The sequence below is a fragment of the Zingiber officinale genome, unplaced genomic scaffold, assembly GCF_018446385.1.
Source record: "Zingiber officinale cultivar Zhangliang unplaced genomic scaffold, Zo_v1.1 ctg26, whole genome shotgun sequence".
NCBI classification, from domain to species: Eukaryota; Viridiplantae; Streptophyta; class Magnoliopsida; order Zingiberales; family Zingiberaceae; genus Zingiber; species Zingiber officinale.
The window spans coordinates 65,009-124,956 of NW_024589927.1; the positions used below are offsets into that span (position 1 = coordinate 65,009).

General features: G+C 37.8%; 3 protein-coding genes across 9 annotated transcripts; 2 read left to right on the top strand and 1 right to left on the bottom strand.

Moving 5' to 3' along the window:
- Positions 1–7,619: 7,619 nt before the first annotated feature.
- On the bottom strand, positions 7,620–12,283 carry LOC122037332 (calcium-dependent protein kinase 4-like). 6 transcript variants are annotated; one of them, XM_042596763.1, is made up of 7 exons: positions 11,927–12,283; positions 11,295–11,844; positions 11,081–11,179; positions 10,778–10,885; positions 10,162–10,224; positions 8,925–9,095; positions 7,620–8,009 (listed from the first exon to the last, which is right to left on the bottom strand). In XM_042596763.1, the coding sequence occupies exons 2-7, from the start codon at positions 11,310–11,312 to the stop codon at positions 7,881–7,883; spliced, it is 588 nt and encodes a 195-aa protein (XP_042452697.1). In that variant the 5' UTR covers positions 11,313–11,844; positions 11,927–12,283; the 3' UTR covers positions 7,620–7,880. The 6 variants fall into 6 exon arrangements, with proteins under 6 accessions (XP_042452697.1, XP_042452695.1, XP_042452699.1 ...); XM_042596761.1 differs by having other exon boundaries at positions 10,984–11,179; positions 11,927–12,279; XM_042596765.1 differs by adding an exon at positions 8,623–8,711 and having other exon boundaries at positions 7,620–7,998; positions 10,984–11,844; positions 11,927–12,278.
- A 7,198-nt stretch (positions 12,284–19,481) lies between these two features.
- Positions 19,482–21,860, top strand: LOC122037335 (cytochrome P450 704C1-like). 2 transcript variants are annotated; one of them, XM_042596770.1, is made up of 6 exons: positions 19,482–19,888; positions 20,109–20,324; positions 20,410–20,700; positions 20,776–21,111; positions 21,196–21,399; positions 21,497–21,860. In XM_042596770.1, exons 1-6 carry the CDS (start codon positions 19,592–19,594, stop codon positions 21,674–21,676), a joined length of 1,524 nt encoding a protein of 507 aa, XP_042452704.1. In that variant the 5' UTR covers positions 19,482–19,591; the 3' UTR covers positions 21,677–21,860. The 2 variants fall into 2 exon arrangements, with proteins under 2 accessions (XP_042452704.1, XP_042452703.1); XM_042596769.1 differs by having other exon boundaries at positions 19,488–19,888; positions 20,767–21,111.
- Positions 21,861–35,220: 13,360 nt separating this feature from the next.
- LOC122037342 (cytochrome P450 704C1-like) lies at positions 35,221–37,535 on the top strand. Its single transcript, XM_042596781.1, has 6 exons — positions 35,221–35,556; positions 35,783–35,998; positions 36,082–36,372; positions 36,448–36,783; positions 36,868–37,071; positions 37,170–37,535. Exons 1-6 carry the CDS (start codon positions 35,260–35,262, stop codon positions 37,347–37,349), a joined length of 1,524 nt encoding a protein of 507 aa, XP_042452715.1. The 5' UTR covers positions 35,221–35,259; the 3' UTR covers positions 37,350–37,535.
- Positions 37,536–59,948: the final 22,413 nt, after the last annotated feature.

The window sequence follows — 59,948 nt, forward strand, 5'->3', positions numbered from 1 at the left end:
TAATGAACCTTAGAGGTTACCTTAGGATTTGCCTTAGCTCCCCCTATCGTTGTGCCCGGTCTCTTGCCCTTGTGAGGTTGCCTCCCCCTCGGACAATGGCTCCTATAGTGTCCCCTTTGCTTGCATTGGAAGCACACGATGTGCTCCTTGCCCTTGCGTTTTGGGACTCCGGCTTCCTTGAACTTTGGCGCCGGTGGAGTCTTTCTTACCCTCTTTGGACACTTACTCTTGTAATGTCCATGTTCCCTACACTCAAAGCATATTATATGTAACTTATTTGAAATTGAAATGCTTGAGTTACCTAGGTTTGGGGATGGGTGTGAGCTCTCTTCCTCATCCCTTCCGGAGGTAGATGTCTCTTCTTCTTGCTCCGAACTTGAACAAGAGGAACTCTCCTCCTCTTCTTCCTTGGATGTTGAGTAGCCCTCAACTCCCAATTCGCTCCTCCATGATGTGAGCTACTTGGCTCACTTAGCTCCTCTTCATGGCTTGAATTTGAGCTCTCCTCATGGAACTTTGCTAAGTTGTTCCACAATTCCTTGGCATCGTTGTATCTACCTATCTTATGCAAGATATCACTAGGTAATGAAAATTCAAGAATTTTCGTTACCTCGTCGTTGATTGTGGATTGGTGGATTTGCTCTTTCGTCCACTCCTTCTTCTTGATAGGTTTTCCTTCCTCATCCATCGGTGGGGAAAACCCTTCTTGTACACAAAACCAATTTAACATATTAGTCCTAAGAAAATACATCATCCTTACCTTCCAATATGTGAAGTTGTCGTGAGACTCGTAGAAGGGTTGAATCGTGACATCTTCTCCATAGAGATCCATCTCTAGCCCGTGCTCCCCCGGGTGTTGATCCGTCGAAGAGCAACCTTGCTCTGATACCACTTGTTAGGATCCTTCGTACTCGGCTAGAGAGGGGGGGTGTAAATAGCCGCCCCAAATCGATCGCGTTTCTTCCTACGATTAGGTTAGTGCAGCGGAAATACAAATAGAAACGAAAGGAGAAGAAAATCAAACCTTAACACAGCGATGTACGAGGTTCGGAGATGATACTCCTACTCCTCGGCGTGTCCGTAAGGTGGACGAGCCCTATCAATCCGTCGGTGGATGAGTCCCCGGAGAACCGGCTAATACAATATACTCCTTGTGGGTGGAGAAACCTCGCCACAATATTTGCAACAGCAATAGGAGTACAAATAGGAACAAGAAAACAAGAACAGAAATGTAAACTACACTTGCTTGCCTTCTTGAAGTCAGCAGGAACCCTGGGGAAGCGCAGCTTCTGGATCCAAGCCTAGCTAGAAAACCAACAGGAAGAAGCTCACGCGAAGCTTTAGCACCCAACGAGCTCAACAAAGCTCGAAGAAGAAGCAGCAGCAAGAAGGGAAAAACAAGGAAGAAGAAGAAACCTGAGAAGCCCTCGGCCCTTTATACTGCGAAGAAGAAGCAAGAAACTAGCCGTTGCGTCATAGCAGCTAGAACCCCGATCGATGCGGACCGATCAGGCCTATCTTGATCGGTCCCGGACCGATCGGTTAGTCGTAACCTACATGCATACTCGATCGATGCGTGGACCGATCAGCCACTGATCGTTTCGATCGGTCCACGCATCGATCGAGAGAGGTGGATCGGTTTACGATCCCCTTCCTTTCCCTTCTCGCGATGCTCGTCTCGATCGGTCCACGGGCCGATCAGATCGATGCGTGGACCGATCGGCTGCTTCTTTCGCCTCTGTTACGCGATCGGTCACGGACCGATCGATGCAACAGAGCTTGACCGATATCGATCGGTCACCGGACCGATCGAGCAAAGTATCTGATCGGTTGACCGATCCGAGCTTGGATTTTGCCCAAACCAAGTCCCAAGTCTTCCAAACCAATATCCGGTCAACCTTGACCTATTGGTACTTCATCCCTAGCATCCGGTCACTCCCTTGACTGCTAGAACTCCCGCCAAGTGTCCGGTCAATCCTTTGACCCACTTGGACTTTCAACAGAAGTCCGATCATCCCCGATCCATCTGGATTTTCCCTTGCCCGGCTTCACTCACGGGACTTTCACCAGCTTCACTCACCAGGATTTCCACACCGCCTAACATCCCGGTTAGGACTTTCTCCCCCCAGCTTCACTCACGGGACTTTCCAACCCGGCTTCACTCACGGGACTTTCCACACCGCCTAACATCCAGTTAGGACTTTCCCATTCACCTAGCTTCACTCACTAGGATTTTCACCGCTTCACTCACCAGATTTTCCAATCTGGCTTCACTCACCGGACTTTCACCTTCACCTAGCTTCACTCACTAGGATTTTCACTGGATTCACTCACCAGATTTCCATTCCTGGCTTCACTCACGGACTTTTCCGTGCCAAGTCTCCATACTTGGACTTTTCACGTGCCAAGCTCCTGCTTGGACTTTTCGATGCCAAGTCTCCATACTTGGACTTTTCGAATGCCAAGCTCACTTTTCCCGTATCAAGCTCCCTGCTTGGACTTTTCCGTGCCAAGTCTTCATACTTGGACTTTTCCCGAATCAGGTCAACCAGGTCAACCTTGACCTACGGTTGCACCAATAATCTCCCAAACATCTATTCTTGTCCCACATCAAGAATAGAACTCTCTCACGAGTGTCAAACATCAACATGCAACACAACTAGGTCAACCTTGACCTAAGGTTGCACCGACAATCTTCCCAAGTCAAACATCAAAATACAACTCGAGTCACGTCAACTCGAGTCGGGTCAACCTTGACCTAAGGTTGCACCAACAGATCTTTCCCATGTGTTTTCAATGTGGGACTATTTTTATAACTTTGTAACTCCAACAATTCCCCTCAAATGAAGGACCGCAGGGCCCCCCCTCAAGCGTCATATCACTTTTGACCTGTTTAGAGCCTCCCCTCGAGTATCGGGTTACTCTTGACTTGCTTAGAGTCTCCCCTCAAGTATCGGGTCACTCTTAACCTGCTTAGGGCTTCCCCTACTTCATTCAAGGTTTTGTTGGTGCGGTTTGCACTAACGGTCTAACTCAAGTTTTGATGAATGACAAGTGAGTTAACTTAGGTGTTGTTGTGATTTAATTACTTTACCGAGTGCATAGGAATTGACGAGTCCAACGAATAGGCCACCAGGCTAAAATCCAGTTAGGTTCGTGGGACTGGATAGCTGGTGCAAAGTTCAGATATGTCAAAGGGCCGACCGAATATATGACAGGAAGTCCAGTTGGGTCTGTGAGACCGGACAACCGACAGAAGTCCAGTTGAGTCTGCGGACCAGACAACTGACATGAAGACCTGGTGGGTCAGAAAACTAGTCAAACCAACTGCAAGATGGTAAGTAAAGGTAAGTCACTGGAGGAGAGTGACTTTGTGAGAACGCATCCCAGTTGAGGGAGAGTAGACGTCGGTCCAGGTCAGGTCCAATTTGGATCCCTAATCTGAGACCTTGACTAGTTCCTGGTCCTGGAAGGACATGAATTAATTACTACTTCTTATTTTTCACTATGCAAATTTTGTTTTGTAGGTTAGATATTTTAGTTTTGGACTAATACAACTTGCAGGGCAAAAGGAGCAAAAAACCTTTGGATGAACAGTACCCAAAGGTACCTTCAATGGCTATGGAAGGCACCTACGCACTGTTTATGAAAGACGCCTTCAATGGCTTGAAGGCGTCTTTCGTAGGATAGAATTCAAACATCATTGCGGATAGAAGCTGGGCTGTTCGGAATCAGATTTCTCGGGTTGGAGGCGCCTTTAATGGCTATGGAAGACACCTTCTAAGATCTTTATAAGGATGCTCGCCCAAAGCTTCAAGCACAACTTATATACGAGCTTCCACGCAATCTTTTGGGCTTCCAAGTGTTGCTACTTCGTCCTCCTGTTGTGTTGTGAAGTTGTTGTGCCCGACAACCATTCCGAGGACTTCCAATCGCGAACGATAGACCAACATCGACAAACAAGCGTTCTAACTTCAATTCTTACTTGTCGGTAATGAAGCTATTTTGTTATATTTAATTTTGCACAAAGGAAAGTGTATCTTGTTACACTTTTCTATTTCTTATCCTTGTACTCGATTCCCTCTTCCGGAGGTATGAAAGAGGTATTTTAGTGGATTACCCATCGATAGGTCTACGGGATTTAGGTCTTGGAGTAGGAGTCGCCGAAGGCTCCGAACTAAATAAATCGATTGTTTTTTCTTATGTTCTCCTTTTTTTACTTAATTTTCGCTATGTGTACCTTTGATTTCAAAACCGAAAAGATAAATTTTCAAAACCACGTGATTCACCCAACTCTCACGTGTGACTCGATCCAACAAATGGTATCAGACCAGGTACCACTCTGAATTGATGCAATCACCAATCAAGCAAGGGGGTATTTTTTTCTCTTTCAGATTTTGAGCTTTTTCGGTATAGTCCATACTGGTACAATTACCTTTTTGGATATTTTTTTTTCATTGCAAATGACTCTGAATTGGTGCAACACCAATCGAGTTTTAATATTTTTTCTTCTTCTCCCACACTACTAATCCAAGACATAGTCTTGGGATTTTTTTACATTTTTCTCTTTTGTGTGCAAGGTTCATGGCCCAAAACGAGGGATATTCTACCGTACATCCTCCCCTCTTTAATGGTGATGACTTTTCATATTGAAAGAAACAGATGGAGGTGTACCTGAAGACCGACTTCGACCAATGGTTCAGTGTCACCAAAGGATACAAGGCGCCCGTCGACAACGTCGGAATTCCAATGGACCCGAAAAATTAGAATCCGAAAATGAAGAAGAAGGCCCAAATTAATTTCAAGGCCTTCAACACAATACAGTGGGGGCTAATGAAGGAAGAACTGAACCGCTCGGCCCACATGAAAACGCGAAGGAGCTATGGGACAAACTCATAGAACTGCACGAGGGAACCAACGATGCAAAAGTAACAAAAGGGATCTGTTTTTAAATTATTTAACATAAAAATGTAGGAAAGAGAATCTACAAGTCAACTATATGCGAGGATAAAGGACATCCTCAATGGATTTCACACAATCGACCACCAGATGGAGAACCGGGATCTTATAAGGTATGCTCTAAACGCATTTCCTCGAAATGCACTGTGGACATCTATCATGGATACCTATAAGATTTCAAAGAATTTGTTCAAGTTAAAGTTAGATGAACTTTTTTGTGAATTAGAGCTACACGAACAAACTAACGCCAAACCTGAGAAAGATGTTGCTTTTATTGCAGGAACATCAAAAGAAAACACTACAAAAAAACAAGGGCTTTAGAACCAATTTTTGGACCTTTTGAAGCGTATTCTAACCGCTTCAAATAAATTTGAAGTGGTTCCATTATTGACTCAATTTCATTCGCTCCTAGCGTCTATTATACCACAACAACAGCTGGTGGTGAAACAAGAATAACCATTCCTAAAAGAATTATTCGAAGGGGCTATAAACAGCTCCAACAGGTAGTCACAGAAGCAGTTGTTTAACCGCTGGTGTTTCTAGTCTTTGGAAGTGGTTGATAATCAGACCTATAAACATGCATCACATTCAGTTTTCTAGCGCTGTGGTTGCTTTGTTCTTGAGGCAGTTAACTAACGCTTCAAATTAATATATAGGAGCGGTTATTCAGAATGCTTGTACAAACTTTTGAAGTTGTTGTAAACTGTTTGTACATCCATGGGCACTGCCATACATTTTCCCTTCCAAGAGTGGTTGTTAACCGCTTCGGAAGTCATTTAAAAAAACATTTTTAGTTTTTTCTATTCCGTTCCTACTACACAAGCAACTCCACAATGGGGAAAACATGATACACTGAAGAGAAATAACTGAAAAATAACAAAAATGAATTGTCATTTACTGGGATATAAACCAAACAAAATCCAACAATCCACAAATGAGTATCTGAGAAGATCATAAAAGCATACATTTATAAATCCAAATATTATGACCAAATCATGGTTATCATGCATCATCCATAATAGTTGTGCTACACACTCACCCATTGCAATGTACTCGGCTTCAGTAGTAGATAAAGTAACGTAGTATTGTTTTCTACTAAACCAGCTGACAAGTGATGATCCAAGTAATTGGCATCCACCACTTGTACTTTTACGATCTAGTTTACAACCAACATAATTTGAGTCTGAGTAGCCTATTAGTTCAAAATTAGGTGTTCTAGGATACCAAATTCCTACATTTGGTGTTCCTTTTAAATATCTAAAAATTCTTTTTACATTAGTTAAGTGGGATTCCTTAGCACATATTTGGTATCTAGCACACATACTAACTGCAAACAAGATATCAGGTCGACTTGTAGTTAAGTATAAAAGACTGCCTATGACACTCCTATAGTATTTTAAGTCTACGAGTTTTCCATTTGGGGTCACTATATAAGGTTGTGTTAGTTTTATTTCTTTAGTATTTTTCATTCCAAATTTTTTAAGTAATTCTTTGATGTATTTTTGTTGGTAGACATAATTTTCTTCATTAATTTGTTTAATCTGCAATCCTAAAAAGTAAGTTAGTTATCTACTAGACTCATTTTAAATTCTTATTCCATAAGGTTATAATTCTTGTAAAAATTCTGAGTTGGTTGAACCAAAGATTATGTAATCTACATATACTTGGGCTATAAATATATCTTATTTGACTGACTTTACAAATAGAGTTAGCTCAATTTGACCTTGGTTGAATCCTTTGGAGATTAGGTAGGAGGTCAGTCGTTCATACCAGATCCTAGGTGCTTGTTTAAGACCATCCTTTTCTTCGAATTTTCTTTCTTCTTGTGTAGACATGAGTTCTTCTCCTAAAACTATCTTGACCTTGCTCCACAAATCGCGGACATTCTCATATTCACCTACACGACTCATCACATCATTAGAGAAAAGTTCAATCAATATTGATATTACGTTATCATTTGCCATTGATCGTGATCGTTGCTCCTCAGTCCAATGGCGTGGTCGGAGTCTCCTTCCTTTCTTGTCTCTTGGGATTTCAAATGGTTCCTCGACGACCATCATTGTGTCCTAATCTATCTCAAAGAAGTTCTTTATTTTCACCATCCAAAAGGTGATGTCCCATAAGCTTCCTCCTTTATACTTCGACGAATCAATCAAGCTAGTCATCTTCTTAGCTTCCTCGGCGGTTAGTCTGACGGAGAGCGACCTCGCTCTAATACCACTTGTTGGGAGATCTTAGAAATCGAATGGTCGGCTAGAAGGAGGGTTGAATAGTCGTCACTACAAGAAAAAAACTAATAGACAACACTTTAAAAGCGTTGTCTATGTGGCTGAAAAAGCGTTGTTAAAAGCACTGTTGTTAAAAGTCTGCTCAAAGACAAGACTTTAAAAGCGTTGCCGTTTGTAGCAAAGACAACGCTTTTGCAACGCTTTAAAAGCGTTGTCTTTTTTTACAAAGACAGCACAAAAAAAACGTTGTCTTTGTTAAAGACAATACATAAAAAGCATTGTATTTTTTAACAAAGACAAACAGTTTCACAACTCATAAAAAAGCATTGTCTTTTTTAGTAAAAGACAAGAGGTTTTAAATTATTATCTTTTAATACCAAAGACAAATAAAAGATAAATGAAAATGAATCTACTTCAATTAACAACATATTATTAAATAAACAACCAAGATAAATATAAAAATTATCATCTTTACACTTCTATAACAAACATAATTACTCACATACAAAAAAATTTAATTAGGCGACATTCAAAGCTACTCCTATTGACTACATCTTATTACATGAACTTAAAGGATATTGATAGATATTACTTATCCTCTTGACTTGAATGTTCTTTATTTATTGGCTTTAACCATCTTCTCGCTTAAATCCTAAAGCCTTCTTGGTAGTTATTCGTCAAAGTACTTCCCAGTCACACCCCTGAGGTTCGGATGCAGTGCCATATAGCATGTAGTTGTTGCTTCTTTAATAATCCATACCCAAGCTGTTTAGCTGGAGTTCCTGAATACCTCCTTTCACCTTCAAAATATCTGAAAGGGCACTGCATGTAAAATTTCCGCAATCTCAACATTTAATAAAAGACAACAAGAATAAGCAAACGATATGTAAAATTTCCACAATCTCAACTTCTCTCATTAAAGAAAACCTTATTCTAAAAAAGTCAAGAAATTGATGCATAAGAATAGAGTCAACTGAAATAAAACTATCAACTAAACATAAAGACAAATATAGGGAAAGTAAATACCTTACTGATGACAAAGCATTGTCTTTTTTAAAATACAATTAATTGAACGATTCTATTAATTGTTCAAAGGAGTGATATCTTAACTCACAATAATCGTGTGGTGAATATACATGAAAAGAAAGCATTCTTATTTTAACTAGTCACCACTAACTCTGAATAAAATCTATCACCCAATAGTTAATGTTTTGAGTAACATAATTACATGGACCACTCTCACTTTTAGCAAGTGGTATGTAAGCTTTAAATTGAAAATAACAAATTAGCATCTTTAGGTTATTGATGAAATATGATGCAACTATTCCAGCTAATGCGGAGACTTTCAGTTAACTGCACATGTAGTTCAATTTAATGATCAATTATGACCATATTACAATGCCTTCTAGAGTTCTAGATGCACAGACATATTTACCTGAGATTGCAAGCACTTCAACCAACCTCTTTAGATGAAAAGTTCAAACCACCAAATCTTTTGTTGCTCACAGCCCATAAAAAGAAAATCTGAAATGTTATAGTATTTGCATCATACTATAGTTTGAGAAACATAAATAGTGATTGCAGATAAATCATGAGTGGTGTGCATTTGTTCTATCGTGCTCTGAGACTGAGTGGTGTGCATTATTACTTCGGTACCACGATACACATACTTTTTTCACATTTGTTATTGTGACCACCACAAATTAATACAAAAACCATAATGCTAAAGAAGCTCACCATTCTAAGTTCCTCTGGTGTAATGTATCCATCCCCTTCCATGTCGAATTTGTCAAAAGCAGTTTTACATCGGACATGCCACTTGTCAGAGTCTTGCTCCATCTGATGCACATGCAAAGTTGCTGCAACAAATTCTCTTAAATCAACAAGTCCATCGGTGTTGCTATCTATCTGTGGAATAACATAAATCATCAGTCCATCAGTTTCGACAAATTGGTAAGGTCGTGTACTGACGCTAGAGAAGGGTTACTCGAATAGCAAACGAAAACATGGAAGCAGAGATTTAAGAATGGATAACAAATAGAAATCAGTTAAGGTATGTTAATCACAGATTGAAACTGCACGAGTAAGCACTAGCCACCAAAATAGCAAATAAATTACGGAAACAGAGATTTCTGAAACGAATAATGGATAGAAATCAGTTAAGGTTTTGTATGTTAATTACACATTGAAACTATGAAAAATAAGCTGAAACATTAATCATCCAAATTAAAAAAATGGAAGCAGAGATTTAAGAAATGCATAATGAATAGAGATCAATTGAGGTTCATTTGTTAATTGGTATCGACATTAATTTAAGATGGGTTCATTTGAGTTTAGGCGGTGTACCTCTTTGTTGTTATGACGCATGTATGATTACTTATTAACAAGACGATTCATTGACTTCAAGAATTTAGGGTCAGGGCAATAGGCCTAACAAGTTCATTTAATTTCATCCTTCTGTGCATAATCATGCGATAGGAATGTGCTGGTCATCCAGTAAACCATTAAAGAATGCAGCAGCTTGCCTTTTGTTTTCTTTTTCATATATATATTTTTTTATATAAAGTTGCTTAATTTTCCCCCAAAACAAGGGGGAAAATGTAAGAATGTTGATAAATGAAAATTTTGGAAATAAAATAAAAAAACTGTTTCCAGTTTGTTTAAACAAACATTAATCACATATAGTGACAGAGATATACATTTTAGAAGTAATGCTGTAAGAAAAGTAGTCTCAGAGCAAAGCAAGTGATGGAACTATCAAATGTACAAACATAGTTTACGATGAATCAAAGAAGTAAAAATTACGTATCTATAGCATTCCAATTTGCTAAAAGAACTACATGTGTTGTACTAGCAATTTGTGAAGTAGTCCATAACAGATTGCTATCAGTATTAAATGCATAATTCAATAGAAACAGTACAGTAGCTGAATCAGCAGACAACTATAATAATGATATTGAACTGAGAGACTTACAGCCTGAAGAATCTCTGGTACGCGTGGTCCTCTTAATCGCCAAGGCACATCCTTTGCCAGAGCCTGACCATGACCAAAAAATCATTAACAGCAGAGTCAGAGATGGTACATTTTCCAAATTGATTCTAATTTATGTAATGCGAATGGACCACTATATTGTGTAACACTTAGTAGACACTGGACAATGGAGAGAAGGTAGTCCGAAATGAAAAAAAGTAAACAATGGAGAGAAGGCAGTGCTAAATGAAAAAAGTAAGTACAAGAGTGGCAAATAAAATCAAGAAATATGTTAGACTTAGAGGAACTAAACGCTGCTCGAAGTCATGAGTCTCTCTCTCTCTATAAGGCAAAACCATGAAATACCTTTTAAGTAAAAAATTATAATTCAAAACAAGAAACTAGTTACAATATCAAGTTCCAGTAGCAATGATCCACATGATTGATAAATATATTATTTTTTTTTTTGCATACCAGGTTGTAAAAAATATGCATTATATATATAAGCAAAAAAAAACCTCAAATCTTGTAAAATAATACTCATAGAGAATATCAGTGTCATGCTGATGCCTAAACCAAAGTTTCCAAAGCATGCAAGAAAAAGTTTATCAAGTCTAACCTGTTTCATTTCTTCAAAGCTTATTAAACCACTTTTATCAACATCAATTACTTGAAACTGGTCCTTGAGATCAGCTAACTCTTCTTCATCCAGAGTACTAGCTATTGCCTGCATAAAATGAATTAGCGTCTCAGAGAACTTGTTTATAAAAAATAAATAAACTCCTGAGAACAAATATCTACCCTTTAACAGATAAATCATGCTACCTCAGAGTATGCCATGTCTTCAAGAGCAAAGACACAATAAACAGTGATTGCAGAAATCTGCCAATTCCTAATCAAGCTTTGCTTAGCTTCCACGTACCATAGTTTCTTCAGTTTCATCACTAGTTTCTTTTGCCTCGTACCCAATCAAGGAAGCCTCTAGATCATCAATTTTTTCATGGTGCTTGTGCAAAGTTTCCTGCAAAAGAATGAACCATAAAATACAAAGATATATTGAGATGGATAAAGTGTTCCTCTAATGATACATTTTCTCAGCAATAAAATGGAATCAGAGATAAGCCAAAAGCACCAACTTCAATAAGATTGGTCATCCCCTAATGAAATGAACTCAGTTTGCCATCCCTATTAGGTAATAAAGGTTCTTCACAATTATCTGGTCGGATCAAAATCCCTCCAATGTAAGTATGTCAAACAGAATGTGGTTCCGACAAGAAATTCTCAAGCTCCATCTTGGTCAGGTAAATGAATCTAGACAACCATTATTTATACTCCTTGATTCTGCGATCTTGATGTAGCAATGCAGTTTTGACGCCCAGCACCGCCTCGTCTTCCTCGGAGGATGCTGCAATTGCAAGCTAAGGTGTGCATCGTCAGATGCTGGTTTGGCGCTGTCGAAGTGCTTGGCGCCGGAGCCACTGTCAGAGTGTTCGTCGGTCGTCGAAGAGATGGGGAAGGCAACACCTTGACGGCGGGAGCGATAGAAGAGAGAGATCACATGGTGTCATTGAGGGCTTCGACGCCTCCTTTGAGCTCTTAAACGGAAAGAATCCGGACGAAAAATGGTAGCTTTTCGACTCCGAGCAATCGATCTCCTTCTCCTCCGTAAGATCAGGCTTTTCATTTCTTTGTAACCAAAACCAAATTATTTGTCTGTTAAAAAAACATCAAATCGGAGAAAACACCGCTCAAGATTCTTCTTTCGTACCTCATCCGCAATGCTTTTGCCATCATCGTCGACCTTGTCGTTGGCGGTAGAATTAGGGCTCTAGAGTTGGGCGGAGCTCATCTAGTGTGTCTTATCCTTGCAATCTGCTTCAAGCTTCATCCCATTCCCACCCTCCTCTTCGCGATCGCTCCGAATGGATATGAATTCCTTGAAGTTGTGCCTGAGTCGCTCTCCTGAGCAGTGTTCGAGCTCCTTCCGGAGGAGTGGCGGAGGAGGCTAGTGAGGGCGGCGTGGAGGAGGGTTTTGGCGAAGATGCGTTTTTCATGGACTTTTGGTGGAGATAGCTGTGGAAATTTTGAGGGAGGGGAATCGTTGTAACATATATTAAAAATATAATCATAGACAACGTCTCCTTAAAAAGCGTTGTCATTAACTCAACAAAAATACCAATAAACAACGGTGAAGTGAAAAAGCGTTATCTTTAATAAAAAAAATATAAAATATACACAATACTTTTAGTAAAAAACGTTATAAATAAAAAAAAGAAACGCTTTAAAAAAAAAATATTATCGTTTAAGTGTTATTAAATTTTAATTTTCTTATAGTACGTGCATCCTAAATCAATCGCTTCCTACATATTTATTAGTTGCACAAGAGAAAATACAATACTAATATGAATATGAAAGCTAAAGATCAAGAAAGAACAAGAAAACAAATCGACACGTCGATTTACATGGTTCAGAATAAAGTTCCTACTCCACGGCTGTCCGTAAGGTGGAGGATTCCTATCCGTCGGTAGATTACTCCCCGGAAGACCTTCGACTAGCTTACGTAACTCCTTGTGAGTGAAGAAACCTCACCACAACTCTCACAAGAACTCTTGAGAAGCTAGGGTACTAGTAGACTACTAATAGGGATTAACCACTTCTATTTTGTCAACCTTAACCAAGCTTCCAAGCCTTGATTATATAGGCCACGGGTTGGAAAACCCCGCCTTCCAGTCGACTGGTGAAAGTGTCAGTCGACTGCTCTCTGTGGAATTTTGACCGTTACAACCCAACGGCTCGATATCAGTCGACTGGTAAAAGTACCAGTCGACTGCTCCATACTGGTCGAGCGAATAGAAACATTCTATTCGCTCCTAGTCGACTGTTGTACTAGTCGGCTGCTATTTCTATTAGTCGACTGGTACCCCAAGTATAGTCTTTCAGCACTCGGACCCTCATCCTTACAATTCGAATCTTCTTTGCAATTTTGACCTCTTGCCTTCAAGCCTACTTCCTTTGACTCTCGTCCCTCGGATGCACTCAAGCCTGCAGCTCATCCCAATGTCATCCTTCGTGTATGCCTTGAAGTCGCTTCCCTCAACTCTTACCTTCAAGCTTCTTCCTTTGGCTCTCATTCCTCGAATGCATTCAAGCCCGCGGCTCGTCCCAATGTCATCCTTCGTGTATGCCTCGAAGTGCGTTTTCTTCTGCTCTTGTCCTTGGTGTCATATTCATGATCCCTCGGATGCTCCATCCTTCACCGAACTCAATGCATCAAGCTGAGTGATATGTGTATCTTGTAAACCTGCATAACTCAAATACACATATCAAATACAAGGGTGAACTTAACTTAAACCCTTCGCCCAAACACCAAAACACATGGTTGCACGGATCATTGGAATTGCTCCAACAAACCTAATTTTAAATTCAGAGTCACACAATTGACTAACATTTAGTAGGTTAAATTTGAAATTTTCAACAAGGAGTACTTTATTAATAATAAAATTAGATTATAATTCAATATTACCTATTCCAATTACCTTTAGTTTACCGTTATTTCCAAAAGCAACTGTTCTTAGTCTTTTGAAGGTCAATTTTGTGAACATTGTTTGATCCTCGATCATGTGTCGGGAGCAACCATTGTCTAATATCTATTTAGATTCCTAAAAAATAGAAGAAACAAGCTTTTAGCTCAAGTGTGATTTTTTAAAATTTAATTTGATTTAATTTAAAATTTATCCTTATTCATCTCACCCAGTCTAAGTTTTCAAACAAGGGATCCTATGATTTCGTGAGATGAGTTAACTTGAATTTCAAGGTTTGGTTTAAACTTTTGTTAGATTCAAATTTAGCTTTGGATTCAATAAACATGCATTCTTTGGATAAACTTCTAAGCTGTGGTGAGTTACTTGGATATCATTAGAGTAACCATACCTTCGTGGTTTTTCAAATAGTCTTATCCACAGAATTTAATAACAAAACTTTAGTCTAGCCAGTTAGGATTGGTAAGGGGTAGCTTCAATTAGTTCCACTAAGCCAAATGCACTAGGTCAAAGTCATATCTTCTTAGACAGGCATAGACATAGCTTCTTTAACTTACTATCATCTAAAACTTCTCTAGTATTATTTGTCAAGTTAAACTTTTATCCCTTTTTTTATCTAATCCTAATTATCCAATCGGCTAAACTATTATTTTGGAGGTGCTAGCTAATTTGGAGTCTCCTCCTGAATTATTAAACTTTTAGGTTTAGGTTTTTGGTTTATGTTGATTATTTTTATAGTTATAATAAACTTGATGGTAATTTAAATTAGCCTTTATTTGATTTAAATTTATTTGAGTTTGAATTGTTTGACTTCATTTTACGATTTGATTTATTTGATTTTATTTCATTCTTTAGTTTGGAATTTAGTTTTGAAGGTTTATTTTGGTTTGATTTTGAATTAATAAGTTTAGTTGGATTTGGTTTTAGATAATGAATTTTTTTTAGGTACATAAAATTGATTGAGTCCTACTTACATGGTTAAGTACGCTTTCATAACCCAGGCTTTAGTTTGTTTCTTATTTTGGCTTATAAGTGATATAAAAGTTTTGTTAGTTGAGCCGGGCTTGTATCCGAGTCTGGACTTCTTATACACAGCTCTTTGTGATCTAAGTATCATGTCTAGGTATTTGAATCTAGTTGTGAATTTTTCCAACAATTCTCTTAAATTAGTTACTTCAATTTTGAATTTAAAGTTTTCCTTTTCAAGTCTTTCGACTTGAGTTGAGTTAGTGTTTTTTGTTTGGGAGTTTAATTGTTCCTTAAAATGTTGGTTTTCTTTAAGGAGTGAGTTGTTTTGTGTTTCAAATTTTATTAATTTTTTATTTAGGCATGCAATTATTTTAAAAAATTTAGAGGTTAAGATAGAAGATACCTCGTTCGAACCTTCGGAAACAAGTGCAGACTCGTTGCTTGATTCATTTTTGGACTTGCCATTTTGTTTCGTCTCGCTTTCTGATTCAAGTTCCATTGCCATCAGTGCGAGGTAATTGTGATGCTTTCGATCTTCGTCATCTCAAGTCATCTTTTCTTCTTCCCGTATTTCAGTATTAACTAATTCATTCAAAGGTGAGTTTAGTTCAGTTACCTTGGCATCATTTGTTTTTTCGTGTAGTTCTTTGAGGTTGTCCTATAGCTCCTTTGCGTTTTCGTGTGGGCCGATGTGGTTTAGTTCTTCCTTCGTTAGCCCGCACTGAATTGTGTTAAGTACCTTGAAGTCAATATGGACCTTTTTATTCATCTTAGGATTCTAATTTTCTGGGTCTGTTGTAGTTCCGATCCTATGGTCAACTGGAGCCTTGTATCCTTTGGTGACGCTGAACCATTGGTCAAAATCGATTTGCAGGTATACCTCCATCCGCTTCTTCTAGTATGAAAAATTGTCACCGTTAAAGAGGGGAGGACGTACAATATTGTATCCCTCATTTTGGGCCATGAACCTTACACACAAAAGAGGAAAAAGAAAAGAAGTCCCAAGACTAGGTCTTGGATTAGCAGTGTGGGAGAAGAATAAGGGTATTAAGACTCGATTGGTGGTGCACTAAATCAGAGTAGTTTGCAATGAAAAATTTATCCAAAGAGGTAATTATACCAGTTTGGATTTTATGGAGAAAACTAAAAAAAAAAAAAATCGAAAGACAAGTATTAAAAGCAAGAAAAAAATCACCCCTTTACTTGATTGGTGATTGCACCAATTCAGAGCGGTACCGACGCTAATACCACTTGTAGGATCAGAAAGACGCTAGGGGGGGGGGGGGGGGGGAATAGAATTCTTTGAAAAAAAAAATTATGAGCGAACTAAAAACAAGTACGCATCGGAAGAATAAAAAATAATGCTAACAAATCAAGTTTTACTTGGTTCGGAGCTTTCGGCGACTCCTACTCCAAGACCCACATTCGTGAAGTGCTTTGGTTGGGCAATCACTATTAGTTCGCAAAAAGTGTTATGTATAAGAACTGAAAATAAAAGTTACCGACAAATAGAAAGGAAACAAAATATAGTCTCTTGTTCTGCGAACTTCGGAGCAGCCTTTCCGTATTGTTGGAGCCTTTTCGGAGTAGCACGCAAGAGAGAAACTTATAGTAATTGTTGTTGTGAAGCTCCTGGTCGAAGGCCTTTAAATAGGCCCATTCTAGATGCCTGGAACCCCTCTAGGCGCCTGGACCACGTGGCTCGGCCAGTTGACGCTCTCCACATCAGCTTGTGGATGAGTTTTGCGGTCTGGACGCCTGGACCGACTCCGGACGCTCGGATCGCCAGGGTGCCCTAGGCACTTGCCCGGGTGAGACTGGTCCCGGCGCCTGGACCCCTTCCGGGCGTTCGGACCCCCTCTTTCAGCTCATTCTTTTTTTTTTTTTTGACAAAAAAGGGTTAGTCTTGAGTAACAAAAATAGGTTCATCTTGCAAAACAGAGTTAGTACAACTCAGTAGATAAGAGTAGTAATTAGATCCTGGCTCCTCGAGACCAGGATCTAGTTAAGATCTGAATTTAGGTTTCCCAAATGTACCTAAGTTGGATCGACGCCTACAGTTCCCTCAATGGGGAAAGCATCCTCACTGGATCTCTCCTTTGGTTGCTTACCTTCACTTACCAACTGTAGTCACTTGACTTGCTTTTGACTCACCGGTCTTCCCGCTAGTTGTCAGGTCCACAAACCCAACTATACTTCGGCCGGTTGTCAAATCCTACGGACCCAACTAGACTTCCTACCAGATATCGGGGCCCGCGGACCTATTTGAACTTCCCACCATCTATCAGGTCCCACGAACCTAGCTGGATTTTAGACTAGTGTCAGGTCCTTCAGACCAGTCAACTCAAGCACACTTGGTAGAAAGGTTAGACAAACAACACATCTGATTTTAACCTATTTATCATACATCAAAACTAGATTATTAGTATAACCTGCACCAATACTAGTACAACGACCTTTTGAATGGGTAAGATCAAACATCCGGAGAGATATTTTACGTGCATTAAAAATTAATCCCACGATCGATTAAAATAAAAATAATCATTCATTTGCTACCATGAATGATCATGGTAGTAAAAAGGCAAAATCCATCATCCAGCAGCTCTACATGATCGGTCTCACGACCATCTATAAAGAGATAAATCGGAAAACTACAGTTGGCCATTGTAAGGGAGGACATTTTTCTCAGCTTGCTAAGATTTAACCCCTTGTCCATTATAACAATATCTATCCTATAATTATGTGTCGAAGGCTGAATGATTATCATTCATTTGTATAAAAAGGTGAAATATGTCATTTTAGGGCCCCTCACGACTACCCTACACGATTAAGAGGGAGTAAATCAGGAAACCGAAACTAGCCATCTTTGTCGGGATTCGATTCTTCCTCAATTCTACAAACCTACTGAATAATTATTATTCATGGTAGTAAAAAGGTGAAGTCTGCCACCCCAGTGACCCAACACGATCGACCCTACGACCATCTATGAGGAGGTAAATCGGGAAGCTGTAGTTGTCTTTTTTTTCCTTGGCTTTGTCGAGATTCAAATTCTTGTCCTATGATAAGAACTTTGTCCTATACTAACCAACTCAACCCTATAGTAGTAATTTTGCCCACTACTAACCAACTCAACCCTTATCCTATGGTAGTAACTCTGTCCCATACTAACTAACTCAACCCTGTCCAAGGTTGAATAATTATCATTTATATATGACAAAAGACAATTCGCTCGCCCCTAGCGCTCCCGTCAACCCATCCTTAGGCTAACACAGAGGCGATAAATTACGGATGGCTATTAACCATTAGTGTAGTGGCTAAGGCATGGGGGAAGACATGCTCGGATGTATTGAATTTCAACCCCATGACCTAATATGGCAACACCCCATTCCTTAACCATTGTATCGTCCCGAAGGGACTGAATAATTGTCATTCATGTGGTAGAAAAGACGATTCACTTACCCCCAGCTCTCCCGCCAACCCTTCCCCAGGCCAACACGGAGGAGATAAATCATGGGTGACTACTAGTCATTAGTGCAATGGCTAAGGCATGACAGAAGACATGCTTGGAAGCGTCAGTTTTGACTCCATGATCTAATATGGTAACGCTCATGCCTTAACTATCGCACCGCCCCGATGAGACTAAATAATTATCATTCATGTGGCAAAAAGGCGATTCATCCTCCAGTGCCCCTGTCAACCCATCCCGATGCCAACACAGAGGAGGTAAATCACGGGTAGCTGTTAGCCATTAGTGCAAGTTGCCAAGGTATGGGGGAAGACATGCTCGGATGTGCCGAATTTCAATCCCAATATCTCATGTGGCAACCCCTTATGCCTCAACCACCACACCACCCTGAGAAGACGAATAATTATCATTTATGTGACACAAGACGATTTGCTCACCCCAGCGCCCCCTCAAACCGTCCTTAGGTCAACACGGAAGAGGTAATCATGGCGGCAACTAGTCATTAGTATAGGTGGCTAAGATAAGGAAAAAGACATGCTTGGACGCGCCGAATATCGACCGGCCCCATGACGTTATGTGATAATATTTTATATTTTAACCACCACATTGCCTCGAGGTCCGAGGGGACAAAATAATAATAATAATAAATGGAAGTCGAATAATTGGTAAAAAAAGATGATTTGTTCGTCTTAATATTTTCATCAACTTATTTTTAGATTAATATAAATATAAAAAAGATAAATTATAGATAATTATTAATTATTATTATAAATGATCAAAATATAGGAAAAGATATAATCGGGCTTTATCAAATTTCAAAATCTAATACGATAATATCTGATGTCTCAACGCCTGATGTCTCAAGTACTGCATGCCCCGATTAAATGAATAATTATTATTCATGTACTTACCAACGGGGTAGGTAGGCAAATTGATTTATATGTATACGTGGTTCAATGAGCTGCCGAAGAAATAAGAATTTTAAATTTTGGACAACATATAACTACCGCATGCTTGTTAATAAAGGATAGCTTAGATCACCGACTCTAATAATAATATTTTATATTTCAATTATCGCACCGTCCAGAAGGACGGTCATTAATTCATCTCTAGATGAATAGGACAGAGTCTGCACAATTGAATACCATTAAATGACATTAAATTACACGTGCGGCTCTACGTTGTGACAAAAGGCAAAAAAAATTCGCTCCCAATATTTTATCGTATTCGATCTAAAGTTATCATAAGGAAGATAAATCTTAACATCCGAATGTGTATGTGACAAACAGATATAATATAAGGATAAAAGATTTATTCCCCAGTTGTCCACACGTGCGGCTCTACGTGTGAACGGAGGCAAAGGTCAGAGAGAGAGGCGAAAGTCGATTCAAACACGTATGTGCCTCCGTGATATAAGGACTGAGTCGATCACCCTCCCTTCACTCGATCCTCAAGCTTCATGGGGTTCTCAGCGGGTTTTGTCTCTGTCTCTATATCTGTTGTAGCGGCAGTTGGGTTTCTGCTGCTCGCTGCTGTTGCCTTGCTCGCCAGCAAGAAGAGGCGACAAGATCCTCCGGTGGTAGGCACCATCTTCCACCAATTTCTCAACTTCCAAAGGCTGCACGACTACCACACGGAGCTGGCTCGCCGTCACAAGAACTACCGTTTGCTCTCGCCCTTCGGCCGGCAGCTCTACACCTCCGACCCTGCCGTCGTCGAGTACATACTTAAGACCAACTTCAGCAATTACGGCAAGGTACGTACGCTTTCATCTACCAACCAAACTGTTGAGAATTAAAGCGCCTTTTTGGGTAGAGTTTGATATAAACATTCTCTAATTAATCAAAACCTAGCAAAATATTATCGTTGTCTCATGAAATCTTCCATGTTAAGTCATTTATCCCTTCCAAGATAAATAAATAAGTAAATTCTTTTTGTGACTTGCTGGTGATCAATATTCTGATTAATTTATTCAGGGATCATATAATTATGAAAACACACTTGAGCTGCTTGGAGATGGCATCTTTGCAGTAGATGGTGATAAGTGGCGCCACCAACGAAAGCTTGCAAGCTTCAATTTCTCCACCAAAGCCTTGAGAGATTTTAGTGGTGCTATTTTCAAAAATAGTGCATCCAAGCTCGCAGATACTATCTCTTCCCTCACCAACTCTAACCAAATGTTCGATATACAAGTAAGTAATTTGTTTTAAATCTAGCTACATGTATATGTATGTACGTACGTAAGCAATGAAAACTAAGTAACGAAAGCTTCAATAGGATCTCTTAATGAAATCCACCATGGATTCCACATTCAAAATCGCGTTCGGGTTCGAGTTGAATTGCTTGGATGGTTCGAGTCGCAACGGAAGTGAGTTCGCCAAGGCATTTGATGCGTCAAACGAGTGGATCCTGCTAAGGTTTGTAAATGCCTTTTGGAAGATCATGAGGTTTCTGAATGTTGGATCTGAAGCAGCTCTCAAGAAACATATAAAAGTGGTCGATGAATTTGTATACAACGTGATGGACATTAGGCTCAAACAAATCACAAACCAAGGAAATATTGAGACAGTAAGTGGACATCTGAACACTACGACTAAATATTCAGAGCTAATACTAATTACCATCTTTTGTCAGCGTACACAGGACAAGAAAGACGATATTCTTTCAAAATTCTTAGAGGAGAGCAAGAACAATCCAGATAAGATCGATATGCGATATCTGAGGGATATAATTCTGAACTTTGTCATTGCTGGAAAAGATACTACAGCAGGCACACTCGCATGGTTCTTCTTCTTGATCAGCAAGAACCCCTCCGTGCAGGAGAAGATATATCAAGAAGTAAAGCGAGTAATCGAACCAAATGAATGCGTAGACTTTGCAGAGTTTTCGCGAAACATAAGAGATGAGTCCCTCAACAATCTCCACTATCTCCATGCTACCCTCACCGAGACACTGAGGTTCTTCCCTGCAGTTCCTTTAGTAAGTTTTTAAGTGCTACAATCAATTCTGAACAAATAAGTAGACGAAATGGCACGACCTCAGTGAATTGTATTGTTTGTTCAGGACAACAAGGTTTGCTTTTCAGATGACGTTCTGCCAGGAGGCTACAATGTGAGCAAAGGCGACATTGTGTTCTACCAGCCATACGCAATGGGTAGAATGGAATATTTGTGGGGCGAGGATGCCGGGATTTTCCGACCGGAAAGATGGCTGGATGATGAAGGGGTCTTCCAGTCTGAAAGTCCCTACAAGTTTGTAGCTTTTCAAGTAAGCAAATTGATCCATAAGTGGTTCAAGAAACTGGTATTTTAATCTTCTACGAGATAATTAGTATTTTTTTCTGTTTTTTGTTGGGGTATTTTAGGCTGGTCCAAGAATCTGCTTGGGTAAAGAATTTGCCTACAGACTAATGAAGATATATGCAGCAGTTCTTGTATACTTCTTCCAGTTCAAGCTTCGTGATGAGCAGAAGGATGTCCATTATAAGACCATGACAACGCTTCAAATTGACAAAGGGCTCTTCCTTGAAGTGCTCTCTAGATAAAGAACTGTTGGAAAAAGAATTATTGAAGAAGAAATAAAAAAAAATTATGGGAGAAAATAATGTGGAAGAGGAGGAAAATTTCTATGTGGAATAGAAGGATAATAAAATAAAAACTCAACTTGTTTCATTCATAGAAAAAGAATACATATTTATAGACGTATTAAATAAGTACTAATCTTAAATACATTGAATCTAGATTTTATTTTTCTTTATTTTATATTCACGAACTCTTATTTTTATCACGTCATCAAATTTTATCTCTATGAATTTTTATTCTTATCAAGATTGCCATCTCATCAAATTCTATCTCCATCCACTAACTCTTATTAATTTATTATTATTTTTATCCCAAATCAAATTTAATTTCAATACTCCCTCTTAAACTTGATTTTGCAACTCCAAGTAAATTTTACATCCTGATGAAGTCTTCAAATTTGAGAGATTTGGTAAATATATCAGCAACTTGATCTTGAGACTTTATATATTCCACTTGTACCTCTTTTCTTGTAATGCATTCTTCGATATAGTGATAGTGCATATAAATGTGCTTTCTTCTATCATGGAAAATTTTATTATCAATTCGAATCTTAGTTGTCTTATGCCCTTCAGGAAGTGGAGTACTTTTCTTTTCGATCACCTTGACTTTTTCATCCATCACATCTTTCACTTTTTGCTCTTTATAGCTTTTTCAAAATCTATAGGCTCGCAATTGACAAAGAGGCAACATAGAGTAAGATTTTTTTGATTTTCGGTTACCTCATAAATGTCCCGTAAGCTTCTAAAGCGTGGTATTCTTTCATTTGAAGTTGATATAGATGAATTCTCTAGAGTACTTAATGTTGGTGTTACTAGTAGAGTAGTAGGCTCTTCTCTTGTTTGCTCCACCCTTGGTTGCTCCACATTTTCTTCTTCAAAGTATGGGAAGAAGTTGTAATCTTCATTTTGAGATTCCCAATTCCATTCTTCTTCTTCATTAAATTTGATATCCTGACTGATGATTATCTTTCCAGTATCTGGATTGTACAGCTTATACCCTTTTGAGTTAGTATCATAGCCAATAAAGACAAACTTTTTACTTTTATCATCCAGTTTACTTCTTGCTTCATCAGACACATGAACATGAGCTATACTAAAAAAACTCTTAGATGATAAATCCTAGGTTTCATTCTGCTCCATGCTTCTTGTGGTGTCTTGCCCCCCACACTTTTGTTGGTGATCGGTTGGATAAGTATACTGCACATGCAACTGCTTCTGCCCAAAGTTCTTTTGGTAGCCCCTTGCTTTTAAGAATACTCCTTGCCATGTCAAGGATGATTCGATTATTTCTTTCCACCACTCCATTTTGTTGAGGGGATCTTGGAACCGTTAAGGGTTGTTATATTCCGTTGGCTTCACAAAATTCTTGAAACTCCTTTGAGGTAAATTCTCCTCCTCGATCAGAACGCATAGCTTTGATCTTGAGGCCACTCCCTTTTTCTACGGTCTCTTTAAATTTTTTGAATATGCCGAAGACCTCCGATTTTTGCTTCAAGAAGTATACCCAAGTTTTTCGAAAAAAAGTCATCTATAAAAAGAATAAAATAATTACTCTTACCAAGTGAACTTGGCTTTATTGGACCGCAAACATCCGTATGTATAAGTTTAAGAGGCTTCTGGGCTCTTGAACTTGACTCTTTTGGAAAATCTCTTCTAAATTGCTTCCCACGTAGACATGCTTCACATAATTGATTATGATATTTGATGCAAGGTAGTCCTCTCGTCATCTCTTTCTTTGAAAACAATTCTAGTCCTCCAAAATTGAGATGCCCAAATCGAAAATGTCATAGCCAAGTGATGTCTTTATAACAAGCTTTGAGACAATTGACAACATCATTTTAAATATTAAGTGAGAACATTCTATTTCTTGACATAGGTACTTTAGCAATTAAGCAACCAATATCATCTTTCAAGATAAGCATATTATCTTTTAGATGAATATCATATCCTTTTTCCAAGAGTTGTCCTAAGCTCAAAATGTTACTCTTCATATTTGACACAAAAAAAATATTTGAGATAAATTCATGCTTTCCATTCTTCAAACGGATGAGAATGTTACCTTTGCCTTTCACCTCTGAAGGATACATTACCACCAACTGATTCATCAAGCTCTATGAACATGTTCATTTTCCCACACATATGGTTGCTTGCACCAGTGTCGAGATACCAGATTGTATCTACGCCTCTTTTATTATCTTTATATGCTGGCAGTAGGGTGTCATCTTCTTCTTTCCTTTCTTCCATATAGTTTTCTCTTTCATATACTTTGTTCTTCGATGATCTACATTTTTTAGAATAATGCCTAAATTTATTACAATTGTAGCACTTAACTTGAGATTTATCATACCTCAAGTTTGTGTACCCTCTTCCACGTCCTCTTGTTGAATGTTCTCCTCTTTCATTATTGTTGTTAGAAATCCATCCTTGCTCATTAGGACGACCTCGTCCAGATCCACGACCTCTTCCACGTTGACTTCTATTGTTATTGAAGCTTTCATATTTCTTTATTGGTTGAAGAGTCGTCTTTAGGAGTTGTTGAGTAATTTCTTCATTTATCTTCTTCTTTTCTTCATGGGCTTGTAATGAACCCAGGAGTTACTCTATCGTCATGGCTTGTAGATCCTTGGTCTCTTCGATGATGGTTGTAATGTTATCAAATTTTGAATCCAGTGATCGAAGAATTTTCTCAATAGTAATTACTTCTCCTAATTTCTCACCATTTCTCTTTAGTTGATTAGAAATGGTAGAGACTCTAGAAAAGTAATCGGATACCAATTCGCCTTCCTTCATATGAAGAGCATCAAATTGACTTTTTAATGTTTGAAGTCATACCTTTTTTATCTTTTCTTCTCCTTGATATGAGACTTGAAGCTTTTCCCATGCTTGTTTGACCGAAGTAGCACTTGAGATTTTCTCGAAACCATCCTCATCTAAAGCTTGATAAATGAGGAAGAGAGCCTTCTTGTCTCTCTTTCTTAAATCTCTTAAACTATTTTTTTCAATAGGAGATAGCGTAGAGTTATCATGCGGCTCAACGTAACCTTTTTCTATAATCTCCCAAACATCATGAGCTCCAAGAAACGCCTTCATCTTGATACTCTAATTATCATAATTACTCGCCTTGAGTATTGGAACTTGGAAGGGAATCATACTGTTAGGACCGAAAAGTAGCTAGAGGGGGGTGAATAGCTCTTCGCTTGCTCGTTGCTCGGCGTTGCTTGTTTCTTCAAGGATGCACAGCGGAAATACAAAGAAACAAATACAAACACGCTAACACTTGGATTTTACTTGGTATCCACCTCCAAGGGAGGTGACTAATCCAAGGATCCACACAACGCACGCACCCTCCACTAATGAAACTCTCCTTTATGGTAACTACCAAGGACGGAGAAGCCCTACAAGACTCAATACAAGAAGAAGAAAGGGTAGTAAAGAAATACAAGCTTACAAGCTTACAATGAGTGCACAAACCCTAACCCTAGTTTCTTCTTCTTGCTTTGATCAGCCTCTTGACTTGGAAGAGCCTCCAAGAACCTTCAAGAACTGGCGATCTTGAGCTTGAGAAGAGTTGTAGAGGAGCTGTGATGAATCTGGAATGAATCGGTGAAGAGATGCCGAAGGAAATGAACGCCTGCGGCTTAAATACGACGCAACGGTCGGATCCCAATCGATTCGATTATTCCCAATCGATCGGGGAGGCTTTGGATCAATCCACGGATCGATCCAGAGCGCCTCTGTGCAATGGAAAAACGCCTGGATCGATCCACGGATCGATCCAGCGCTTATCGCGCGAAGCGTTCGCTGGTGAGACCTCTGGATCGATCCACTGATCGATCCAGAGGCTTTCTGTTCGCTGGGAAAGGTCTGGATCGATCCACTGATCGATCAAGAGCTTGGTTTTTGCCCGAAACCAAGTCCCAAACCTCCCAAACCAACATCCGGTCAAACTTAACCTGTTGGTACGTCATGCCTAGCATCTAGTCACTCCCTTGACCTGCTAGGACTCCCTCACCAAGTGTCCGGTCAATCCCTTTGACCCACTTGGACTTTTCTTTCATGCCAAGTATCCGGTCACTCTCTTGACCTACTTGGACTTTCACCTAGCTTCACTCACTAGGGTTTTCAATCTGCCTAGCTTCACTCACTAGGTCTTTCACCTGGCTTCACTCACCAGGATTTTCATACTGCCTAGCTTCACTCACTAGGACTTTCATCTGCCTAGCTTCACTCACTAGGACTTTCATCTGCTTAGCTTCACTCACTAGGACTTTCACCTGACTTCACTCACCAGGATTTCCATCCAGTCAGGTATACCTACTTGACTCTTCTTCATTCACACTGATCAGTCCAAGATCAGAATCTCCCCATATGAACAACTGCACCTGCATTGTCCATGTGTCTACATGTATTGTCAAACATCGAAACTATGACCAAGACTCAAGCTTGGTCAAACCAGTCAACCTTGACCTAAGGGATTGCACCAACACATACCTCCATTAGACATGATTTTGATATCACTTTGTTGGAAAAAGAATTATTGGAGAAGAAATAAAAGAAATTATCGGAGAAAATTATGTGAAAGAGGAGGAGAATCTCTACATGGAAGAGAAGGAGAATAAAAAAAAACTCAACTTGCTTCATTCATTGGAAAAAAATACATATTTATAGGCATATTTGATAAGCACTAATCTCAGATACATTGAATCTAGACTTTATTTTTCTTTATTCTATCTCCACGAACCTTATCCTTATCACTTTATCAAATTCTATCTCCACGAACTCTTATTCTTATTAAGATTGCCACCTCATCAAAATCTATCTCCATCCACCAACTCTATATTAATTTATTATTATTTTTTTTATCCAAAATCAAATTTAATTTCAACAAGAACATCTACTGAATTTCAACAAGAACAAGGATTTGTAGAGAGGTCTAGTGGAATCTAGAAAGGAGAAGGGAAGAGAGAGTTAAAATAATGGTTAAGGAGTGTCCTAGCTTGGTCACTCTAATGTTTAAGTCAGTCTACAGTAAAGGAGAATGAAGAAGAAAAGTAGTAGAAGTTGCTTAGGTTTCAAGAGTTACCCCATGCCCCCGTGAGGGCTAACAATCTTTTATAGAACTGTAGTTATGCTCTCGCGTTCTTCACGTGTTATTATATCTGTGCTTTCATTACTCATGTTTTCTAAAATAAATGACTGCATTGGCCACTTTTATCGAGTTAAATGACTATGTTTCCCACGTTCTTTGGGAAAAATGACTGTGTTGTCCATATCTTCCATGAGCAATAGTTCAACGTCTTGCCCGTCAGTAGTCATGTATATCAGTGATCGGTCTGGATATGGGAATCTTGAATTCTAGGGCTGCGTGGAGTTAGGGACTGTGTGGAGTCGAAGATTATATAGAGTTGGAGGATACAAGGAGTCGGGGATAGTATAGAGTCGGGACTGTATGAAGTCGAAGACTATATGGAGTTGGGGATGACTTATAGAGTCAAAGACTATGAAGTCAGGACTTACGCAGAGTGATTATCTTCAGTATCAATGAATAAATAGGAAACACCAGGAAGTTATATCATAAACAAATAACCTTATAGATTTATATCAAAACTAAAATTCTCTAATTATTTCTCCCTGTTCTTATAGATTTTTTTATATTCTAAATAGTTTATATTTTAAGAAGGAATATTATAATCAAGAAATTATAATTCAATGCGCGCCTTAAACTTAAAAGATTTGATTTTTATTTTTATATTTCTTATTATATTTGATAGGATAAGTACAAAAATTAAATAAATGATAGATCCCATAAAAAATGATTTTGTCATAGATTTCAAGATAAGAAAAATATTTTTATCATTTTTCTTAAAGGAAATAAAAAAATTAAAAATATTTAATTCATTCAAATATTTGAAGCTTTCTTAGGATTTATGCAATAAAACTCTTTGAAAATACTTGATACCATGTAAACATATATAAAGTCTATTATTTATAGACACATTAATCAATAAGATTTATCGTTCGTCTCCGATTCTTTATCACCCTATTCCTCTTCCAATTCCTACCTGAAAGACACAAAGGAAGAGATATCGAAGAAAACGATTGCACTTTAAAAATTTGACCTTCAGATTATCGAGGCGATTGACAACAAATTAGGCCTTGAATAATGAGAAAGTAGCTGATACGAGATGTTAAAGGCACCTAGGTATAACATGACAGTAGTCAAAGTCAAAGTGACGTGGTATTTAAGGTCAAGAGGAGGTGACAGTAAGCGTGTCACTCTCCATGAGGTTTTGGTATTCGCCCATCACTAAGGCCTTCATAATGAGGATGATCGGCCTATAAACGGTCTGACTTAGGAAACCTAGCACTCCATTCTATTGTATTGAGACATCTATCATATATCCGAGCATTCTATATCCGACCGAGTTTTAGGAACATCTAACTTATCACAAATCTGACCGGTCATAAATCTAGCCGGAATAAGGGGCCCAGATTCCCACTCAATAAAAGTCTTATAGTATATGATCGGTCGACCTTATGAGTTCTCTCACATACTAGTCCACCTTTATATAACTGATCAGTAATAACTTTGATCAGATTTATACAGTTCAGCATGTCAGTCTCTTATACATATAGAAAAGTAATTCCCCTTATAAATTCGACCGAATTTTTAGATCTCTGGTTTCCGCTTCAAAGGCGAGTCTTCTCTCATATAAATGATCGACTTAAAGTCTGACTGAATCTCCAAGGACTCAGTTCCCTATTCCTTAAAGGTAAGTATCCTTGTATATGGTCGGTCGGCTAAAGAGTCGACCGGACCTAGGAGACTTAGGTTCATATTACTTCTAAAACGGATCTCAGCACCACCCAGTACATAACCAAGCAGCTTAAAAGAAGAATAGATATGCAGTCGACTGGTTTAAAGACCCGCCCGATACACTCATTAGAAAACATGATTAGAGAATCACAATAACCTGTCAGAATAATAACAGTTTATCAGAGAATATTATTCTATTATAATATGATCATTTACTAGAACCTTCTTCAAAGGTGATTGCACTTCCAAGCAGCCAACAACTTCTGACAACATATTCCTTTAACCGCCTAATTAATGGCGTAAGTTACAAAAGATAAAAAGGTGTGCATATAAGTAACGGAAGATTCTTTGAATTTATTGTACATCGCCCAAGCTGTATGTCTTCCATTCCCCTACTGAACAACCTCTGACATTCTCTGTCACCTCATGATTGCGGAGGTTATGAGATATGGTAAATAAAGGAGGGCCCTTTCCGTTGGCAAGGTACGTATTTTTTTGATAGCAGTTATGCATTCTACTGTTCTTCTCTCTGTTTTAGTTGCTCAGACATCGTACTGACTTAAGTGTCAAAGGGTCTTCGCCAAGGACCCTTCCCTAGTTTTTGGGCACTGGTGTCTTGTTTGCTCTCTTAAGTGTGTGTAGAGTAGAGAAAGGTACTCGGAGCTCTTTTCCTGTTCCAATTCATCATCTTCTCTCTCTCATGACGTCTTTGGCTAGTCAACCACATCTCCACCTACTCGCGTCATCTCTCTAATTTTTAGACATAATCAAATTTGACACCGTTTGTGGGAACTATTATATGAATATATCTGAAGGAAAAGATGGAAGAAGCGGATGATTTACTACTGTCATCTTATCTCAAGAAGATTTTAAGCTGCTAGTCATAGCCCGAGCTCAAAAGATGATGCAACAACAGCAAGCAGTCGCCATTGGCACATTGCCACACGATCCGACTGTCTCTAAGATGGGTCCTCATACTGAAGGACTCAAGTAGAAGTCCATGCTGGGTTTCACCCAATTCCCCCACCAGCTGCAAGGTTTGTGCAACCATCTATCCCGCTGGTTGGCTTACCGCTTGTGCCACCAGCCCCGATATAGCATGCCATCGGATACTATTCTGCACTCCGTTCGGGGAAATGGGCCAAGAGAAAAGGCCCTAAGTGTATTCTACTAGGCATGCACCCATGTAGGATATGCACAAGGGAAAAGCCCGACAATCAATAACTCTCCTGAACGGGCAAGTATGCCATTCTCCCAGGAGATATTGGGAGACAAGCTGGCAAAGCACTATTAACCTATGACGATAGGGGAATATAAAGGGTCAACTGACCCTGAAGACTACCTCCTTGAGTTTAAGACCGTTGCCCTCCACCAATATACAGACAATGTTAAGTGTCGAGCGTTTCTCAATATACTCTCTGGCTTGGCATAGAGGTAGTTTAAGCGACTACTGTCCGAATCCATCTGCAGTTCTAAGGATTTTCATAAAGTTTTTCTTCATCATTTTTAGGGATGACAATTTCACCAGAATCCGATAGAGGATCCGACATCCGACCCGAATGGAGGAGGGTATGGAGAGACTATCAATACCCGATACCCGACCCGAATACCTGATTAAATAATATATATACATATATTAAAAAAAAAATCCTTTTTCCAAAATTAACTTACAATTTTTGTTGATATTAATAGGAGACTATATAGATGTTTAATCTATTTTTTAATTTTTATATATATATATATATATATATATATATATATATATATATATATATATATATATATATATATATATATATATATATATATATATATATATATATATAGTTGTTAATTTTAATATATTTTTGTTGAATGATAATAATTGGATAGAAAGAAGAAAAATTATAACTATAGAAGATATCCAATCATTTAATGGGTATGAGTATACCCATCGGAGATCATATACCCAATGGGTATGGGGATGGAGGATATAGAATCCAATTCGAACCTGACCCATTGCCATCCCTAATCATTTTGCTAGCAGCTGCCGATAACATAAGACCCCCCTGAGCCTCTTTTCACTCAAATAGGGACCCAAATAGATGCTCAGGACTTACATTAAGAAGTTCAATTAAGTGGCCATAGATTTTCCCTTAGCCACCCCAGAGATCTTGGTGAGCGCCTTTTCTCAAGAGCTCACAGACAATGATTTCTTTCATTCTCTCATCAGAAGGATCCCTAGAGATTTTGACCATCTACTCAGTCAAGTAACAGAGTACATCAATGTCGAAGAGGCGCAGTCCACCCAGAAGAAGGAAGTCGCCACGCCCGTTCCGGCCTCAACTCCCGAGTGTCAAGCACCACCACCTCCTCCACATAAAGGACCCCGGGTAGGCCCTCAGTCTCATCATCAAGAACCATGGTCCCAAGTTGTACAACATGTGGAGGCCAAGCAAACCAAATATCTTCTTGAGGGCGAAGAGATAGTGGTCTGTCTTCTGATACTTCCTGCTTCTGGCGAAATGACGCAGGAAGACAGTCTTGAAATCATGGAAACAAGTGATGGACCCGTTCAGCAATCCATCAAACCATTTCTGGGCCGAGCCAGATAGAGTGTTCAAAAACACTCGACACTTATTGGTGTCGCTATATTGGTGCAACAGTGCAGAGTTCTGAAACTTCGGAAGATGATCCTCGGATCCTTGCTATCGTCGTACTCTCCAATGGTTGGGGGCTTGAACCCCTTCGGTAGCTTCTCCTCTAGCACCCTTAGAGAGAATGACACTTGTTCATCAGTCTCCCCTTGGGGCTCCTTCCTGAGGATTATAACTTCCCCTTCTTTAAGTTCCTGGGCGGGAAGTTTTTCGCCATAGAGGGTTATGGTTGCTCTTTCTTATTATAACAGTCCAGACCCTTGTGATAATAGTTTGGGCCAAGTTCCCGATAGAAGACCGGTGGGAACTCCTCGGGTTGTTTCCTCTTAGACCCTCTATCAGAAACATGAGTCAGGTCCTTGGAAACCGTAGAAATCTTGTACGGTCACGAAGCAGTGGTCTGTTTCTCAAAAGCCGCTCGCCTCTTGGCCTTCTTGAATAGTTCATACCCCCCTGTCGTCATGGTCACGTTGATCCGTCCGGTGTCCTCTATCTTCACGTTCCAGAACAGGTGAAGAAATCTCCCACAGACGACGCCAAATTGATCCTGTCTGGAATCTGAGTAGATGAAGGTCGGATGAGTTGTTGCTAGCGTTGACGGAGGGTGACTGGGACACCGTTCTCATATGCGCCTACAGGAATAGACCCCCACGTGGTGCTGATGGGCAACGATGACTGAGCCAGCGGTACTTGAGCTCTGCACACACTCAGACAGACACCCAGAACGTTAGAGGCCAGAAATCAGGGAAAAAATCCCCGGGGTAGGCCCTCCGACGCTCAAGTCAGGTACTTTTTGTTGGATTGAGACCACGCTAGAGGGGGGGTGAATAGCGCTCGTGGCTTTCACATATTTCGGATAAAAATATGTTAAGAATAAAGCAGCGGAAATAAGTAAAGCAATCACACAGAAGACATCAAGTGTTTATTTGGTTCAGAGCCTAGGGTGACTCCTACTCTAAGGTCCGCGATCGTTGATCGCTTTCGGTGGGTAACAACTATAATATCGCAAAGAGTACAATAAATGATTACAATTAGATGCACAATTAACAGTAGTTAAATATACCAACGATAAAAAGAAATGGCAGATTCTAGGCTCCGAGTCGTTGGGGGCGTTGCTACAGCACTTCTGGGCATCTTTAGAGCAACACACAATAGCCAGATCACTTTGAAATCGTTAATTTGAGCGGCTGGTCGAAGAGGCCTTAAATAGGCTATTGAGGGCGCCTCCAAGTCCTCATGGAGGCGCCTCAAAGGTGAAGTCCTATCCCTCTTCCTGTGCTGCGATAAGCCTCCGCTGCCTACTGCTTATCCTGCCTGCAGGCGCCTTCATCGCTCCATGGAGGCGCCTTGGATGCTAGGCTTGAGGCGCCTCAACCTCCCTTTAGGGTACCTCCAAGCTTGCTGCTCATACTTCTTCTGCCTTGCACCCGAGGCGCCTCAAGCTCCATGAGGGCGCCTCGGGTAATATTCATCCGAGGCATGATGTGCACTTTAGTCCCTTCAAAATATGTTAGTCCACAAAACACACACATACCCTGCAAGACAAAGTTAGCACTATATAAATACAATAAATAAAGTATTTGACAGTCTTCGGACTGTCCGGTTCTGATTTCGGATTTCTACCAGAAATCCTAGGTTGAACCGACGCCTACTGTTCCCTCTTCCGGGGAACGCGTCCTCACCTACTCCACTCAGAAGAGTATACCTGTTGCCAGTTCGATCCTCCAGATCGACTGGACTTTTGCTCAGTGCTCGAGTCTTCAGGACTTTCTGTCGGACGTCCACTCCACGATCCGCCCAATCTTTCACCTGGTTCGCGACACCAGGACTTTTCACCTAGAGTCCTCGACTTTAGGACTTTTTCCCGAAGCCCTCGATCCACCAAGACTTTCCGCATAGGGTTACCACCCCCTATGACCTAGGATTATCACCCCCTATGACCTAGGAGATAAATTATGGGTGACTACTGACCATTAGTATAGTGGCTAAGGCATGGGGGAAGGCATGCTCAGATGTATTGAATTTCAACCCCATGACATAATATGGCAACACCCCATTCCTTAACCACTGTATCGTCCTGAAGGGACTGAATAATTGTCATTCATGTGGTAGAAAAGACGATTCGCTTACCCCCAGCTCTCCCGCCAACCCTTCCCTAGGTCAACACGGAGGAGGTAAATCATGGGTGACTACTAGCCATTAGTGCAATGGTTAAGGCATGACAGAAGGCATGCTTGGAAGCGTCGATTTTGACTCCATGATCTAATATGGTAACGCTCATGCCTTAACTATCGCACCACCCCGATGAGACTAAATAATTATCATTCATGTGGCAAAAAAAGGTGATTCGTCCTCCAGTGCCTCCGTCAACCCATCCCAATGCCAACACAGAGGAGGTAAATCACGGGTAGCTGCTAGCCATTAGTGCAAGTGGCCAAGGTATGGGGGAAGACATGCACGGATGTGTCGAGTTTCGATCCCAATATCTCACGTGGCAACTCCTCATGCATCAACCACCGCACCACCCCGAGAAGACGAATAATTATCATTCATGTGGCACAAGGCGATTTGCTCACCCCAGCGCCCCCCGTCAAACCGTCCTTAGGTCAACACGGAAGAGGTAATCATGGTGGCAACTAGCCATTAGTGTAGGTGGCTAAGACAAGGGGAAAGACATGCTTGGACGTATCGAGTATCGATCCCAAGATCTCATATGGTAATACTCCATATATATTTTAACTACCGCACTACCTCAAGATCCCGAGGGGACAAAATAATAATAATAATAAATAGGAGTCGAATAATTATCATTCATATGCTAAAAAAAAAATCGATTCATTTACTTTAATATCTTTATCAATATGAAAGAGATAAATTATATATGACTACTCAATATTAATAAAAATGGTCAAAATATGCAAAAAGATGTGCTCCGACTTTATCAAATTTCGATTTCAAAATCTAATACGATCGTATCTGATGTCTCAACGCCTGATGTCTCAAGTACTGCATGCCCCGATTAAATGAATAATTATTATTCATGTGGGTAGGTAGGCAAATTGATTTATATGTATACGTGGTTCAATGAGCTGCCGAAGAAAGAAGAATTTTAAATTTTGGACAACATATAACTACCGCATGCTTGTTAATGAAGGATAGCTTGGATCACACGGCCTTGCCCATGCTGCCAGTGTTTTCATCATTATTTTACTTGTTAGAACATAAACCGTATTGACTTCAAGATAAACAAAAAATATTAATTTTTCTTACCATGACACAGTTCGTACGGTAACGGTAGTCGCGCACGAGCAAATAAATCATCTGTCCTCAAATTTTTTTCTCTCCGTGTCTCACATATCATCTTAATCAATCATCGACTGTCTTCAATCGTTGTCCCGATGAATACTATAACTCTTAAGGAAGATGAACTCAAAGAGATCATCATTGGTACGATAAGTGCTGGAATCTGACCGGATCAGAACAGGGACTTAGATCGACAGTAGAGGAAATTTTACTCAAATTCGGCCGAATTCCAGTGCCGATCGTGCCGATGACGACCTCCTTGAGTTCACCTTCTCCAAGGATTATAATATTAATTGAGACAATGGTTGGAGGCCACTAATAATAAACTGGAGTGATGAATAAAATATGAGGATAGATGATATTGGGGACAGATGATTTAAACTCCGCGCACGGCGGCCTCGTTCCATGATACTGCTGTTGTTGGGTGAGGCGGTGAACAAATAACAGACGATCGTGTGAGAAGGTAAATCAGTGGTCATGTGGTAGAGGTACAAGAAAAGTATACTACGTGTCAAATTTCGACCCTAAAGTTTATAATAATATTTTATATTTCAATTATCGGACCGTACAGAAGGACGGTCATTACTCATTAATTCATCTCTAGATGAATGGGAAAGAGTATGCACAATTGAATAGCATTAAATGACATTAAATTACACGTACGGCTTTACGTGTGAACGGAGGCAAAGGTCAGAGAAAGAGAGAGAGGCGAAAGTCGATCCAAACACGTATGTGCCTCCGTGATATAAGGACTGAGTCGATCACCCTCCCTTCACTCGACCTCAAGCTTCATGGGGTTCTCAGCGGGTTTTGTCTCTGTCTCTGTCTCTGTTGTAGCGGCAGTTGGGTTTCTGCTGCTCGCTGCTGTTGCCTTGCTCGCCAGCAAGAAGAGGCGACAAGATCCTCCGGTGGTGGGCACCATCTTCCACCAATTTCTCAACTTCCAAAGGCTGCACGACTACCACACGGAGCTGGCTCGCCGTCACAAGAACTACCGTTTGCTCTCGCCCTTCGGCCGGCAGCTCTACACCTCCGACCCTGCCGTCGTCGAGTACATACTTAGAACCAACTTCAGCAATTACGGCAAGGTACGTACGCTTTCATCGACCGACAAAACTGTTGAGAATTAAAGTGCCTTTTTGGGTAGAGTTTGATATAAATATTCTCTACTTATTCAAAATCTAACAAAATATTATTGTTGCCTCAAGATGCATGAAATCTTCCATGTTAAGTCATTGATCCCTTCCAAAATAAATAAATAAATAAATAAATTCTTTTTTGACTTAATGGTAACAAATATTCTGCTTAATTTAGGGATCATATAATTATGAAAACGCACACGACCTGTTTGGAGATGGCATTTTTGCAGTAGATGGCGATAAGTGGCGCCACCAACGAAAGCTTGCAAGCTTCAATTTCTCCACCAAATCCTTGAGAGATTTTAGTGGTGCTATTTTCAAAAATAGTGCATCCAAGCTCGCAAATACTATCTCTTCCCTCGCCAACACTGACCAAATGTTCGATATACAAGTAAGTGTTTAATTTTTTGAATCTAGCTACATGTATGTACATACATGTAAGCAATGAAAACTAAGTTACGAAAGCTTCAATAGGATCTCTTGATGAAATCCACCATGGATTCCACATTAAAAATCGCGCTCGGGTTCGAGTTGAATTGCTTGGATGGTTCGAGTCGCAGCGGAAGTGAGTTCGCCAAGGCATTTGATGCCTCAAACAAGTGGATCATGCTCAGGTTTGTAAATGCCTTTTGGAAGATCATGAGGTTTCTGAATGTTGGATCTGAAGCAGCTCTCAAGAAACATATAAAAGTTGTCGATGAATTTGTATACAACGTGATGGACATTAGGCTCAAACAAATCACAAACCAAGGAAATATTGAGACAGTAAGTGGACATCTGAACACTACGACTAAATATTCAGAGCTAGTACTAATTGCCATCTTTTGTCATCGTACACAGGACAAGAAAGATGATATTCTTTCAAAATTCTTAGAGGAGAGCAAGAACAATCCAGATAAGATCGATTTGCGATACCTGAGGGATATAATTCTGAACTTTGTCATTGCTGGAAAAGATAGTACAGCAGGCACACTTGCATGGTTCTTCTTCTTGATCTGCAAGAACCCCTCCGTGCAGGAGAAGATATATCAAGAAGTAAAGCGAGTAATCGAACCAAATGAATGCGTAGACTTTGCAGAGTTTTCGCGAAACATAAAAGATGAGTCCCTCAACAATCTTCACTATCTCCATGCTACCCTCACCGAGACACTGAGGTTCTTCCCTGCAGTTCCTTTAGTAAGTTTTTAAGTGCTACAATCAATTCTGAACAAATAAGTAGACGAAATGGCACGATCTCAGTGAATTGTATTGTTTGTTCAGGATAACAAGGTTTGCTTTTCAGATGACGTTCTGCCAGGAGGCTACAATGTGAGCAAAGGCGACATTGTGTTCTACCAGCCATACGCAATGGGTAGAATGGAATATTTGTGGGGTGAGGATGCAGGGATTTTTCGACCGGAAAGATGGCTGGATGATGAAGGGGTCTTCCAGTCTGAAAGTCCCTACAAGTTTGTAGCTTTTCAAGTAAGCAAATTGATCCATAAGTGGTTCAAGAAACTGGTATTTTAGATCTTCTACGAGAAAATTAGTATTTTTTTCTGTTTTTATTGGGGGTATTTTAGGCTGGTCCAAGAATTTGCTTGGGGAAAGAATTTGCCTACAGACAAATGAAGATATACGCAGCAGTTCTTCTATACTTCTTCCAGTTCAAGCTTCGTGATGAGCAGAAGGATGTTCATTATAAGACCACGACAACGCTTCAAATTGACCAAGGGCTCTTCCTTGAAGTGCTCTCTAGATAAAGAGCTGTTGGAAAAAGAATTATTGAAGAAGAAATAAAAGAAATTATGGGAGAAAATAATGTGAAAGAGGAGGAGAATCTTTATATGGAAGAGAAGGAGAATAAAATAAAAACTCTAACTTGTTTTATTCATTGGAAAAAAAAATACATATTTATTGGTTTATTGAATAAACACTAATTTTAGATACATTGAATCTCGACTTTATTTTTCTTTATTTATCTTCATGAACTTTTATTCTTATCACCTCATCAAATTCTATCTCCACGAACTCTTATTTTTATCAAGATTGTCACCTCATCAAATTCTATCTCCATCCACTAATTCTATATTAATTTATTATTATTTTTATCCAAAATCAAATTTAATTTCAACACTCTCTCTTAAACTTGATTTTGTAACTCCAAGTAAATTTCGCATCCTGATGAAGTCTTCAAATTTGAGAGATTTGGTAAAAATATCAATAATTTAATCTTGAGATTTTATATATTTCACTTGCACCTCTTTTCTTGTAATGCATTCTCCGATATAGTGATAGTGCGTATCAATGTGTTTTCTTCTATCATGGAAGATTTTATTATCAATTTGAATCTTGGTTGTCTTATGTGGCAAAAGACGATTCGCTCGCCCCAGCGCCCCCGCCAATCCGTCCCTAGGCCAACACGGAGGAGGTAAATCACGGGTGGCTACTAGCCATTAGTGCAAATGACCAAGACATGGGGGAGGTTATGCTCGGTCATACCGAGTTTCGACCCCAAGACCTCATGTGGCAACACTCCATGTCTTAACCATCGCGCTGCCCCGAGGGGACGAATCTTGGTTGTTTTATGCCCTTTAGGAAGTGGAGTACTTTTCTTTTCGATCACCTTGACTTTTTCATCCATCACATCTTTCACTTTTTGCTCTTTATAGCTTCTTCAAAATCTATAGGCACGCAATTGACAAAGAGGCAACATAGAGTAAGATTTTTTTGATTTTCGGTTACCTCATAAGTGTCTCGTAAGCTTCTAAAGTGTGGTATTCTTTCATTTGAAGTTGATATAGATGAATTCTCTTGAGTACTTAATGTTGGTGTTACTAGTAGAGTAGTAGGTTCTTCTCTTGTTTGCTCCACCCTTGGTTGCTTCACATCTTCTTCTTCAAAGTATGGGAAGAAGTTCTAATCTTCATTTTGAGATTCCTAATTTCATTCTTCTTCTTCATTAAATATGACATCCTGACTGATGATTGTTTTCCCAGTATCTGGATTGTACAGTTTATACCCTTTTGAATGAGTATCATAGCCAATAAAGATAAACTTCTTACTTTTATCATCCAGTTTGCTTCTTGCTTTACCAGACACATGAACATGGGTTATACTTAAAAAACTCTTAGATGAGAAATCTCAGGTTTCCTTCCGCTCCATGCTTCTTGTGGTGTCTTGCCCCACACACTCTTTGTTGGTGATCGGTTGGATAAGTATACTACACATGCAATCGCTTCTGCCCAAAGTTCTTTTGGTAGCCCCTTGCTTTTAAGAATACTCCTTTCCATGTCAAGGATGGTTCGATTCTTTCTTTTCACCACTCCATTTTGTTGAGGGGATCTTGGAACCGTTAAGGGTTATTGTATTCCGTTGACTTCACAAAATTCTTGAAACTCTTTTGAGGTAAATTCTCCTCCTCGATCAGAACGCATAGCTTTGATCTTGAGGCCACTCTCCTTTTCTATGGTCTCTTTAAATTTCTTGAATATGCCGAAGACCTCTAATTTTTACTTCAAGAAGTATACCCAAGTTTTTCGAAAAAATTCATCTATAAAAAGAATAAAATAATTACTCTTATCAAGTGAACTTGGCTTTATCGGACCGCAAACATCCGTATGTATAAGTTTAAGAGGCTTCTGGGCTCTTGAACTTGACTCCTTTGGAAAACCTCTTCTAAATTGCTTTCCACGTGGACATGCTTCACATAATTGATCATGATATTTGATGCAAGGTTGTCCTCTCGCCATCTCTTTCTTTGAAAGCAATTTTAGTCCTCCAAAATTTAGATGTCCAAATCGAAGATGTCATAGCCAAGTGATGTCTTTATAACAAGCTTTGAGACAATTGACAACATCATTTTGAATATTAAGCGAGAGCATTCTATTTCTTAACATAGGTACTTTAGCAATTAAGCAACCAATATCATCTTTCAAGATATGCATATTATATATTAGATGAATATCATATCCTTTTTCCAAGAGTTGTCCTAAGCTCAAAATGTTACTCTTCATATTTGACACAAAGAAAACATTTGAGATAAATTATATTCATGCTTTCCATTCTTTAAATGGATGAGAATGTTACCTTTGCCTTTCACCTCTGAAGGATACATTACCACCAACTGATTCATCAAGCTCTACGAGCATGTTCCTTTTCCCACATATATGGTTGCTTGCACCAATGTTGAGATACCAGATTGTATCTACGCCTCTTTCATTATCTTTATATGCTAGCAGTAGGGTGTCATCTTCTTCTTTCCTTTCTTCCATATAGTTTGTTCTTTCATATACTTTGTTCTTGGGTGATCCACATTTTTAAGCATAATGCCTAAATTTGTCACAATTGTAGCACTTAACTTAAGATTTATCATATCTCAAGTTTGTGTACCCTCTTCCACGTCCTCTTGTTGAATGTTCTCCTCTTTCATTATTGCTGTTGGAAACTCATCCTTGCTCATTAGGACGGCCTCGTCCAGATCCACGACCTCTTCCACGTTGACTTTTATTGTTATTGAAGCTTTCATCTTTCTTTATCAGTTGAAGAGTCGTCTTTAGGAGTTGTTGAGTAATTTCTTCATTCATCTTCTTCTTTTCTTCATGGGCTTGTAATGAACCCAGGAGTTACTCTATTGTCATGGCTTGTAGATCGTTGGTCTCTTCGATGATGGTTGTAATGTTATCAAATTTTGAATCCAGTGATCGAAGAATTTTCTCAATGTTAATTACTTCTTCTAGTTTCTCACCATTTCTCTTTGTTTGATTAGAAATGGTAGAGACTCTAGAAAAGTAATCGGATATCAATTCGCCTTCCTTCATACGAAGAGCATCAAATTGACTTTTTAATATTTGAAGTCGTACCTTTTTTTTACCTTTTCTTCTCCTTGATATGAGACTTGGAGCTTTTCCCATGCTTATTTGGCCGAAGTAGCACTTGAGATTTTCTCAAAACCATCCTCATCTGAAGCTTGATAAATGAGGAAGAGAGTCTTCTTGTCTCTCTTTCTTAAATCTCTTAGACTGTCTTTTTCAGTAGGAGATAGCGTCGAGTTATCACGCGACTCAACGTAGCCTTTTTCTATAATCTCCCAAACATCATGAACTCCAAGAAATACCTTCATCTTGATACTCCAATTATCATAATTACTCGCCTTGAGTATTGCAACTTGGAAGGGAACCATATCTCCATTAGACATGACTCTGATATCACTTTGTTGGAAAAAGAATTATTGGAGAAGAAATAAAAGAAATTATGGGAGCAAATAATGTGGAAGAGGAGGAGAATCTCTACGTGAAAGAGAAGGAGAATAAAACAAAAACTCAACTTGCTTCATTCATTGGAAAAAATACATATTTATAGGCATATTGGATAAGCACTAATCTCAGATACATTGAATTTAGATTTTATTTTTCTTTATTCTATCTCCACGAACTCTTATCCTTATCACCTCATCAAATTCTATCTCCACGAAGTCTTATTTTTATTAAGATTGCCACCTCATCAAAATCTATCTCCATCCACTAACTCTATATTAATTTATTATTATTTTTATCTAAAATCAAATTTAATTTCAACAAGAACATCTACTGAATTATCTTCTACTTGCAAAACAATTTGATATGCATGAGTAATCGAATAATCAATTTTCAATTGGCGTTATTGTCATCAAATGATCATGTCTAAGATAGCCAACTAACAAGTCATCAATGATCAGTTGACTTTGATGTTGACCAAGTCGTCAATAATTCAGAGCCAACAAGGATTTGTAGAGAGGTCTAGCGGAATCTAGAAAGGAGAAGTAGAGGGAAGAGAGAGTTAAAATAATGATTAAAGAGTGTCCTAGCTCGACCACTCTAATGTTTAAGTCAGTCTACAGTAAAGGAGAATGGAGAAGAAAAGTAGTAGAAGTTGCTTAGGTTTCGAGAGTTACCCCTTGCCCCCGTGAGGGCTAACAATCTTTTATAGAGTTGTAGCTATATTCTCGCATTCTTCACGTGTTATTAGATTCGTGCTTACATTACTCATGTTTTCTAAAATAAATGACTGCGTTGGCCACTTTTATCGAGTTAAACGACTATGTTTCCCACGTTCTTTGGGAAAAATGATTGTGTTGTCCGTATCTTCCGTGAGCAATAGTTCAACGTCTTGCCCGTTAGAAGTCATGTATATCGATCATCAGTCTGGATCTGGGAATCCTGGATTCTGGAGCTGCGTGGAGTCGGGGACTGAGTGAAGTCAAATATTGTACAGAGTTGGAGGATACAAAGAGTCGGGGATAGTATAGAGTGGGGGTTGTATGAAGTCGAAGACTGTATGGAGTCGGGGACGATGTATAGAGTCAAAGACTATGAAGTCAGGAATTGCGCAGAGTGATTATCTTCAGATCAATGAATAAATAGGAAACACCAGAAAGTTATATCATAAACAAATAACCTTATAGATTTATATCAAAACTAAATTTCTCTAATTATCTCTCTCTCTCTTCTTATAGATTTTTTTTATATTCTAAATAGTTTATATTTTAAGAAGGAATATTATAATCAAGAAATTATAATTCAGCGCGCGCCTTAAACTTAAAAGATTTGATTTTCATTTTTATCTTTCTTATTATATTTGATAGGATAAGTACAGAAATTAAATAAATAGTAGATCCCATAAACAATGATTTTGTCGTAAATTTCAGGATAAGAAAATATTTTTATCATTTTTCTTAAAGGAAATAAAAAAATTAAAAATATTTAATCCATTCAAATATTTGAAGCTTTCTTAGGATTTATGGAATAAAACTCTTTGAAAATACTCTGATACCATGTAAACATATATAAAGTCTATTATTTATAGACGCATTAATCAATAAGATTTATCGTTGGTCTCCGATTATTTATCATCCTATTCCTCTTCCAATTCCTACTTGAAAGACACAAAGGAAGAGATACCAAAGAAAATGATTGCACTTTTAAAATTTGACCTTTAGATTGTCGAGGCGATTGACAACAAATTAAGCTTTGAATAATGAGAAGGTAGCTGATATGAGATGTTAAAGGCACCTAGGTATAATGTGGCAGTAGTCAAAGTCAAAGTGACATGATGTTTAAGGTCAAGAGGAGGTGACAAAAAGCGTGTCACTCTCCATGAGGTTTTGATATTCGCCCATCACTAAGGCCTTCATACTGAGGACGTCTGACCTATAAACTGGTCTGACTTAGGAAACTTAGCGCTCCGTTCTTGTATTGTTCTATCATATATCCGAATAGTCTATATCCGCCCGAGTTTTAGGAGCACCTAACTTATCACAAATTTGACTGGTCATAAATCCATCCGGAATAAGGGGCCCAAATTCCCACTCAATAAAAGTCTTACAGTATATGATCGGTCAACCTTATGGGTTCTCTCACATACTAGTAAACCTTTATAAAAGTCTTAAAGTTACCTTGGCATGATGAGGATGTTGCAACATTCTCAACAAATCATGATAAACAAGCACCTGTACAAGTTTTGATATTTGCAGTTAAAAACATTTGATGTGAAACTCACATAACCAAGTAAAATCATCCGAGTAACAACAAAGATCTCAAAAGACATACTCATTGATGAAAAAAAAAGTTAATAACATCTGCCATTGCAAAGATAAGTTCCGTATTTATCAAGCTCTTCAATGAAGAATTATAGTACAAACTTCCATCTTACATCCCTACGAATGAATCACAAGCCACTAATGCTCTAAATAGCTTAGCCAATTCAACAAGGATCAGTTTAGTTTTTAATGGTCAACTCTAAGTATATCATGAACCGATCACCAACTAATTAAACCAGTAAAAAAATGGGTATATCCAAGTACATATGGTTACATATCACAAGTTGTTGGGTTGATGAGTAAGTACACTAAATACATTGGATGCATTATATAACCAAGTGAAAGATATAATGAGGCAAACACATGTGCCCCAAAAAATATATGTTTAGGGTCCTACCCACACAATATTGTTTCGTGTATCATTGAATAAACTAAGGAAAGTGATCCATTAGAAAAATTACTAGTAATAATCGTGTTCAAGCATCCTACAGTAACTAAGAGCCCTACCCACATGACCAGTGATAAACATGTTCTATGGCATTCCTCTTGGACAACACATTGTTAAGCTAATCAACCCTGTCACTATTTTCCTGCAAGTGAGAAAAAATAAAATCAACAGATAGAACAATATTATATCATCAGAATAGTAAAAATAACTATGACATTTCTCATTGAAGTTAAGTCCATAGTAAAGCAAGAAGCAATAATATGACAATGTACACAAGTAGCAACTCTATAAACATAACAGAAATCATCACAGAGAAGCAATTTAATAAACAAAGAAGAAATAAAATGATGCTTACTGCTTTTCTTTTCGACCAAAAAGGGTATGCTTCAAATTTTCTTGCTTCATAATATACTATGAGACATTGAAACTTAAATAAATATCAAAAACTAAGAAAACAGTATTAAAAGTATTTTACAAAAGAAGGATAAAGTTTACCGTTTCCATTTAAATAATTCCAAACTCCATAATATTACTTTTCTATAAAATATGAACCAAAATGAGGTAAATGTTTTAACCAATTATACTCTTTTAGAACTGGAGATGATTGACCTGTAAGCGTGTCGAATTATGATGTTGCCAACTGAGTAAGCTTGTTAGCAATCCGCGTTATGTGACCTATACTACCTATACTTGGGGGTGATTATTCCTTTGCAAATACCGTAATATGAAACATGAATTAAAAAAATAAAGATTAACACACTAAATTCAAGAGCTAGACAAATAGACAAAGAAGCAAAAAATGAACATTCAAGTAGAATTTTTTTGCATAAAATTTATACCTAAGCACTGCTATGAACTCCATACCTTAGTAAAATCTGTTGACAACAGAGGATTTTTTTCCGCCTCAAGAGTTTTTCTTACAATGTCACACTCCTGCAAAATGTATTCAAGTAGAAAATTTGTCTTGCTCTCTAAGTAAGATGCAATAATATTCTCAACATGATATGCATGATGATGTAAAAAATTGTTGAAATGGTACCTGCAATATGAATCTACCTTTAACAATAAGATTCAAAGTTAACCAGCATTAATAAAATCACTAAAACATATTAGTCACTCAAAAAAAAAGTTTACAATAAGTTTTTCTGCTCCCTGTTGGATCAGTTCTTTCTCTACAGCTTCACTACTAAGAGTCAACAGAACAAAAATGAACTCCACAATCTGGAAAAACCAAACATACTACCTTCTTGCTATCCTTATCACATTATTCAAAATAGATTATAGATTATACCCAAATCCTTATGTATGAGTCAAAAGTTTGTTAAAATTAAGAAAATCCATTCGTATTTGATAAAGATTAAGCATCATATTGCAGAAAATACATAGATTGACAATAGTGATAAGACTTACTAAAATTAAAAAGTGATCATTGATAATATGCTTCCACAAAATGAGAGATGTAAGAAACATCACCAAGAAAAATATTGTCAAAGCTATGTAGTACCAAAATAAAAGCACATTTCAATGAAAATAGTAAGCAAACAATAACAACAACAAAATATAATAGATTCATCATATTCATAGAGTCAATGACCAACTAGCTCCATGTAAGGCTCAATTTTTTTTAATAGTAAATGGGGTATGCAGTAAGCACAATACTTTAGAGAATTTTTAGTAATAGATCTTTTTATCATTATGACACATTTGTTGGTTAGTCCTAGAAAAATTGTATCAGTTTCACTGTACAAAAATTTTGTACAAGTGTCAAACATTTCCTTAAATAACCTATTGTGTTCTTTAGAAGTTAAATTAGGAATCGCAGACGAAACTTAACATCATTGATTCCAAATTTAACTTATCTGTTCTTAATGATTTAGATTTGAATCGCAAACGCAACTTAACATTATTGATTCAAATCCACCTACATTATAAATTCCATTAAATATTAATTTCCAAAATTGGCTTCCAGGATTGCACGACAAGGCACATGACCTTCTTGGATATGGGAGCAACCACCACCGCCTAGACAAAGCCTTTTAAGGAAAGCTAATATTTAATTTCCTTAAATAACTCTAGGTTTAACCAAAAGGAACAATCGAATCACAAATTCGAAAAACAAAGAAAACACAAACTCGAAAAATAAATTCGAAAAACTAGATCTAATGCCTCTTGTGTTTGGAATTCTTACAAAAGAAATAACTAGCATGATGCGAAAAATAATTGCTAATTATACATTCTCTTTGTATGCTAATGACCTCGAGATCTTTTGCCGTATTTCTCGCCTTGCCTTGGACGTCGTGTGGGCGACGATCCTCCAAGAAGAACACCACCCAAAAGCTTTCTTCCTCTTCCTATAAAATCCGGGCACCAACACCACCAAGGAGAAGAGAGCAAAAGGGAAAAGAAGAGGGAAGAGGGAGGACCGGCCACCAAGAGAATAAGAATTGATATCTCATGAGGCCTCCTCACCCCTTCTTTTATATTACTTGCCTAAGGAAAATAAGGTAAGACTTTTACAAAAAATTAAAATCTTCCTCATGGTTTTCCTTTTCCCTTTTAATTTTTCCTTTTATTTACTCTTGATTGAATCAATCACCAAATATTAATTGGATGATGATTTTTTTATTTTGTTTTGGCCGGCCCCTTGCTTGGGCACCAAGCAAGGTGGTCGGCCACCTCATCAAGGAAAGAAATAAAATTTTTTTTAATAAAATTTTATAAGCTCTTATAAAATTTTATAAGCTCTATTTTAATTTCCTAAAGTAGGAGTTAAAAAGGAAAGTTTTAAAAATTAAAACCATGTTTTAAAATTTAAAACTTCTCTTATAAAATTTTCTTTTTTAATATGGTGATAGAAAATTTAAATTTTAAAACTTCTCTTCCTTTTTTCCCTTAAACCATGAGGATGGTTAAAAAAGGAAAGTTTTAAAACTTTTAAACTTTCTTTTAAAACATGTGGCCTAATTCAAATGAAGAAAGTTTTTAAATTTAAAATCTCTCTTTTAAAACTTATAGTTTTCTACAAAGAGAAGATTTTAAAAATTCAAAACACCCCTCCTTGTTTGAATTATTGTGGTCGGCCCCTACATGCTTGGGCACCAAGCAAAGGGTTGGCCCTTTAAGAGGAGATGTGGCCGACCATTGCTTGGTCACCAAGTAATGGACCGGCCCCCTTCTTGGACACTAAGATGAGTCTTTCTTTGGATGGACTTGAGGGTTTAATGAGGCTACGACAGGGACCTAGAGGAGAAATTAGTTTTGGCCTTCCGATGAGCTTGAGTATCCCATGTTCCCCCCGAACACACAACTCAAGTTCATCGATAATAACTCATTCCACTAGAGAGTTATTATCGCACTACCGCACCAATCCCAAATTACATTATGAGCTCCTTCTTATCATGAGTGTGTTAATCTCCCTGTGTTTAAGATTACGAATGCCCACTAATTAAGTAAGTTACTGACAACTCACTTAATTAATATCTAGCTCCAAGAGTAGTACCACTCAACTTCACTGTGATGTCGGACTAAGTCCACCTGCAGGGTTTAACATGACAATCCTTATGAGCTCCTCTTGGGGACATTCTCATCCTAGATAACTAGGACACAGATTCCTTCTATAATCAACAACACACACTATAAGTAATATAATTTCTCAACTTATCGGGCATATTGATTTATCGAGCTAAACCTCACCTTTTGATAAGTCAAAGAAATAAATATTAAATATATGTGCTTGTTATTATATTAGGATTAAGAACACACACTTCCATAATAACTAAGGTCTAGTTCTTTTATAAAGCCAGTACAAAAAGAACTTACCTAAAATGGCCTACTAAATACACTTAGAGTGTATCAGTGTAATTTATTAGTCAAGATAAACTAATACCTAATTACACTACGACTATACTAATGGTTTGTTCCTTTCCATCTTAGTCGTGAGCAACTGTTTATAATTTATAAAGAACTGACAACATGATTTTCTAAGTGTGACACCACTCACCATGTTATCTACTATATAAATTAATTGAATAATTACATTTAACAAATAAATATAGATATTGACCAATGTGATTCTTTTATTTCAAAAATAAATGTTTATAAAAGCTAGGCTTTTAGTGTGGTCAGCCATAATTAATTAAAAGGATTTTATTTTTTTAAATTTTTCTTATGTGGATTACATGGTTTTAAAAGAGAGTTTAAAATTTAAATCTTTCCTTTTATAGTTTTCTACAAAGGATTAAGAAAAGATTTGATATCTTTCCTTATTTGTAGATTGATAGGAAGATTTTAATTTTGATAAAACTTTCCTTTTTTGTAACCATGTTCATGGTTTTAAAAGAGAGTTTAAAATTTAAATATTTCCTTTTATAGCTTTCTACAAAGGATTAAGAAAAGATTTCATATCTTTCCTTATTTGTAGATTGATAAGAAGATTTTAATTTTGATAAAACTTTTCTTTTTTGTAACCATGTTCATGATTTTAAAAAAGAGTTTTAAAATTAAATATTTCCTTTTATAAGTTTCTACAAAAGATTAAGAAAAGATTTGATATCTTTCCTTATTTATAGATTGAAAGAAGATTTTAATTTTAGAGAAAACTTTCCTTTTGGAAATCATCCACATGTTTAAAAGAAAGATTTTAATTTCCTTTTATAACCCACCATGAAGGGAAAAATTATTAGAGAAATTTTTATTTTAAAATTTCCGGAAACAAATTTGGAAGTTTTAATTTTGAGATTAAAACTTGCCTTGTTGGGAGAGATTGGAAGGTGGCTGGCCATATGATCTAAGAAAAGAAATTTGATTTTAATCAAATTAAATTTTCTTTTTCATGTCAAAGTAATAAGGAAGTTTTTATTTAAATTTTCCTTATTTGCCAAGACCAAGGATTATAAAAGAGGGGGTAGAGGTGCCTTCATGGTGAAAAACTCTATTATATTTCTTCCTCTCTTTTCCTCCTTGGTGTGGTCGGACCTAGAGATTCTCCCTCTCCTCTTCTCTTCTTCTTTAGTAGCCGGTTTCATCCTTTTCTTGAAGCTTTTGATGGTGGCCGGTTCTAGCTAGGAGAAGAATGAGAGAAAGGAGGCTTTGTTTCTTGCATCCCTTGGAGCTTGGTGGTGGTGGCCGAACCTCTACATCTCTTGGAGACTTGATGGTGGCCGAAACTTGCTTGTAGAAGAAGGGCTTCGGTGGTTCTCATCTCAGTAGATCGTTGCCCACACAACGTCCGAGATAAAAAGAGCAATACTATAGAAGATCAAGAGGTTGTTGCATACAAAGGAAAGTATAACTAATAATTATTTTCCGCATCATACTAGTTTTTCTTTTGTATGAATTCTAAACATAAGAGGCATTAGATTCTAGTTTTTCGAATTGTAATTCGAGTTTGTGTTTTTCTTTGTTTTTCGAATTTGTGATTCGATTGTTCTTTTTGATTAAACCTAGAGTTATATAAGGAAATTAAATATTAACTTTCCTTAAAAGGCTTTGTCTAGGTGATGGTGGATGCTCTCATACCCAAGAAGGCCATGTGCCTCACCATGCAATCCTGGAAACTAATTTTGGAAATTAATATTTAATTGAATTTATAACATAGGTTGATTTGGATTAATAGTGTTAAGTTCCGCTTGCGATCCAAGTCTAAACCATTAAGAACAGATAAGTTAAATTTGGAATCAATAATGTTAAGTTCCGTTTGTGATTCCTAATTTAACTGCTAAAGAACATAATAGGTTGTTTAGGAAAAGGTTCGACACTTGTACAAAATTTTTATACAGTGGAACCGGTACGATTCTCCTAGAACCAACCAACATAGATAACATCACTAAACATGTTTCAACTACTAGAGCATGAGATATACCTTTATTGTTCTGATTCCTAGGAGGACAGTCCGCCTTCCAATGTCCTATCTGCTTGCAGATGAAGCACTTGCCCTTCGGCTTCTTCATTCCAGCTTTTTGTCTTGTACCCTGAGGTTTATTCACCTTCTTTGCTGAAAAGACCTGTTTCTTCTTCTTCTTGCCTTTCGACTTAGAAGTAGAACCATTTTCAGCAAAGTGAATCTGGGAACTGTGACGAAATATACCTTCTGCTGCCTGTAGTTCTGTCAGAAGTTCCGCCAACCTATACTCCCTTTTGTTCATGTTATAGTTCAGGCGGAACTGCTCAAAACTTCTGGGTAGTGTTTGGAGAATTATATCGACCTGAGTTTCCACATCGATTTCTCCTCCAAGGACTTGTATTTCGTTCAAATAAGCCATCATTTTGAGGATATGATCCCTTACGGGTGTCCCCTCAAATATGGTGGCTGTCATTAACTTTCTCATTGCCTCTTGCCTAGCAGTCCGACTCTGGTGCCCAAAGAGTTCTTTGAGATTATTCATTATATCATAAGCTGTTGGTAAATCTTGATGCTGATGTTGCAATACATTTGACATTGAAGTCAAAATGTAACACCGCGCCATCTCATCTGCTTTTACCCATTTCTTATGATACTCAATCTCCTCTGGGGTAGAGTCACCGTTAGGTGTATCTGGGCATACCTCTGACAGTACAAACTTATACCTTTCAGCAGTTAAGACAATGTCCAGGTTCCTTTTCCAATCTATATAATTGGGACCAATAAATTTATTTTCTTTCAGTATAATTGCCAGTGGGTTGAAAGTCATCCTAAGAATCACAAAAATAAACTTTGGTCAAGACTCTAAATTTAGAATAATATTGATTCCTCAAAAAATTATATTTTAAATTAACCAACACCTCAAATCACCGTGAATTTTGCATGCCACGATAGTATAGACGTATACAAAATCAAACATTTGTAATAGGAGGTTTTATCCATTAATTTTATGTAACGACCACCCTTCTTACTACTACTACTCTCTAAGGATGACCGTTATTTAACTACTTACTCTACTTAACCGGTATGATTAAAAATCACATGGAAACCCTACCGAAAAATTTCGGCAGAGTCTCCCTTGTACCGGTGACCATATTCAACAATACATGCAATATATACTTAGCCACAAGCGGCTGGAACACATATCAATCAACCATGCAGTATAATAAATCCAAAATAAAGAAAAGAACACCAGAAATCATCACACAGATTACAATTCTTCTACTATGTCCTAATCATATCAAAATAACAAATACTATCTCAAATACTCCTAACATAGCGAAAGACAATAGAAACTAAAATAAAACTTCTTTCCTAGTCCCAAGGCTTCCATAGTCCTGGCATCACACATCCTTCGAACACCTCCTTGTCGCCTTCCTTTCTATATCTTTTCCTTTCCTGTATCTGCAGAAAGAGGAAGTGTAATCTATAAGCAAAATTTGCTTAGTAAGCGCTATCTAACTCACAAAATCACGAATGTGCATGTATACGAAAAGAACTAGAAACTATATGCTCTAAAAAGAAATAAAGCATAAACATAACTGCTCATGTCAAACTAATAGCAAAGAAAAGCTAAGGAATCCCCTCATGTAATTCTAATAGCTAATCATGCTGCTCATCTAATATGTAAACATGAAAAACTACTCATCCACTAGATAAACATGGTAGAATAAAGAACTAAACTTACTGATTTTTAGAACTACATGAAACTTATTTCATTTGTTCTAAACTTAACCTTTAATACTTTATGTTTATGTAAAACTCGTTTTACTTATTCAAAAACTTATACTTATAATACTTCAAAATAATAATCAACTTCTTCTTGGGCCCAGGCGTAGTACCATCTTATGCGCGTTCCCTAATAGGTTGGGGTAGCGAGCCACCAATCCTAAAAGAGCAGACCTTGGTCTACCAGGGCCAAGACCTTGGAATTGGACACCTGGATTTGTTTAACGACAACCTCGGAAGTCGGGTACTAGCCTCTTCTTAAAATTAAAATACTTATAATCTTAATTACTTCTTCTTTAAATGCCTTGGCATTTTAATAAGCACTTTGTGTGCCAAAAATCCCTAAAGTCTTGACTTTGGGATCTACTTAAGGCCTCGGCCTATTCTTTCTTTTCTTTATCTTTCTTATACTTGTTAATACTTCTAAAAGAATACTTCTTTAAAAAGAAACTGAAATGTTTAAGCAAATTCTAACTTTAAAATGCTTAAACCAAAAATCTGTCTACTATGCTAATAAAATTCTGCATATTATACTTATGAAAATCTGCATACTATACTTAATAAAATCTGCTCTAAGATTGGAGTTCTGCATATTGAGGTAACAAGGAAACTCAAATCTGTATGCTTAAATGGATGGTAACAAAGAAGCATATCTAAACCACATGTTAGAGTAAAGAACTCACATCTGTATCCTGGAATGAGTATAACTAGAAAACATATCTAAACCTCAAATCTGTATACTTGAATGAAAGCAGCATATCTAAACCTCAAGTTCAAATTCAACATAAGTAAATTATCTAAACTAAGATGTTCCATATAAAACCATTTCTTAAGAATCTAAACTGAGATGCTACGACAGAATTAAAACAAAGGAAACTAAATCAAAGCTTGAAACCGAATAGATCATCTATTCTGTACACATGTTCCGGAAACAAGGGAAAAATGGCAGGAACAAATCTAAAACTGTTTTGAATTGGCCACTAATCTACATATAAGCAAACTCTAGGTTTCTTTTAAAATACCAACAAAGAAACTCCTTTCCCCTTGGCTGCCTTTTCCCATGCAAAACGTACAAACGGTGATCAAAGAAAACTGAAGAAAATAACTCTTTTAGCTATTCCTACTTATTAAGGAAACAACATGAAGAAAATAACCGAGTTGCTTAACCACATGTCATTCTAAACAATTCATTCATTTTCCCTAACCTAACCAAATCTGCACTAAATTTCATAACAGCAAGTATCAAAAGAACAAGCCGAAATCCTTACTAATCCCCCCTATTCAGTGTCCTAGCAAGGAGTCCATTGCAACTATTAAACAGGTTTGCTACGGGTAAACAAAACAAAACTTGCTGTCTGTCCAAAAGGAAGTATTCAAAATCCAAAGCCAACACTTAGGATCAAAACCACTTGAAATTCATGTTATAACCTTAATGAAGCTCACGGCAGCAACATGGCAGCGAGTTCACAACATGCTTCAAAAATCAAAGATACAAAGAAACATCAATCGGAAATCCGGAACCACCCTTACCGCAGGTGAGTAAGCGACTTACATCGTGTTCTTGAACTCACAGCCGAAGAAGGAAGACTTCTAGGGTTCGGGTCTCTTGAAATCGTGGCCTCTCTTCGTGTTCACGGGTCCTTCTTGACGAGAAGAGCTCACGGAAATCCCCTTCGGTCGGCCGTCGGAGACGAAGCTAGGGCTTCGTTTTCCTTCGCTCGGGCAGAATCGGTGCCGACGTCGTTCGTGAGGGAGAAAGGGAATTTCGGGAGAAATTTGAGGTTTAGGGAAAAGAATTTAAATCTTATACTTAGGTTATCTTCGTTTCCAACTATACCTTATATATATTTTATTCCATACTTTATTAATAAAACTCTCGCAGACCGGCTGGTTGGCTGAGTTCCTCTTAAAACCTGGTTCGTGGGTTCAAGTCTCGGCTGCAACCATTTTATTTCCTTTTTATTCTCTGTTTCCTAACTACTGCTTAATTAGAAATTTTCTTCTTTTTTAATAACAAACGATCGCTAGCACATTTGGACAACCCGGCTTAACCAAGTCAGAGATCTCGGTTTCGATTTCTCAGCCGTGCACTTTTATTTCCAATTTATTTTACTGTTCCTAACTACTAGTTAAATATATATCGCTCCATATATGATTAACAAAACATCCGTAGACTAGATGGTTGGGCTGAGTTCATTAAGACTCAGGTTCGGGTCCGTGATCTTGGGTTCAAAATCCGGCTTTAACATATATTATTTTTTTTATATTATTTTTTTTTACTTCTTCCTCTTGGTAAAAATACCAAACGAACTCCAAAAATTACGTAAAAATACTCCAAAAATTCCTAAAAATCTCTAGAATTTTTCTATAGTATTTTTAAATATTTTTGAATTACTTTTGGGCTCAAAAGGAGGAAATTTAGGTCGTTATATTTTATTCTTGTCAACCTAACTTTATGACAAATAAAATTAATAATTGATTTTCCTTCGGTCACGCAAATAATAATAGTGACTCCGATGGGCAGGATACTATTAGACGTGCCTAAGTGTATACCATTACTTAACACTTAGTCCATTAATAAGATTGTGCTCCTTCCGATGGGGAAGATCACACACTCTTAATTAATTTCCTATAGTTATCCAAAATGGAAGTTTGATCTAGTGATCCACAAACAAACTCATCCGATATGGAGGAAGACACTCAGAGCCAACGCGCAAGTTTGTTTGCATCACATACAAACCAGTAATGGAGATCATGGAATTTATTAAAATTCCTCTCCCACTTAGTTATTTAAAATTGAGGATTTTAATCTATGCTAGCATACATCACATGCACATAAACATCACAGTAAATAAAAGCAATAAAATTGGAAATTAATTTTTCAACTATTATGGTTTTTTCCATCACTGTCTTCAGTATGCTCCAACCCTAGCTGTTGCCATCTTTAGCCACCGCCATCGGGTCGAGTTGTCGCATCTATCTTGTTTCTTATTCCGCTGCACCTCTGGTCCTCTAATAACACCACGCCTTGCAAAGATACGATCCGCGATAAATATAGAATTTTACATATATCGATCCTATATTCCATAAAGGAATGTACATGTATTCTAGATCAAACAAAAAATAAAATTCTAAAAATAATACAACTCCTGCTGTATTTGATACATACAATCATGCACACAAAATAATGCCCTTAACATGTCTAAGGGTCCAATCACACACAATATCTAAATGCCATAATAGTTGGAGCCTGCAACCACAAAGTTAGCACATTCTACTATTATCCTGCCTAAATTATGTATGACATGTGCATAATTAATTTGAAAACGAAAACACACAGAGGTAAACTCTAGCTTTGATACCAATTGTTGGTTAGTCTTAGGAAAATCGTACCGATTCCACTGTACAAAAATTTTGTACAAGTGTTAAACCTTTCCTTAAATAACCTATTGTGTTCTTTAGAAGTTAAATTAGGAATCGTAGACGAAACTTAACATCATTGATTCCAAATTTAACTTATCTATTTTTAATGGTTTAGATTTAAATCGCAAGCGGAACTTAACACTATTGATTCAAATCCACCTACATTATAAATTTCATTAAATATTAATTTCCAAAATTGGCTTCCAGGACTATATGGCGAGACACATGACCTTCTTGGATATGGGAGCAACCACCACCGCCTAGACAAAGCCTTTTAAGGAAAGCTAATATTTAATTTCTTTAAATAACTCTAGGTTTAACCAAAAGGAACAATCGAATCACAAATCCAAAAAACAAAGAAAACACAAACTCGAAAAATAAATTCAAAAAACTAGATCTAATGCCTCTTGTGTTTAGAATTCTTACAAAAAAAAAACTAGCATGATGCGAAAAATAATTGCTAATTATACATTCTCTTTGTATGCTAATAACCTCGAAATCTTCTGCCGTATTCCTCGCCTCGCCTTGGACGTCGTGTGGGCGACGATCCTCCAAGAAGAACACCACCCAAAAGCTTTCTTCCTCTTCCTCTAAAATCCGGCCACCAACACCACCAAGGAGAAGAGAGCAAAATGGAAAAGAAGAGGGAAGAGGGAGGGCCGACCACCAAGAGAGACTCCACCAAGAGAATAAGAATTGATATCTCATGAGGCCTCCTCACCCCTTCTTTTATATTACTTGCCCAAGGCAAATAATGTAAGACTTTTACAAAAAATTAAAATCTTCCTCATGGTTTTCCTTTTCCCTTTTAATTTTTCCTTTTATTTCCTCTTGATTGAATCAATCACCAAATATTAATTGGATGATGATTTTTTTATTTTGTTTTGGCCTGCCCCTTGCTTGGGCACCAAGCAAGGTAGTCGGCCACCTCATCAAGGAAAGAAATAATTTTTTTAATAAAATTTTATAAGCTCTTATAAAATTTTACAAGCTCTCTTTTAATTTCCTAAAGTAGGAGTTAAAAAGGAAAGTTTTAAAAATTAAAACCACATTTTAAAATTTAAAACTTCTCTTATAAAATTTTCTTTTTTAACATGGTGATAGAAAATTTAAATTTTAAAACTTCTCTTCCTTTTTTTCCTTAAACCATGAGGATGGTTAAAAAAGGAAAGTTTTAAAACTTTTAAACTTTCTTTTAAAACATGTGGCCTAATTCAAATGAGGAAAGTTTTTAAATTTAAAATCTCTCTTTTAAAACTTGTAGTTTTCTACAAAGAGAAGATTTTAAAAATTCAAAACACCCCTCCTTGTTTGAATTATTGTGGCCGACCCCTACATGCTTGGGCACCAAGCAAAGGGCCGACCCTTTAAAAGTGTTGGTTGCTACTCGGAAAGCCTAATGGTTTCACTGTACAAAAATTTTGTACAAAGGTCTGAACCTTTTCCTAGCTACCATGTGTTCTTTTAAATTAAACTTGGATTGCCTGCGGAACTTAACACGTTTGATCCAAAGTTTAATTTATTTGTTCTTTTAGGTTTAGACTTGGATCTCCTGCGAAACTTAACACTTTCGATCCAAATCACCTAGGTTATTAATTCCATTAAATATTAATTTCCAAAATTGGCTTCCAGGTGTAATGACCCAATTTTCCTCATTAGGAGTTCTAAAAGTTCTTAAAAATATTTAAGAATACTTTAGAAAAATTCTAGAGATTTTTAGGAATTTATAGAGTATTTTTATGTAATTTTTGGAGTTCGTTTGATATTTTTACCAAAAGGAAGAAGTTGGAAAAAAAAATAGGGAAATTCGAACCCGAGACCTTGAACCCGAGCAAAACCCGGCTAACCAACTGGGCTAGCAAGTGTTATTTGAACAAATAAAGGAAGAGATTTATTTAAGTAATAGGAATTAATAACAAAGAAATAAAAGGAAGGAAAAGGGGTAGCAGCCGAGAATTGAACCCGGGGCTTTTGGCTCGGTCAAAACCCAGCTAACCAACTGTTCCGCGGATATTTTGCGAAAGAGTTGGCAGCGAAATAACCTTAAGTTAACAGAGATACCAGAGTTATAAAAGGAACTTAGGGCTTGAGAAATTTCCCGAGCCCTAATTTCTCCCGAATCCTTTCTTCTCCCCTCTCGCTTGCGATTTCCCCTTCTGCGCGCGACGGTGTTTCGGCTCTAGGAAGACGAAGCTGACGGAGCTAGGGCTCAACTCCGGTGGCCGGCGAAGGTTCCCTTCCGGAGGATCTTCACCAATCGAGACCACCTCGGCAGGAGGGTTGGTGAGCACAAGAGGAGGCCAGAAATCTCAAGCTGTCCGAACCCTAGAAGGCTTTCTCTTTCGGTAGTGAGCCCAAGAACGCACGGTAAGTCTCTTCTCACCTGCAGTAGGAGTAGCTCCAAATTGGCTTGGGTGTTTTTCTTGTTTTCTTGAGTTTTGCCGTGATGAATTTGGGTTTTTGTTTACTGCCGTGAACCTTAAAGAAAGAAGAGAAGGATGGATTTAGTTTAAGCATGAAGAACAGGAGAAGTAGTTCCGAGTTTTAGTTTCCTTCTTTTCTTTCGGATTGTGTTGCACAGAAATTATGGTTAGGGATTTAGCCTCCCTTTCATGCTTTCGGAACATGTAGAATTTAGGTTGTGTTCCTTTGTTTGCTGCTGTAATGAACTGTTGGAGTGTATACTGAAAGCCTAAGCTTTGTAAACATTCATTATGAATAAAGAATCACATTTGGTCAAATTATCTACATTTAGTTGTAGTTGTTCAATTAATTTATACTGTAGATAACATAGTATGTGGTGTCACATGCAGAAGATGATGTTATCAGTACCTTATAAATTATAAACAGTAGCTCACGATCAAAATGGAAAGGAACAAACCATTAGAAGGTCGTAGTGTAATTAGGTATCAGTTTATCTTGACTGTATAATTACACTAGTACACTTAGAGTGTATTGAGTAGGACCAATTGAGGTCGTTTCTTTTATACTGACTTTATAAAGAAACAAAGACCTCGGTTATTATGGAAGTGTGTGCTCTTAATCCTGATATAATAACAAGCACATATATTTGATATTTATTTCTTTAATTTATCAATGGGTGAGATTTAGTTCGATGAATCAATAAGCCCGATAAGTTGGGAAATGGTATCACTTATAGAGTGTGTTGTTGATTATAGAAGGAAACTGTGTCCTAGAGATACTAGGTTGATAATGTCCCCAAGAGTAGCTCATAAGGATTGTCATGTTAAACCCTGCAGGTGGACTTAGTCCGACATGACGATAAGGTTGAGTGGTACTACTCTTGGACTAAGATATTAATTAAATGAGTTGTCAGTAACTCACTTAATTAGTGGATATTCGATATCTTAAACACAAGGAGACTAACACACTCATAATAAGAAGGAGCCCAAAAATGTAATTTGGGATTGGTGCGGTAGTTCAATAATAGTTCTCTAGTGGAATGAATTATTATTGATAAAATTAAGTTGTGTGTTCGGGGCGAACACGGGATGCTTAATTTTATCGGGAGACCAAAACCAATTCCTCCTCTCGGTCCCTATCGTAGCATCTTATTTATAGAGTACTATACCCACCTATACCCACCTTCTATACCCACCAATAGGGGGTCGGCCAAGCTAGCTTGGGAACCAAGCTAGGGCCGACCTAGGTATAAAATTGGGTGGCCGGCCCTAGCTTGAACCCAAGCTAGTGGGGGCCGGCCAAATTAAATTAAAAAGGGATTTTAATTTTAATTTTTATTATATGGGAGATATAATTTATTAAAGAGAATTAAAATTAAAATATCTCTCTTGTAAAAGATCTACAAAAGATTAAAGAAAGAGATTAGATCTCTTTCCTTATTTGTAGATTGGTGAGATATTTTATTTTCTCTTTAAAAATTATTCACATGTTGTAAAATTAAAATTATAGAAATTTCCTTTTATCAACCATGAAGAGATTTTGAAGAGAAATTTTATTTTTTAAAATTTTCGGAAACAAATTAGGAAGTTTTAATTGTTGATTGAAACTTGTCCAATTTGTTCTTCATTGATGTGGCCGGCCATAAGATTTCAATTGGGGAAATTTTATTTTATTTTTCTCAATTAAATCATGTCAAGGAAATTGAGGAAATTTTATTGTAATTAAATTTCCTAATTTGCCTAGGCCAAGGAATATAAAAGAAGAGGTGAGGGTGCCTTCATGGAACAACCTCTATTATTTCTCTCCCTCTTTTGTTCCTTGGTGTGGCCGGCCATCCTCTCCCTCTCTTCCTCTTGTGGTGGCCGAACCTCTCTCTCTCCCTTGGAGCTCTTGTGGTGGCCGGATACTACTTGGAGAAGAAGAAGAAGAAGAAGGAGAGAAAGCTAGTATCTTTTGGAGCTTGGTTAGTGTTTTGATTTTCTTCCTTGGTGAAGCTTCTTCTTTTGTGGCTGAACTTAGCTAGGAGGAGAAGAAGGTGGTTGGTGGTTTCTCATCTCAGAAGATCGTTGCCCACACAGCGTCCGAGGTTAGAAGAGGAATACGGTAGAAGATCAAGAGGTTATTTTTCTACAAGGTATAACTAGTAATTTTTCTTTCCGCATCATACTAGTTATTTATGGAAATAATACCAAATACAAGAGGCTTACGTTCTAGTTTTTCGAATATGTTTTTCGAAGTCGTGTTCTTTTGTTTTATTTTTCCTTGTGATTTGATTGTTCTTTTTGGTTAACCTAAAGTTATTTTAGGAAATTAAATATTAGCTTTCTATAAAAGGTTTTGTCTAGTCGGTGGTGGTTGCTCCCATATCCAAGAAGGCCATGTGCCTTGCCACGTCAGTACTGGGAACCAATTATGGAAATTAATATTTAATGAAATTAATAACTTAAGGTGATTTGGGTCGAACGTGTTAAGTTCCGCAGGAGACCCAAGTCAAAACCTAAAAGAACGAATAGATTAAGTTTTAGATCAAACATGTTAAGTTCCGCAGGCGATCCAAAATTTAATTTAAAAGAACACATGGTAGCTAGGAAAAGGTTCAGACCTTTGTACAAAATTTTTGTACAGTGGAACCTCTAGGTTTTCCGATTAGCAACGAACAATTGGTATCAGAGCTAGGGTTTTGCCTCTGTGTATTTGGTATTAGTTTAATTATGCACATGTCATACATAATTTAGGTAGGATAATAGTAGGATATGCTAACTTTGTGGATGCAGGATCCAACTATTATGACTTTTAGATATTATGTGTGTGATTGGACCCTTGGACATGTCAAGGGCATTTATATGTGTGTGCATGATTGTATT

What these genes read in the sequence shown, in the direction of transcription:
- LOC122037332 (XM_042596763.1), bottom strand. An exon ending in ATGAAACTGAAGAAACTATG is followed by an intron (nt 10,886 to 11,080) that starts GTACGTGGAAGC and finishes CATTTTATGCAG; the next exon opens with GCAATAGCTAGTACTCTGGA. An exon ending in GCTTTGAAGAAATGAAACAG is followed by an intron (nt 10,225 to 10,777) that starts GTTAGACTTGAT and finishes GGTCATGGTCAG; the next exon opens with GCTCTGGCAAAGGATGTGCC.
- LOC122037335 (XM_042596769.1), top strand. Translation starts at nt 19,592, where the DNA reads ATGGGGTTCTCAGCGGGTTTTGTCTCTGTCTCTATATCTGTTGTAGCG. An exon ending in TCTTCCCTGCAGTTCCTTTA is followed by an intron (nt 21,112 to 21,195) that starts GTAAGTTTTTAA and finishes TTGTTTGTTCAG; the next exon opens with GACAACAAGGTTTGCTTTTC. An exon ending in ACAAGTTTGTAGCTTTTCAA is followed by an intron (nt 21,400 to 21,496) that starts GTAAGCAAATTG and finishes GGGGTATTTTAG; the next exon opens with GCTGGTCCAAGAATCTGCTT.
- LOC122037342 (XM_042596781.1), top strand. Translation starts at nt 35,260, where the DNA reads ATGGGGTTCTCAGCGGGTTTTGTCTCTGTCTCTGTCTCTGTTGTAGCG. An exon ending in ACTTCAGCAATTACGGCAAG is followed by an intron (nt 35,557 to 35,782) that starts GTACGTACGCTT and finishes TGCTTAATTTAG; the next exon opens with GGATCATATAATTATGAAAA. An exon ending in ACCAAGGAAATATTGAGACA is followed by an intron (nt 36,373 to 36,447) that starts GTAAGTGGACAT and finishes CATCGTACACAG; the next exon opens with GACAAGAAAGATGATATTCT.